The sequence below is a fragment of the Ascaphus truei genome, chromosome 3, assembly GCF_040206685.1.
Source record: "Ascaphus truei isolate aAscTru1 chromosome 3, aAscTru1.hap1, whole genome shotgun sequence".
Taxonomy (NCBI): Eukaryota; Metazoa; Chordata; class Amphibia; order Anura; family Ascaphidae; genus Ascaphus; species Ascaphus truei.
This window is the reverse complement of record NC_134485.1, coordinates 325,576,840-325,648,928: the sequence shown is the minus strand read 5'-3', so window position 1 is coordinate 325,648,928 and position 72,089 is coordinate 325,576,840. Positions and strand designations below refer to the sequence as shown.

The window sequence follows — 72,089 nt, the reverse complement described above, 5'->3', positions numbered from 1 at the left end:
TCTACACCTATCCACTGCACCGACCCGCTAACTTCATGCTGAATTGTCATATGCACAACATATAACCGATCTCTCTCTCTCGCACTGAACATGTAGCATACAATAATGTGGCTTCTCTCTGCCACCCCGTGACCCTCTCTGGGACATACTGTTCCTCTGTCATGCTGATGACTTGGGTCTCCCTCTCTCTCTTTCAGGTTCACATTGATCTTTCCCAGGTGGATCTGTCAGTTGGACTGACTCAGTGGTGAGTTTTGTAGCACCTGTGCTTGTGTCTCTCTGCGCACACGCAGTTACTCACAGTCACATGCCCACATGCACAAGCGGATAGCCATCCACTGGCACAGACACGGTTACCCGGCCATACACGCCGAACACTGCTAAGCACGCACACATTCACACAGCTGCCCCGGCACAGATACGCTCTCACACTGAGAAATAATCAGCCTAGCACATAAACTAAATATTGATGTACCTTCATTTGCAGTCATGATGTTCAGTACTTCCTATTTATCCCCTTAGGTAAAGGGAAAGCATAGATAGATATAGTGTGTTACAGACCCCAGTGGCAATGAAGAGTCTAATGCCAGCTAGGATTGGGGAAAACAAGGTGCTACCTATTTTACAAGAGGGTGACTTCCCCTTCATTGTATCAGTTCAAATATATAATGTACGGTTTGCATTTGAAGCCTCTAATACATCCATGTTTTAGTAGTATGTAGCCAGGGTCCCTCTGGTCCCCCTGTCTGCAGGTTTCTTTCCCCCTTGCGTGTGTGCTGCTGCGAAGGCTTGCGCGTAAGCAGAGCAGTCGCGGCGGCCATGTTGAGGTTGGCGCAGGAGTTCGCGCCTGTGCAGGGCAATGCACAGAGGTTGGCAAGCATAGAGGTGGCCATTACATGTGTGCAAGAGCTCTTGGAAGTTGCGCATGCTCAGTTAAGAGTAGCGGCGGCCATTACAGCTTCAGACATGCGCAGTAAAGATCGCGCACCCGGTCCCCATAGGAAAGAGCTGTACCACGAACTACAATTCCCAGCAGCCTCTGGGGACTGCACTTTCACCCTGGTCACAGGCAGCCAGACAGCCAATAGAGCTGGCAGCTTCTCCTGCAGCAAAGAAGATACAATGTTGTATGCAGACAGGGTTTTGTCAGTTGGATCCAGGAAGAGATTGGGAAAGGTAGTGTACACAGCTGCAGTGCTCTGCTGTACTAGGCCCCAGACACCCCAGGCCAAGGTAGGCCCCACTCCCCACTAGGTTAGTGGGTAAGTTCATAGGGAAGGCCCCTTAGGTAGGGACCCTGCCCTAGTCTGAGTCTTTTCAGTGACACAGCTGCAGTGCTGTGTGCTCTGACAATAAAAGACAGTGTGGCTTGCAGTGCAGCCATAGCAATTAGTTAGCAGTTTCAGGAAAGGCCCCTTTCAGTGCAAGGGGGGGGGTTTGCTTTCTATAGAACCCAGTTCTATGTGATATCAACGGTGCCAGTTGCACTCAGTGATCGAGGCCTGTGTCTGGGCTCAGACAGGCTCTACTACAAGAGACATTCGGTGGGTGCGACGCTCCACGAGGGAGACACCTCACGTGGAGGCGGGTTCCTGTTCCTGCGTCAGACCCTTTTTGAAGAGCTTTACACCCGGGCACGGACGTGTGCCCGGGCAGGTATCTATAAGTGCACCAACTTTACAAACAGTCAGTCACTTGGGGTATTGTGGGACATTTGGGACTATTGATATAACGTGTGGGGTACAAAGCCCTGCGTGGTGACCGGGTAGTTGTGCCTATTAGTGTTATAGAATGACACTGTTAATGTCATATTGTTGAAGTATGTTATGTTGTGTTATTTGCCATATAGTAAACCCTTTTAGCCATAACCTTTGGTGTGGGCTGGTTACTTTATGGATGTTCCTATGTGAGTGCCACTCTACACTCCTAGAATCTCACATAGGTGGAGGCGCTGACCGATGAGAACGTTCCAGAGATTCACCCCAGGCTCTCACTAGCGGAGGCTCAGACCTCCTGTGAGCCTGACAGGTATACTGCACCACACCTGGTAACATTAAGTTCCCCGCACATTCACTCTATCTGCGGTTGGGGGTGGGGAAATACCCGTTACAAGTAGATTGTACATCTCATTTCACAGGCACAATGCGTCCCTCACCTGATGAGCTTACACTCTAATGTTGGTGTTTGGAGCACAATGAGATAAGGACACTTCCCTAGGCTCACAAGTAGCTGACACTGGAATTTGACTGCTGTTCCCGCGTTTTACCTGCGCTACTTCTTCAGCTTGCAATGAACGCCTGGAAAAGCCATGTACCTCTTGTGACCGCGGCGCTTTCTCTCACATTGGTTTTCTGACAGGTACAATCTGAAGGATGAGAAGACCAGCATGTAATGGCCTTTCCCAGGGATGTAACCGTGTGTGGGCGAGCTCTCCCCCTCCCAGCAATGCTACCTGCTGGACCCAGGATCCTAACCAGGGATGGTGTGAAGCAGTCGTCTCTAGCAGAGAAACGGTTAATAAAGAGCCGAGTGGAGACATATCTGGGACCTGCCTGCCTCTGCCGTAACATGTTTTGACCCCTTTGCTGCCAGATTGGTGGCACTCCTGGCAGGAAAGTGGTTAATCTCCCAGAAAGGTTGCTGTGGACGGGGGCAAAATGTCCAGGCAAAGCCACTCAGTGCTGCCCCTAGTACTGATTTCTACACCACACACACATATATACACCTGCGTGTACAGAGGCATATATATGCATATTTATACGTACACGTGTGTGTATAGAACAGTCACCAAGAGGCAGCAGAGCTGGGCAAAGGTTTGAGCTGCTGCCAGTGGTCCCACTGTGGACAAGTACAGCTTGTGATCTTTGGTTTATTTAAATTTGCAGCCGCTTGCATCTCTGGTGCCGTCCACGCAGCTGCAGGGTAGAGCCAGTGTCACGTGACATGATGATGTAATCCTATGTTTCACACCTTAGCGCTTTATCAGTGTGTGATGTTCAGCCACAGCCTCCAGCACTGCTTTATACACACGCACACACACACGCACACGCACACACACGTGTTGACAAGTTCACGTGTACACTTCAACTATTGCAAATAATTTTGCTTAGACATTCAACTACACCAGGTGTAGGCAACTTCAGTCCTCAAGGGCCACCAACAGGTCAGGTTTACAGGATATCCCTGCTTTAGGACAGGTGAAAGACTGCGCCATTGATCGAGCCACCTGTGCTGATGCCAGGATATCCTGAAAACCTGACCTGTTGGTGGCCCTTGAGGACTGGAGTTGCCCACACCTGATCTATACACACTATCAAACATATGCATGTGCGTTCATGTGCACACGCACAAACACTCATATACATACACTGTCGCACCTAAGTATGCATGGGCATTGCTACACATAAATATATACATACACATAAATTTACATATACATTATCAAACACGCATGCAATCATCTATATACACACACTACTACTCGTACATATGCATAGACAATATACACATCAACATACCCACCCTTAAAAACGTCTTTAACATTTTCAATTTTAGCAAGTTTTTTTTTATCTTCCTTTTTTATTTACACGTTCTATGCTTGTTTGTCATTTTATAATTGTGTGAAAATGTGTTCCTTGCTTCTTGCCTTAAGAGAGATGTAAAAAAAAAACATAATCAACAATATCCCATTATTTTCAATGGGGAAATCCCTGCTAAGCAAAGGTGAACAGTTGAATTGTCACAGTATTTTTTAAACGTTTCAGTGTTATGTATAGAGCTTGCACGTTCTTTATCGGTTTGTGTCCCAGCTATTAGCTGGCGATGTCCGGTTGGAGGGAACCTTCCTATCCGGGCTGTAAGGGCGCAGAAATCACGTCGGAAAGATGCAAAGTGTTAAACATTCCTTAACCCCTCCAGTGCTGGGAGGGTCAGCAAGCAAACTGCAAAGCAGAGCGAGGACATTCCTGAGAAGCGCTTGCCTCGGCTAAGCACATTTCACCCCTTTTGCTGGTGTCAGCGACGCGATGGTTGCACTGGAATGGGGCAAGATGTCCAAGCAAAGTATGAGTTCATAGACACCCAGCAGTACCACACATGCATGCCAAGCAATGTGTTGCAGCGTCACGTGGCCCTCGGGGTTAAATATAAGTGTTTTTAGGTCAGAGAGTTGGACTTTCTTTTTTAATTGCTGCAACGTGACCTTCTGACAGAAGCTTATCAGTGATGGGGTCTGGCAGTCCTGGCTTTTACCCTGGGGAAAATGTCAAAGAACGTGAAGTCATCCAACACACACCAAATTGCTAAAAGAAATATGAGTTCGCCATACAGAGACTCTGGGGACTGAAGCACTCATCCGATTCACTAGGCGTCGATGTGGGGTATCCCCCCGATCAGGCGCGACCTGCCCTTGACTTGAGTGGCAGTTAACGTGTTGGGTCGGGGAGCTAAACCCCACTTTGGCGCTTCGTGCATCTCCTGCTATAAAGAATGAGTCTAACATCCAACTGCCTGAAACTCTCACTGGTAACCTGGAGCTGGGCAGTCCCCGGTATCCTCCCTGTCTCTGCAACTCCAATGGGAAATGAAGAGAAGCCAAAAGTGTTTGGTTTTTACATTGTATCCATTTGTGTTTAGATTTTTTTATGCTTTAAGCAGTGAGGTGTCGGGAATCAACCTTAAGTGTCCTGGACCAATATGCCATATTATTCAATAAAGGTGTTTCTCTCTGTCTATCTGGAATTATTTTATGGTATCAGAAAGCAGGGCCGGCTGTAGGGCAGGGCAGTTCCCATGGGCCCGCGCCTTTGTGGGCCGTGCGCTCCTCTCCTTCCTCGGTGCCAGGATCCAAATTCTACCCGGCAGGAGAAGGGAGAGCAGGAGGAGGGAGCAGGGGAGTCCCTGAGCTGCCACAGGACCTCACCGCTGCTCACCCCAAGGTGGGGATTGTGTGTCTGTATCTGGGGGAGGTGTGTGTGTGCATGTGTATATAGCTGGGGGAGGTCTTACCTCATGCGGAGCGGCCTTCGGCACTGTCGTGTTGTCATGGCGTCTCGCCACATTGCCATGACAATACAGCATAATTACACTGTGACATCATGACGCTGCAGAAGATGGGGCCCGCTGACGGCATGCCACCGTGGGCCCCTGCAAAGGTAAGGCCGGCCCTGATATAGTGCCCGTGGAGCACATACACAAAATGTAGCCAGACTAACGTTACTTTGCTTGGCAGTATGCCCAGGCATTCTGCAGCAACATTACTATGGAGACTGAGGCATGCCTGGGTATATGGAGGGTATCGGCCGGGGGAGGAGGAGATGAGTTTGGCTACATCTGTAAAATCAAATAGCAATAAACACATAGTACACACATCTGTATGTATAGTACACGGGGGAAGGACTTTGCTATTAAAGGAGCAATCCAGGTATGTTATTTTTGTAGTGTGTAAATTAATTTTTTTAACATAGGATTAAAGTTGGGGGTTTTGAGTTGGGGGTTTCGAAGTGACTTCGGGCGCACCCCATTAATTTCAGCTCGGGACCCCCTCAGGGACGCCAACAGGGTGGGTCTGCCGGGGTTAGCGTCCCAGGCCCGTCAGAAAATAAAAAAAGTGGCTGCTCCGCCTGCAGTAGGGGCCCGGGTGGCCGGGTCTCTCCCCGAGTCCCCAGCCATGCTCCTCAGCCCCCCACCGTCCCCAGACCCCTCCCATTGTCCAGAGACCCCTAGCTTTCCCCCAGCCAGGCCCTACCACACGGCATCCTTCCCCACCCCTCAGTCCCTACTAGGATCCTTTCCCCTCCTCTCCCCCTCCCCTAACCGGCATCCACCATCCTCTGCGGCCCACCACCTGAGTCCTACCACCGGCTCCAGTTCCAGGCGGGCCCATGTGACCCGGGCCTGCGCTCAGTGCTCTCCCCAGACAGGCGGCTCCTTAGACCCCCAACCAGCCACAGGTCCCGACCATCCCCAAGGTATGTCTACTTTTTTTTACATGTATAGGGAGTGGGGGAGTGCGTGTCTTTTTATATGTATTGGGAGTGGGGGTCTTTTTATATGTATTGGCGGGTCTCTTTATACATACTGCACCGACACACTTTATTCGAGCAAATACCCAGTATGTACCTGGCAGATACCTGGAATGCGCCGCTCCTCACCTCTGACAAGCCCCGTTGCGTTTGCCTTCCCAGCCTGGGTTCATGCCTGGCTGACGGGCGGCTGATCTGTTAAATGATAATGATTAGGATTTAATAGGCTGCAATGCTTCGCGTGTCTACCAGATGGCATAAATTCATGAATTGTAATGCAGTATATATATATATACTGTGCAGTATTGCAGTCAGTGGGAATAAAATGCTTCAATCCCTGCCTGGAAAATAACCCAATGCACTTGGGCAGAAAACAGTCACAAACCTCAATACACCCGGGTATACCCGAATTCGTGGGACTAGCCGAGCTCGAATAAAGTGTGTCGCCAGTGTATTGGGAGGGAGTGGGGGCTTCTTTATATGTCTTGGGGCTTTTTTTATATGCATTAAATAGGTTTTATATGCATTGGGACTTTTTATATATGGATTGTTTTTTTTGTTATATGTATTGGGGAGTTGTTTTTTTTTTTAATGTATTTTGAGAGGTTTGTATATATTTGGGTAGGTGGGGGGAGTTATATATATTTGGGTAGGTGGGGGAGTTGTATATATTTGGGTAGGTGGGGGAGTTGTATATAATTGGGGAGGTGGGGGGGTTGTATATATTTGGGGAGGTGGTGGGGTTGTATATAATTGGGGAGGTGGGGGGGTTGTATATATTTGGGGAGGTGGGGGGGTTGTATATATTTGGGGAGGTGGGTGGGGGTTGTATATATTTGGAGAGGTGAGGGGTTGTATATATTTGGGGAGGTGGGGGGTTGTATATATTTGGGAGGTGGGGGTTGTATGTATTTGGGGGTTGCGGATTCTTCTGTATGTATTTGGGGGTGGGAAGTTTTCTGTATATATTTTGTGGGTTGAATTATGTGAGCGGGGAGGGAATTGAGTGAGTGGTGTAATTGAAGGAAGGGGGAGGGGGAGAGGAAAAGAGGGTGTAGGGGAGAGAAATACATGTTAGGTGGGGGGCAGGGATCTGGGCAGTGTGAGCCCCTAAGGAGGAAAAACGAGAGAGTGGAATAGGAAGGGTACGGTAGCGGCAGATAGAGGAGAGCAGGAGCCCCACGCCTCCACCCCTGCCATCAGGGTGCAGAGTGTGGGAGACGGAAAGGCCACCATAAGAGAGGGCAGCTTCCAGAGCAGAGTCAGACTGAGTGGGCCAGGTCTCAGTTATAGCAAAGAGAAGCAGGGAGTGAGAGAGAAATAAGTCATGTACAGAGAGGAACTTGTTGGAAAGGGAGCATGCATTCCAAAGGGCACAGGAGAAAGGGAGAGGGGAGGGAGGGTGACGGGATGGGTATGAGGTTAGAGGGATTAACATCCGAAGGAGTAGGAGTTGTATGTGGAAGGCGAGGACAGGAGCAGACAGAAATAAGGCAGGGAACAGGATTGGGAGAGATATCCCCAGAAGCGAGGAGAAGCATGGATAGAAAGAGAATGTGTGAGGCTGATTTGTAGGGGTGTGTTTTAGTGCAGGGGATATAGCTGTGTGGGGTTAGAGGGCACAGGTAAGAAAGGAGTTCATGTGAACGGAGAAGTGGCGAAGGAAGGAGAGATGGAGATATATGAATAGAGTTAGAGACATGAGGCTGGTAGAAGGAGGTGCGTATTTTGAAAAGAAGTGAGGTCAAAGCAAATAAAAACAGTAGTGGCGACATGGCAGCAATAGTTTAGTGCCAAGAAATAGAGTCTGGGATAGATAATGTCCTCCTTTCCAGTGCCGTTCAAAATCCAGGAATCAGGGCCAGTAGGTGTTGTCCACTTGTTTCACTCCTGTTGATCTCCCTGTTCAACTCCACACTGTATTCTTCTTAAAACATGCTACTTTACATGAATGCTGCTTGCCCCTGCATTGCTGCTTCCCCAGTATGGATCTAGCTATATAGGTCTTACAAGTCACCTGACTGAATTAAATTCAGCTCAATTAGCACATGTGACGCCCATTTAAACTATTTGTAAATCTTTAAGCAGGGTGTAGTCCTGTCTAAACAAAACAGTGTTCATGGCGTAAAGTGATAAAACAGTTAATATGTGCAAATGAACCCAGTGTTAGCACTGAAAAACACATAATACTGTAACTCCAAGTAGAAGATTCTCCAGATCAGCAGACTCTTTGTAGACCCTCATATGAAGAAACACAAATGCAAGGATATAGTGCATTAACATTTACTTTAAGATGACAAACAACACAGAGGGGATGGTAACACACTCACACTCTGCCCGCTGGTAAGTAAACAAGAAGTGACTTCGGACGCACTTCAACCCTTCTCCTTAGATAACAGCACCCGATGCGACCGTTCCACTTCAGTCAGGAACAGACCGCAATTGCCTCTGCCAACGTCTCTCATCCGCAGTGGGGGCACTCTGCCGCGTCACGGCCGTCGCAGCAGTCTCCTTCCAATCAGGGCTTCTCAGAAGATTGGGTACAGTGGCCTCAAGCATCAAAAAAGGCCCTGTAGTCCTGTCTAGGTGTTACAAGTTGAATGTAGTCAAATGGACACTTAAGGGGTGATGGTAATACTGCGATAACAACGCATCTCCCATATCGGCACACTGTCTGATGTTATCGCGATATTACTATAATACCGGTATATTGCACAACCCTAGTGGAAAGCTAAGGGGGGGAATCACTAAGCTCCCACTCAGGGCATTGCTGCCCGATCAGCATTACATGCCATTCAAGTCCATGACCGACAGTGGAGGTACAATACCCTGCATGGGCTCGTTGTGTAACCTCACCTTAGTGGACAGAAACAAAAGAGGATATTAGACAAGTGGGACAGGAGAACGGGATCCAGAGGCAGAGGAAAGAGAGGAGGATCAGGGGAGAATAAAGATTTTGTAAGAAGGATGGGCAACCAGGAAGAGCAAGGGGTCATAGGACACCAGTGAGTAGTGCACGTAAGAAATAATGTGCAGCTTCTTATTCTATTTCCCATAACCAAAATACTTCAGATAATTTTAAAGTGTTTATTTTATGGAACAGTGTGTTTTAAAACATATGCTTGTGCACAGTACTATGAGCTGCGACTTTGAGACAATTTTATTTATTTATTTATAAAATATTTTACCAGGAAGTAATATATTGAGAGTTACCTCTCGTTTTCAAGTATGTCCTGAGCACAGAGTTAAGACAAATAATACATGTTTACAAATACAATGCCACTGTGTCTACTCATACAGTGGGGATCAAAAGCCATAGAGGAATTCTGAGGTGTCAAAACCATTTGGACAGGAGGGAAGAAGTCAAGTACCCAAGTCCTCAGATGAGTGGACGCCCTTTGCATTTCCATTTGGGCCACCACACTGTCCGGAGCCTGTCTCCGTGGGTGGCATTGAGGGAACGAAGGGCCAGAGATGCCAAATTGCACATGACCCTTTGTTCATTTAGATTTCCAGGTAACCCTGTTGTTTCTACTAGCTTGTCTCGGATTGGATGCGGAGAAATTTCTCTCACTTCTGATAGGGGCAGTATTCTGTGAATGAAAGTCAGAGGTATTATAACCCCTTGCACCCATCAGATAGGAAGTTCTCCAAGGTGTTCTCTAAGGTCTCTCATAGTTTTCCAGTCCTCTAAGATTCTCAGATTCTAAGTGTCCAGATTCAAGTCTCCAGCAAGAAAAGGGCCGCTTCAGCGAAAGCTGCCTGGAATATTTTCTGTCCTGTTTTTGCAACTGTTATCAGGGTGAGGATTTCCTGCAATTAGGAGAGGCTAGGGTGTTACCCCAATTCCCAAGTAAGTGTGTCTTTTTGCTGTAGTTTGTGTAACATGGTGTGTTTGCCTTTTCCTGTGAATAAATGTACAATTTATTTCATTAACTCGTTTTGCTCAATGCATGATCTTGGTAAAAGGTGTAAATTGCCTGGTCTCCCGTGACAAGGATGATGTAGTTTATTTTATATTTGTGATGTCATCGCAGGTCACCACAATATCTCTTTCCCTGAACTGAATTTTTACATGTGGATATAGGGGGCAGAAAGTGATTGTCAGTGTAACATCCAGCACTGTAACATCCAGCACTCGGCAGTGCAGTCCAGCAGTCATACTTGTCAATAGGAATGCACACAGGGTACCAACCCCCCAAAGGAGAAAAGTTCAGACCAATTACTAGCTACAGGAACCTTTCAAAGTCCCATCTCTCAACCCTGCTAATTAGAAGCACCCTGCTAAATCGATTCTCTCTCCGATGGCATTTCTTATCACCGTTGTCACCCTTGTCATCTTATTATTTTTCTTCCTCTTCATTATAATCTACAATGCCTACTACTTATACAACAAGGTGTAGGTGATACTGAGTCTCAACGGCACTTCAGAGATCAGACCAATAGACAAAAGCTTGCTTCTGGTCCGCCTTACACGTAAGATCTTACAATCAAAATAGTGACAGGTAAACCGAGGTGAGTCCCTTCCAGGTTGGCTCCATGTTTATAGTGATAGGTGTTGAATAGTTATACTTAACTCCTTTGTAACCAGAGAAGCCTGCAATGCAAAAGAATGTGAAAGAGTTAATACAGATCCATGCTGCTTTGGTCAATGTGAGTTAGAGAAGAGAAAGTTCTGGCTGCCATATTACCCTCACCCTTGATTCTACACAGATTATGAAGGTCAATAGAGAGATAACTGCAAAGACGCAAGAGGAGCCCTCTGCTGCTATCCTGATCATCTACCTAGACCGGGCACAGGACCTCCCTGTAAGTACATCATAGGTCATTCATATGTGCACAATTTGCACCTGATCAGTGATGGCAAACTGAAAATGGAAGGTTTTTAAGATTTAGGAAGTGGCAGCCAATGCAGATGAGCACTACAGTAGTTGGGTAACCATACATCGAATAGGTCCTTCTATAGAATGGTCACCCAGCTGGTTAATTGTTGCACTAGTCCTGTTGATCGGAAGATCCCTCTGACTAAAAGATGTGTACTGCACAGACATGTTTACGTTGACTGACGTTGAGCTGTCCCTTTACCTGCTTAATATAGATATATAATATTACGTGAACTTTATTTAACTTTTTTAATATCAGAATAGGAAGGAAAGTCATACAGAAGAAAAAAGGGCGAGTCCTATGAGAGCTTCAAGGAGACATTCATTTAAAGATGTAAAGGTTCATTTAAAGGTGCACTTTTTAATTTTTCAGAATATTTCTGCACCATAATATACAGAAGGTGTCTGTTTTGTCCTCTAGTTTTTCATCTGCTCACCAATTTCTAAGCTCAATGTTGTATTTAAAAAAGAAGAAAAACAGTGAGCCCAGGACGGAAGTTGACATGGCTGCTAAACTCCTCCTGTTTTGTGACACCGCTAAACAGCATAAGACTGTTTCTGTGATGAGTTTCTCTGAGGTCTGCATGGATAATAGCTCTGTGATGCCTGCTATGGTTGAGCAAATGAGAATAAACAGCAGAGGTTGCCGTGAGAACACCTTACTGCAGGCATTGCGCCTTTTCATTTAAATCAAATTAAAAAACGCTCGTAAAAATGACGTTGACAATCTGATGTAAAAGGAATCACATTGAGCTCATTTTCAAGATTTTGGTCATATTTTGGGGGAACTTCACAGTTAAAGAAAATATGATCACAAAACAAACTTACACATTGACAGATTTCCAACTCCAAGTATTTCAGTGATATTACTTTACATACAGAGGATATACAAACCCCATAGTCTATTATAACTGAGACTCATACAGTCAGATCGGATCAAGCAGTTTAGAAATGTGGCATGATGTATTGTTTTTGTCCCATCAGTTAAAGAAAGTAATAAAGGAACCAAACCCCATGGTGCAGCTGTCCATACAAGACATCACCCAGGAGAGCAAGGTAAATAACCTGAGAGGGGAAGGCGTGAGACAAGGAGGGGGAGAAGGGCCTCTGGCTGTACAGGGACCATGTGTTCTATCTGCATGAGAAGGAGGAGCACACAACAGCTTGCTGTATTGGGGGCAAAGCAGGTTCAGGGGGGAGGGGGCAGGACATGTAGGTAGGGGACAGGAATGTTGTTCATGGAGAGGAGAGAGACCGTCCGATATTACAGGCCGGCAAAAATGTAAACTTAATAATGCAACTGCTATCCGATTAGCACCCTCTCTATCCACCTTTAAGACCCATCCTACACCTCTTTAACAAATCGTATGGGTAGCAGCATGGCTGAAACTATTTACGCCTCATACATCGACCATGGCCTCTTGCAGACACACTTCCCATAACACACTCCTACTGTCTCTGTACGTTCTTCCTACTTACCACTTAGATTGTAAGCTCTTCGGGACAGGGACTCCTTTTCCGAAATGTCACTTTTATGTCTGAAGTGCTTATTCCCATTATGTGTTATATTATGTCACGTGTAATACTGCTGTGATATATATGTAGCGGTCATGTAAAATGCCTACAGTCATCTCTCCTGCTGGCAGCAAGGCCTGGTAAGTGTGGGCATGCCAGCAGTAATCATGGAGGTTTTCCCTCACACCCTGGTGGGGTGCCCTGTGTATGGATGGGACTGGTCACATGCTCTGACTCCATGGTTAGTGATGTCAGAGGTGTGTCAGCCTCAGAAGTTACATAAGGCACAGCACTGTGTCAAGAGTTAGTTCTGTCAGAGTTCAAGGCGAGTACAGTTGCTGGAAAGTTCTTGCAAGGTTCAGGAAGGAGTTCACGTTCTGCAGAGTGTTAGTTATGTTCTAGTAACTCCATGGGAGACTGTGTCCAGGGACCTGGCACAGGGCAGTGATTCCTGCGGGAATAGTGAATCCCTCATCTAGGTGACATACCTATCAAAGGGGAGCACGGGCGAGATGATCGGCTAAATACACCCATTGTGGAGGGCAGCTATGCCCACCGTGACAATAAAGATGGAGCTGATCAGAGAAACCCCTGTGTGTGAGAGTCCAATGATTGCACAGGAGGTTGCACCACCGAGGAGTTCCTCGTCAGGATCATCCCCATGCGGACGCAGGGGCCCTGGTGAGGTGGAGGCGCTGCACTGGAAATAGGTGAGACTCAGCACACTACCTCAGCTGCCTGTCTGACGGGTCCTCCCCACACACCATCATGCGGGAGACTCAGGAGTCCTGTAGCCAACAGGTGCACCATCAGGCATATCTACACTGTAATGGGGTCCGGTTAGACCACAGGGGCCAATGTGAGATTGGGTGGGTCAGACCGGGTCAGAAATACCGTTACATTTGGAGGCGAGCTGCTGAGATCAGATCTGTCATCAGGACAGGCTCTAGCTAGGCACACTGGGAAACAGGGAGAGAGTCTGCTGCCACTCTGTGCTGCGTAGGGACGGACCTAGGGGTGGTCAGGGGGCTGACGGGATATTGTCAGTTCGCAGGGACAACCTAGGGGCCTGAAAGGAGTGAGGGGTTTGGAGCCGGGCTATAGCTGACCGAGTCACCTTGAGGCAGTGCTAGTTGGTAGGATGCCAGAAGGGATAGCCTGTTAACATGGTCAGGAATCCTGGAGAGGGTCTGCGCTAGGCTGACCAAGACAGGTAGACGCCCCAAGTACTGCATGGCAGAGCCAGAGTACCTAGCCCATTCCAGACACTCACCGTAGGGAGCACAGACTGGGAGGAAGGAGTCACAGCAGACACTGAGAGAGTGAGCCTAGCCTGAGGTAGTGCAACACTGGGTCACACCTAGATAAGGTACACATGTGGTGGTGCATCTGAAGCTAATCTTTATTGTACCGGTGTGGCGGCTGCCCCGCAGAGTGGAGCCCCAGGTACGATAACTGTTACGAGAGAGTGGAGGATCCGCGTGGGGCGGAGAACATGAAATGGCGGACAGAGGCTGATGGGGAGGGCACCCGTGGCGTGCAACCCACTGAAGAGCAGACTGTCGCCGAGTTATCATTGACCAATCTGCTCTGGAGCGGAGCGAAGGCCGTGGCTGCCCCGCTTTTATCCTGTTTGGGACAGCGAGGGGCCACCCTTGAAGAGTGTGAGGAAATTGTAATAATTGGGGGAGAACCCCGCGAGGAGAGCAAACAAATGGACTTTTTGGGCGTAAAAGTCAATCAAAATGGCGGTTCCCGCTTGCTAGGGAAACAGCATGGGCCAGTCTCAGAAAAAATGGCTGATGCAGGACTTGCAAAGAGCTGGCCGGGAATGGCGCGAACAGCAGAGCCCCGCCCTGATGGGGGGCATGGCGCGAAAGCTATGGCTGCGCCGGGATGGACAGTGACTAACTCAGCCCCTGTGCTGAGTCAACCGCTTAGTCTATGGGACCCTCCCCTGATTTCTACCAGGGGGAGTGACTTTCAACTATGGCCTGTGGGGATGCACCCACTGTGTCCAGGGACTGATATCCAGACGGCGCCACTACAAAAAGTAGTTCCGGCCGTGGAAGAGCCGTGCAAAAAGGATGGTTATCTTGCACGGAGGGCGGCTGCCAGGAAAAGGCGGGAACTAGCCGCGGGAAAAGACCCCCACCCTTGTGGGGAAATTGGCGCGAAAACGCTAACCGCGCCCACCAGGACTGAGAGAGGTGCGGCCTTAATTAAGGGGCATGATATTCCCCTGTGGGACCCGCCCATTATTGCAACCCCTGGGGGCGGGTTCCAGCTCTGTCAGAGAAGGGAGGAGCCGAAGCAGGGAGTGGCGGATCCAGCAACTTCCACCAGCCAGTTGCGAGGAACCACTAAGCTGGAAAGACCTTTACAGAGAGTGGCTCCTGTAAAGAGAATGGCCTGCTCCTCCACTGTGGGCACAATGGTCTCTACACAGCCCTACTCAGTGCCCGGCGGGGTGCTAGTAGTGAGGGTGGCCAACACCGAGACGGTGGTCGGGCTCTGCCTACAATGCGGGCTGCCCGGAGGAACGGTCAATACGGCGGCACGTTGCCCTCATTGCGGGACTTTGTACCTGTGGCCTATGCCCACATTTATTCCTATACAGCCTGCTGACCCCCCGGTGGACGTGACAAGGCGCTCCGACGAGTCCCCGGGCGCGCTATGGATCAACCGCGCGAGTCCCGGAGACAAGGGACTGGAGCCGGTCAAGTCGGCTGGGTCAGTAGCGATCGAGGCGGCTGAATCAACCCCCGCGTTCGGGGAAAAGAGACTGTCACCCCGCCCGGAGACCCCTAAGTCAGGAAAAGGGGATTACTCAGACAAGGACCTCCGTGAGCTGGCGGTGGTAAAAGCGGAGTTGAAAAGGCAGACCGGAAGGACGACACCCCGTGGGGTGAGTGGCAGGACGTCCCCCGCAGATCGGCGACCCGACCGACGGAGTCCCGCCATCCCAGGACCTGGCGGAGACGGGAGAGAGACGCCTACACCCCTGCGGACGGGTAAGCCAAGCAGCCCTATTACTTACCTGGTTACAGCGGACGGCGAAGCGCTGGAGGGGCCGCGCCAGGCCCAAAGCGCACGTGGAGGGACGGCATCACTTCCGGCAACGACGGCGGAGCAATCGGATGTCGTCATAGAGGAAGAGATCCTGCATGGGGGTCCCACGCAAGATGGTGACGTTTCCGGTTCCGGGGAGGACGTCACTTCCGGTGGCGACGGCGGAACCCATGAAGAAAAAGCAGCGACGCTTCGGCGATCGGGGGAAGGTCCCCGATCACTTACAAGGCCCAGAAATTGGAGAGACGATCTCAGGACTGAGGAGGGTGAGACATCATCCTTGGACCAGTCTACGGACAGCCAGGAGCGGGTCGTAACCCCGTGGGGTCCCGTTCCGTGCCCCTATGCCCAAACCCCCGCCATAGTTAACACCCCTACCCCCATCCCACGGTCACCGGGTTCACCGTCTAGCCTGGAGTACGTGGACAATTCACAAGGGGGAGAGGGAAGACGGACTGGGGAAAGGCAGCGCAGTGGCGCTACGGAGGGCGATTCAAGGGGAGGGGGAGAATTGAGAGTGGCAACTACAGCTCCCCAACCCGTAGTAAAGGCCTCGGGGTCGTTTAGGTGGTCCGTACCGCGATCTGAGAGGTCATCAGGGGTATTTTCCATGGACGATGATAGGGACTCAGGAGGGTCAAACAGATTCCGGGAGAACCGGTGGTGGGCCCCATTATTTGAAGGGTACTCGGCCTGGATGGACCGCACTCGGTTCCTCATCCGGCGAGAGGATGTAGTGGACTATTGGTGGGCGGTGGGAAAGTTTACCCCAGAACAGAGGGACAGAGAGCTGCAGGAGCGATGGCTGCAGATTGAGAATAGGGAAATAGAGCCTATGGGTCCCAGTATTTTGTCAGACCCCGTGGACCCTGACGAACCCCTATCATGGGTGCTGCCTGGGAGGGGAGGTAAGGCTGACCTGACTAGAATTAGTAGGGCCGAGAGAACCATAATGGCTCGGTATAAATCTTCCCACGGGTTGGAGTACCCGTATGTCCCTGAGCCTCTCATGGATGAGATAGAGGACAACCGGGATAGGTGGCTTAGGGAGGCCATAGAAATGCACCTAGTGGGGAGAGGGAGTTCCGTGATAGGAAAGAAGGCCGAGGAACGGATAGAACATTTAATCCGCATATGGGCCATTGGGAGAAATATCTATAAACACAGAGTAACATATAGACCAGAGAGGGGATTACCCAGGCATTTCTCAGTAACAGTTCTGGATATGGGGGGTAGAGAAGTAAAGAAACCGGACCCCTATCACTATTTTTAGGTGGTACTGTGCATCACGCGGGTCTGTGGCTGCTGGTCGGGGCGGGCTTGGCGGATGACTGTATTCATGTGTACTGCATTATGAGGAAATTTGTGTGATGTTAATTATGTTTTCCGTTACAGTGCTTCCTGGAAAAAGGTATACTAATTTAGGTCCCAGCGAGGACGATGGGATTCATCAGGGGGAGAATATAGCGGTCATGTAAAATGCCTACAGTCATCTCTCCTGCTGGCAGCAAGGCCTGGTAAGTGTGGGCATGCCAGCAGTAATCATGGAGGTTTTCCCTCACACCCTGGTGGGGTGCCCTGTGTATGGATGGGACTGGTCACATGCTCTGACTCCATGGTTAGTGATGTCAGAGGTGTGTCAGCCTCAGAAGTTACATAAGGCACAGCACTGTGTCAAGAGTTAGTTCTGTCAGAGTTCAAGGCGAGTACAGTTGCTGGAAAGTTCTTGCAAGGTTCAGGAAGGAGTTCACGTTCTGCAGAGTGTTAGTTATGTTCTAGTAACTCCATGGGAGACTGTGTCCAGGGACCTGGCACAGGGCAGTGATTCCTGCGGGAATAGTGAATCCCTCATCTAGGTGACATACCTATCAAAGGGGAGCACGGGCGAGATGATCGGCTAAATACACCCATTGTGGAGGGCAGCTATGCCCACCGTGACAATAAAGATGGAGCTGATCAGAGAAACCCCTGTGTGTGAGAGTCCAATGATTGCACAGGAGGTTGCACCACCGAGGAGTTCCTCGTCAGGATCATCCCCATGCGGACGCAGGGGCCCTGGTGAGGTGGAGGCGCTGCACTGGAAATAGGTGAGACTCAGCACACTACCTCAGCTGCCTGTCTGACGGGTCCTCCCCACACACCATCATGCGGGAGACTCAGGAGTCCTGTAGCCAACAGGTGCACCATCAGGCATATCTACACTGTAATGGGGTCCGGTTAGACCACAGGGGCCAATGTGAGATTGGGTGGGTCAGACCGGGTCAGAAATACCGTTACATATACATAGATGGCGCTATATAAATAAATACATCCATCCATATATATAATCCACTTCTTTAGGAAAAAAATCAGTCACCCTTAGAGTGAACGTCCTGTGGAAAATGATTACGTTTTTATGTATTAATTAATAAGACGTAGTCGTGTAAGGCTGAGTCCGAGGTTGCACGTGGGTCGGAACGCCTGGAGGCACGTGCACCAGTAAAAGCCGCGATCTGATGGGACGCGAGGGGGAACGCGGCCATGACCGGGGGGGCAGCAATGATGGGGGGGCGCTACCATTGGTTGCTAATCTAGCTCACATTTTATTCAATATTTAGCACACGGATACTTAATTTGGCGACATTTCCAAATTTGCACACAAACTTTGCATATCGCACCAATTCAGTAACTAAAAAATGGTCTGATCAATATTGTGAAATGTGCCTGTGAAACACTTTGCTGATATTTGCTCGGAAACTGTATTGATGCACTGTAATGAATAAGCCCCACAATGTCACTAGGTTGGTTTGGTCCTGTATGGACTGTTTGTGCAGAACTAAAGGGGAAAGTGGCCTCTAACCCATCCAATCAACTAACAAAGCAATGGTATAGACATGTTAATCCATTAAGGAAATGTTTCCTTTTTTGGCACCCCGAAATGAAGTGTGCCATTTTGGGTATGTTTTTTTTCCTAAAACCAGACGATCATTAGCTGCCTCAAATAGCAATTTTTCTCAAGGTAATACTTTTATGATGTAGTGTCTCAATATAATTCGTCATCGTCCTAGAACCCTTGAATATTCCTACAATAGTTAAGTAATAATCCCTGAAGACCAAGGCATAATAATGCCCTGGCTGGAAGAGTTGAAGGCCTTAGGCGAAGCCGAGGGTCTTTAACCCAGCCAGGGCATTATTGGTCAGTAATGCCCTGTTCTGAGGGGGTTATTACTATTATAGGCTAAATGTAGGCTTATTTTTTTACATTTTTCATAAGAAAGATAGACACTTTTGTAGTCATATTGATTTTTGTTCAGCATGATTGTCTACATACACTTTTGATTTACTGCACGTATTTATTAAAATCTATATACACAAACACACTCTGCAGCCCCCCTCCTCCTCTACACCCACAAAACACACTCTAGAGCCCTCCCCCACCCTCTACACTCACAAAACAGACACAGAAGACACACACACACTTCAGCCCCCCCTCTAAACCCACAAACACCACCTGCTTTTCTCCTCTGGTGCTCACACCCCCTCCTCCCTACTTTGATGCGGCGTCAAATGATGCCGCTGGGTCATGTGACGTCACGTGACCCGCATCGACATTTGACGTGTGTGACGTCACATGACCCTGGGCGTCATTTGCCACCGCGTTGCCATGGACACGAGTCCTGACGCCAGCAGAGTCAAGGTAAGTTTAGAGTCGCAGAGACCTCACGCAATCCCCCGGCATTTAATTTAAATGCCTTGGGGAAGAGTGCGGGCCTCCGCAATGCTGCGCCCCCCCCAGAAAAATATTGCGCCCCCCACTTGGCACACCGCTGCTCTACACCCACTGAAGACACACACTGCAGGCCCCCTCTACAAACTCAAAACACACTGCAGACAGACACACCCATACACCACAACAAAACAGACTGCTGCCCCCTCTACACCCACAAACACACACTAGCAGCCCCCCTCTACACCCACAAACACACTGCAGCCGCCTGTAAACCTACACACTGCAGACACACACCAACAAAACACTCTGCAGCCCTCCCCCATCCACAAAATAACACAGTTCAGACACACACACACAACAACAACAAAGCAGACTCTGCTGCCCCCCTCTACACCCACAAAATACACACCAACAGAACACACACTGCAGACACACACACTAATAAAACACTCTGCTGGCCCCCTTTACACACACACACACACACACACACACACACACACACACACACACACACACACACACACACACACACACACACACACACACACCACACTCACACACACACACACACACACGCACACCTTTCTCCTCACTCCTCTGCGGAACTCTATAGAGGCAGGGTGGGGGAGGAGTCAGTGCCTTGCTGCTGCCTCCTGTCCAATCACCTCTCCTGACTGAGAGCGGCTCCCACTCTGTGGGGATGAGAACTGAAAGCTGATTGGCTGAAAAACGTGTCAGGGTGCGAGCAGGGATTTCAATAATGCCCGGAATTGAACAGCTTTAGCCTATAATTATGCTTCACAATCTGCAGTTGTCTTCATACATTTGTCAGTATTCACTACTCCAATTTACTGCACACATCATACTGACTTTTTTCCTGTGTATTTAAGTAAATTAATAGGTACTAAAAGTACTTCCTTCAGTCAGGACTGGTCCAAGGGTTTTGGCAAATGTACAATGTTTGTGCACGCTGTGTTAGTTATAATTCCTAGTTGGGTCTGACGGACCTTCTAGGGATTAGAAGTACGGTTATTTCCTAGCTACTTGCTGCTGGCAAGGAAAGGTTTGTCAGTGTGTCTGGCACCTTGGATTGTTTGTCGAGCGTGACCATTTGCTACATTGTGAAAATTATTATTATTATAGTTTATTTGTGAAGCACCAACATATTCCGCAGTGCGGCACAATGGGGAACAGAGTGATGTATATTACATAAACAGTTACATACAAGTGAGGACAGATATGCACAAACAGATACAAATAGGTGATGGGGCCCCTGCTCGTGAGAGCTTATAGCAGAGGTGGGCAACCTATTTGTCAATGTAGCCACGGGTGTGGCGAATGAGAAGTGAAATCGCCACACCATGTAAAAATTGAGACATTAGGTCGCTCAATCGAACATTTAAAACCACACGCACTGTTCGTCTGCTTCACTCACCTCAGCACTATCACCTGCTGCCGCTTCACTCACCTCAGCACTATCACCTGCCGCTTCACTCACCTCAGCACTATCACCTGCTGCCGCTTCACTCACCACAGCACTATCACCTTCTGCTGCGTCACTCAAAAGTGTATGTACAGAGCTCCTAGGCATTGTGGTATCAGGTTGTATTCTTCTTTTCATTTGTGTTATTTTGGAGTGAAACTGTGGGGGATTGTGTGTTTTGTAGAGGTTTAAAGGTTGTTTTTGGGGTTTTAAAAAACGTTTTTGGTTTTTCACCCAGGGACTGCAATGGTTTTTCAACCCAGCACAAGCTGCACTTTGGCTGGCTGGAAACTGTAGCTTTCAACCCCTCTCCCCTCCCCAAACACTGGTTGTTTTACTGGTTGTTTTCCTTCTAATTTCATTTTTTTTTTCTTAAGCCTGATTCCTCTTTTCTCACCTGCAATTAAAGGCTCTGTGTCTTTTCTTTAAAGACTTATAAATTGTGTGGCTTATTGCAACAGAGAGAGAGAGTAATAAGGGGAAAAGGAGGAAAACTACAGCAGGTTTTAAAAGCTGTCTTTTTTTCCCCCTCCCTTTGCAGAGAGGTTAATTGGTTCTTAAAAGGACAGTTCCTCTTTGCACCTTTCTCTTTAAACATTACCTCCTCCCCTGACTAAAAGGCTTAATATTATCATGCCTAAAGGCGGTAGGAGTAGTGTAGCAACGGGGACCACACCCGGATACAGGACACCAAAAACTGTGGCCCCTAGGAGCAACACTATTAGTCACAGCCCTAGGCCTGGTCCTTCCAGTGCCCTGGCCACGCCTCCCCCAGTGCCTGTTAGCAGCGTGGCCCCTGCGGCCCCAGTTCAAACATGGGCGCAGATAACAGCTGCAGGCGTCGACCCCAGCAACAACAATGCTGGGGCCACGCCCGGTGTGAGCAGGAAGCTTGGGGTGAGATGCCCAATGTCACCTGGCCTGAACATGGAGATCTATGTAAGGGCTGTGGCAGACGTTGTGGGTCCCTCTGCTGTGGTGGCGGCCAGCAAGATGTATGGGAGGGGCATTTTCTTCCTCCGTACGCTGGCTGCCACCCACACCCTGGTGCAGAAAGGCATCAATGTAGGGTGGATCTACATCCCTATAGAACCCATGGAGGGGTTAGGCACAAAGGTCATCCTTTCAAATGTGCCCCCCTTCATCCCAGACAGCCTCTTGCAGCCGCACCTGCAAACCCTGGGAGACATTAAGTCTCCTATAACCAAATTGCCTATGGGCTGCAGGAATAGGGCGCTGAGGCATGTGCTCTCATTTAGGCGGCAGGTACAACTGGTGCTTCTGGGGAGCACAGAATCTGTGGAGGGTTCCTTTAGGGTGCCCTACGAGGGCATTCAATATACTTTTTTCTATGGCACGGAGGGGATTAGGTGTTATCTGTGCAAGGAGCTGGGGCACACTCGTAGGAGTTGCCCCAAAGGGAACAGGAATCCCACCTCAGCTCCTGCACCCACCCCTCCCTCTGCCAAGACACCCGGTACCGCTGTGCCTACCACAGCGGGGCTCTCGAGAGCCCAGGTCCCCCCTGGGACCGTAGGAGATGTCGCTGCCCCATCTCGGGCGGTGACGTCTGCACCTCTCCCAAAAGAACAGAGGGAGAAGGTAAAGCCCTCGAGGGCCCAGGTCCCCCCTGGGACCGCAGAAGATGTCGCTGCCCCATCTCGGGCGGCGACATCTGCACCTCTACCTAAAGATCAGAGAGAGAATGTAAAAGTCACCCCACAACAGTCATCCTCTGTTGTCGCTGTACCCCCCCAAGAACAGCTTACCCCCATTGTAAGCACCGCACAGGGTGCGGGGGAGCAGGAGGAAGCTCCTGCTGGGGAGGCAGCGGCACCCTCTCCTGGGGAATCAATCCCCAGGAAGAGCAAATTTAAAAATAAAAACAAGAGGGCGTTTGAGGAGGTCGAGAAGGGTGAAACGGATTACGTTCACCCGCAGATGTCTTCAAAAGGGAACGCTACATCGTTTCCGCACAAGGTGGCTCCATCCGGCCCACTGGTTGAGATTAATCAGTGTGAGCCGGATCCCATAAATGAACAGCCCCCCCCCCCTCGAAGATCTGGAGGGAATGCAAGAGGCGGTTCCCGACGTCTCTGGGGTGGAAGGCCAAAGTGCTCAACAGCATGAGGCCTTACCCCTAGAGATAGACGTTGGGGAGCCTCCCAACGCCCCTCTGGGTTGGAGAGCATCCCCCGGAGACTTGTGTTTCGGTGAATTTACCCCACCGGACACAAAAAAGATACCTGTCTTTGGGGACCCGGGGGTCGACCGGGATCCCCTTCTGGTTGTACCACCTTCGGGTGACGCACATAGGAATAAAAGGCCCCGGTTTGCGTCACCAGAGGAAGGAGATGGGTTAGGGCTGACCCCAGTTGGTGGGGGTTTGGAGGGTGTTTTGGTGAGCACTTCCGATTACATCTGGGAGTTGTCTGAACTGAACCCTCTTAGTGCGGAGTTTTGGGCAGGCACTTTATTGGGAGTGAATGCCCTCCCACGGTTGGTAAGTGCCCTCCCGCGGATGGTGAGGGCCCTCCCGCGGTTGGTGAGTGCCCTCCCGCAAGTGATGCGAACACCCATGGCATGCCATTCATCTGTATGGCGCTTGAGGAAAATAGTAGGGCATTGTGTGCTTCTGTGGCCCCCGAGGACTCTCGGGAGACCACTGCCTCTGCCATGTTGCCACCAGCTGCCCCTGAACATCCTGACTCGGGGATGGAGGTGGAGAGCACAGTGGACCCCCTCGCGGAAACACCGAGGAGGGGATCCAATCTAGGACTGAGAGAGGCCCCCGCAGAGAAGGACGGGGTTCTTGAATTCTCCAGCCAAGAGGAGCCTGGGGAGTTGGGGCTCAGAGGGGAGTCCTCTGGCACCATGGAGTCGGTGGACTCCTCGATCCCCGTTATTCCTGCCCGGGAGCTAGATAGCTTCCTGGATGATACCCTCTGTAGACACGGACATACGAAGGTGCAGTTGGCCCTTGAGAGGTGGAAGGATGCTTCGGTCATTCTCCACTCTCTCAGAGTATATATGAAGGCTAACCACAAGGCCAAACTTTCCGGGACTATCGAACATGCTCGGGTCCTAAAGTTTAACAAAGTGTTGCGAGAGCACGTAAAGGCTTCTCGGGGTATAGTACCCTGAGCGCCTATGGGAAGCAAGACTCTTGATTACCAATGGCTTTGAGCTTCGGTACGCTAAACGTAAATGGATGTAAGGACGGGTTTCGCAGGTTCCAGGTACTCTCCTTTTTACAAAAGGGAAAGTATTCTGTGAGTTTCCTGCAGGAAACCCATACCACTCCAGAGGCTGAAGCCAGCTGGCATCTGGAGTGGCGAGGCAAGGTCTTTTTCAGCCACCTCACTTCGACATCTTGTGGGGTGGTGACCCTGTTCTCCGAATCCTTTCAACCTGAGCTGCTGTTTGCCAAAACTGTTGTTCCAGGTCGCCTGTTGCATCTCAGGGTCCGGCACGAGGACTACACGTTTAATTTCTTGAACATGTATGCTCCTGCCACCGGACCCCTGAGAAGGCAGTTCTTCGTCAGATTGTCCGAATACCTAGAGACAGTCGATGCGGACGAACACGTGGTGCTCGGGGGTGATTTTAACTGCACCCTCGAGGCTCTGAGGGACCGGAATGGTTCGGAGCCACACCCGAGTTCTGCGTCGGCCTTGCGGGAGGTCATCACCCGCTACTCCTTGGTAGACGTCTGGCGAGAACAACATCCCGGGGTATCCACTGAGTTCACCTATGTTAGAGTGTTTAGAGGTGGACGGATATCCTGGTCCCGGATCAATAGGCTGTACATATCCAGCCACAGCCTGTCGCGAGCTCAGTCCAGTACCATTAGGCTAGCGCCGTTTTCGGACCACAATTGTGTGTCCGTGACGGTGGCGCTAATACCAGCAGCGCCCTCGGCCGCCTATTGGCATTTCAACAATACGTTGTTGGAGGACAAGGGGTTTGCGACGTCGGTCCGAGACTTTTGGATGGCCTGGAGAGGTTGCAGGTCAGACTTTGCCACGTTAGAGCAGTGGTGGGACGTTGGCAAGGTTCATCTGCGCCTCGTTTGTCAAGAGCACACTAAAGGTGCCAGCAGGCGGCGCGATGCTGAGATCGAGACCCTTAGGGAAGAGGTACTCGATCTCGAGAGGCGGCTGTCTGTGGCAGGAGACCAATTCCTGCAGTGTGCGTACGTGGAGAGGAAGTGCGCTCTCCGGGACTTGGAAGATCGGAGAGCTCGGGGGGCGTATGTGCGATCCCGCATCCACTTCCTTCGGGAAGAGGGTCGCTGGTCGCGCCTCTTCTATGCGCTGGAGAAAAAGAGGGGAAACCGTAAACATATCACCTGCTTGCTAGCAGAGGACGGTACCCCTCTGACTGACCCGGAGAGCATCCGGGACAGAACCCGGAGGTTTTACGTAGATCTTTTCTCTCCGGAGTCCATCCAGCCGGATGCGTGCAGGGTCTTATGGGAGGGGCTTCCCACGGTCGGCGAGGGTGGAAGAGAACGGCTTGAGTTACCTTTGACTTTGGCTGAGCTCTCTGAAGCTCTTAATCTCATGTCCCACGGAAAAGCGCCGGGGCTAGACGGGCTGACTGTGGAGTTCTTCCGGTTTTTTTGGGAGATGCTGGGACCTGATTTCACCGAGGTCCTGGCCGAAGCCCTGGAGACTGGTGAGATGCCCCTTTCATGTCGGCGGGCAATACTGTCTCTGCTGCCGAAGAAGGGGGATCTCCGCCAGATCTCTAACTGGCGACCGGTTTCACTGCTCAGCACGGATTATAAGATCGTAGCCAAAGCGCTCTCGCTGAGGCTCAAGTCCGTGCTGGCAGAGGTGATTCACCCCGACCAGTCCTATACTGTCCCGGGCCGGAGCATTCATGACAACATTTTTCTGGTCCGGGACCTGCTACACCACGTGCAGAGGACTGGTCTGTCACTCGCCCTCCTGTCCCTAGATCAGGAGAAGGCATTTGACAGGGTGGATCACCGTTACCTCATGCAGACCCTGCGGGAGTTTGGCTTTGGCCTACAATTTGTGGTCTTTCTCCAGATGCTGTACGCCTCTGCAGAGTGTCTGGTAAAAATTAATTGGTCCCTGATGGCACCTTTTGTGTTTGGTCGGGGAGTACGTCAGGGGTGTCCCCTGTCTGGGTAACTATACGCGCTGGCCATCGAGCCCTTCCTCTGCCTCCTGAGGAGGAGGCTCACCGGGCTGGTGCTGCGGGAGCCCAGCATGCGGGTAGTCCTGTCGGCTTATGCCGATGACGTGCTCCTCGTGGCCCAGGACCTAGATGATCTGGAGCGGGCACACGCGTGCCAAGAGGTCTACACCGCGGCCTCTTCTGCTCGGATCAACTGGTCCAAGTGCTCCGGCATTTTGGTGGGTCCCTTACAGGTGGACTCTTTGCCCCCCGCGTTTCGTAATATCTCGTGAGGGAGCGATACTCTCAAATATCTGGGAGTCTACCTGTCTGCTGCGGAGGACCCAGCCCCAGAAAACTTCAGTGAACTTGAAGAACGAGTCATTGCTCGTCTGGGGTCATGGGTGTATCTGTCGAGAATGCTTTCACTTAGGGGAAGAACCCTGGTGATCAACCAGCTGGTGGCCAGTCAGCTTTGGCACCGGCTGATAGCCATGGGTCCGCCCCCCGAATTTATCAACAAGATCCAGAGGAGATTGATGGATTTTCTCTGGAAGCATTGGGTCTCTGCGGGGGTTGCGTGCCTTCCTTTGGATGAGGGTTGACAGGGAGTGGTGTGTGTACGCTCCCAGTTACACACTTTCCGCCTCCAATACCTGCAGAGATACCTATTCGCGGATCTGTCTCCGCAGTGGTGCCAGCTGGCGACCAATTTCTTTCACCAGCTGCGCAGTATGAGGTATGACCGGCAACTGTTTATCATCAGGCCCGAGGGTTTAGGAAGAAACGTTAACACAGATACCCAGCAAGCTCAAACTCCCACACCCACCACAAAGTGAATATATATTTATGTCAACCAGAGAGCTACTGAGCGTGGCAATTGTATATAACAAGAGACAGGGGGTGCCCAATGCTGCATCCAATTGACAAAACATATAAAGTAAATACTTCAATAATAATAATTGGTTATTTAGTTAACCCTTTGGCCAAAGGCGTCATAAGCCTGCATACCAACGTCAAGGTATAACCAAAATAATGCAGGTCCTACACTACACTGTGAACACTTCCTTTTACCTCTGTGAGAGGGGAAACCATAATGGGTCTTGTTCCTGCAGCAAGTGAAATGACCTTCCAAGTTAAAAGGGTGAAGAAGGAGGAGTGAGCTCTGGGGGGAGGTGCCACAGCCTCCAAAGAGACATAGGTTAACACAGATACCCAGCAAGCTCAAACTCCCACACCCACCACAAAGTGAATATATATTTATGTCAACCAGAGAGCTACTGAGCGTGGCAATTGTATATAACAAGAGACAGGGGGTGCCCAATGCTGCATCCAATTGACAAAACATATAAAGTAAATACTTCAATAATAATAATTGGTTATTTAGTTAACCCTTTGGCCAAAGGCGTCATAAGCCTGCATACCAACGTCAAGGTATAACCAAAATAATGCAGGTCCTACACTACACTGTGAACACTTCCTTTTACCTCTGTGAGAGGGGAAACCATAATGGGTCTTGTTCCTGCAGCAAGTAAAATGACCTTCCAAGTTAAAAGGGTGAAGGAGGAGGAGTGAGCTCTGGGGGGAGGTGCCACAGCCTCCAAAGAGACATAGGTTAACACAGATACCCAGCAAGCTCAAACTCCCACACCCACCACAAAGTGAATATATATTTATGTCAACCAGAGAGCTACTGAGCGTGGCAATTGTATATAACAAGAGACAGGGGGTGCCCAATGCTGCATCCAATTGACAAAACATATAAAGTAAATACTTCAATAATAATAATTGGTTATTTAGTTAACCCTTTGGCCAAAGGCTTCATAAGCCTGCATACCAACGTCAAGGTATAACCAAAATAATGCAGGTCCTACACTACACTGTGAACACTTCCTTTTACCTCTGTGAGAGGGGAAACCATAATGGGTCTTGTTCCTGCAGCAAGTGAAATGACCTTCCAAGTTAAAATGGTGAAGGAGGAGGAGTGAGCTCTGGGGGGAGGTGCCACAGCCTCCAAAGAGACATAGGTTAACACAGATACCCAGCAAGCTCAAACTCCCACACCCACCACAAAGTGAATATATATTTATGTCAACCAGAGAGCTACTGAGCGTGGCAATTGTATATAACAAGAGACAGGGGGTGCCCAATGCTGCATCCAATTGACAAAACATATAAAGTAAATACTTCAATAATAATAATTGGTTATTTAGTTAACCCTTTGGCCAAAGGCGTCATAAGCCTGCATACCAACGTCAAGGTATAACCAAATAATAATAATATATTTATTTTGGTTATACCTTGACGTTGGTATGCAGGCTTATGGCGCCTTTGGCCAAAGGGTTAACTAAATAACCAATTATTATTATTGAAGTATTTACTTTATATGTTTTGTCAATTGGATGCAGCATTGGGCACCCCCTGTCTCTTGTTATATGACCGGCAACTGTTTATCATCAGGCCCGAGGGTTTAGGTAGAAACCTCTCGGAGCAGCCGGCATACTACCGGGACTTATTAAAGGCCTGGAAACTGGTCTCCACGACCAGGAAGGAACAGGCGGTGGGGGTTGATTTCCTCGCCGAGCCCCTGCTGTATAATCCGGCAGTGGGGGCTCGGATGTTGAATTCACCCTCTATTTGTCGCCGGCTAATCCTGGCACATGTGACCAGAGTCGGGGATCTCCTGGACTATGAGCGGCGGGACTGGGTAAGAGCAGAGGTGCTTGCGCCCCGTATGGGTATGCTTACTGCCCGTGTCCCTCGTCGTTTGATCCGGGAGATTAAAGATGCAATCCACCCCGACTCACGCACCTTCATCGAGGGGGTTTTGCAGACCGGAGAGCCTTGTCAACCTATCAACTTCAGCTCTCCGGATCTTTGCGTGGAACCCAAACCACGGCAACCCCATCGGGCTCCTATCTCCCCCAACCTCAGCAGGTTGGGGGATATGTCCCCGGCATGTTTTCGCGGCATGCCGAGGAAAGTCCTGTATTCTCTGGTGCTCCATATAGTGCACTACCTCGCCCTTGTCACCCGACCAGATACCATCTGGAGGCGGGTATTTCTTGGGAATGAGGGCGAGAGACCCCGGTGGAGAGAGCTCTATTCAGCTTTGGTTCCCCGTCCCGCCGGGGATTTGAGTTGGAGGGTCCTCCATGGTGCACTGAGCACAGGAGAGTACTTGGCACACTTCACGGACTCCCCCGCCGCCTGTCCCTTCTGTGGCGAGCGGGAGTCCGTATTCCACATTTATCTGAGCTGCGCCAGACTGCAGCCCCTCTTATCCACCTTGAGGAGCCTTCTTCTGCAGTTCTGGCTGGGTTTTTCCCCTCATCTTTTTATTTTTGGGTGCCCAGTGTCCCGAGACAATAAGCCTAGGGATCTCCTAGTCAACCTGCTCCTGGCAGTGGCTAAGGTAGCCATTTACAAGACCAGGAAGCAGTGTTTGGAGAGGGGGGTCCCAACGAACATCGTGGCAGTATTCCGGGCGCTGGTGCACTCCCGTATTCGGGCAGAGTTCACGTACGCCGAGTCCGCTGGGACGGTTTCAGAGTTTGCCTCCCAGTGGGCGTTAGGCGGGGTGCTCTGCTCGGTATCCCCCATCATGGGTTCTTTTGAGTTAACCCTTCTTTTTTAATTGCATTTTTTACAGTGCACTTGTTGGTTCCCTTTATATATTTGTTTGACTGGTTTTTCTTTGTTCTACTTGGCAACAAGTAGAATTGCTGTTTAACTGGCCGGCCAATCAGTATTAAACCAGATCAAAATAGGCTGCTTCCCTCAGAAGTGTATGTACAGAGCTCCTAGGGATTGTGGAATCAGGTTGTATTCTTCTTTTCATTTGTGTTATTTTGGAGTGAAACTGTGGGGGATTGTGTGTTTTGTAGAGGTTTAAAGGTTGTTTTGGGGGTTTAAAAACCGTTTTTGGTTTTTCACCCAGGGACTGCAGTGGTTTTTCAACCCAGCAAAAGCTGCATTTTGGCTGGCTGCTACTGTAGCTTTCAACCCCTCTCCCCTCCCACACCCCTGGTTGTTTTACTTCTATTTTCACTTTTTCTTAAGCCTGATTCCTCTTTTCTCATCTGCAATTAAGAGCTCTGTGTCTTTTCTTTAAAGACTTATAAATTGTGTGGCTTATTGCAACAGAGAGAGAGTAATAAGGGGAAAAAATAGGAAAACTACAGCAGGTTTTAAAAGCTGTCTTTTTTCCCCCTCCCTTTGCAGAGAGGTTAATTGGTTCTTAAAAGGACAGTTCCTCTTTGCACCTTTCTCTCTAAACATTACCTCCTCCCCTGACTAAAAGGCTTAATATTATCATGCCTAAAGGAGGTAGGAGTGGTGTGGCAACGGGGACCACACCCGGATACAGGACACCAAAAACTGTGGCCCCTAGGAGCAACACTCTTAGTCACAGCCCTCGGCCTGGTCCTTCCAGTGCCCTGGCCACACCTCCCCCAGCGCCTGTTAGCAGCGTGGCCCCTGCGGCCCCAGTTCAAACATGGGCGCAGATAACAGCTGCAGGCGTCGACCCCAGCAACAACAATGCTGGGGCCACGCCCGGTGTGAGCAGGAAGCTTTGGGTGAGATGCCCAATGTCACCTGCCCTGAACATGGAGATATATGTGAGGGCTGTGGCAGACGTTGTGGGTCCCTCTGCTGTGGTGGCGGCCAGCAAGATGTATGGGAGGGGCATTTTCTTCCTCCGTACGCTGGCTGCCACCCACACCCTGGTGCAGAAAGGCATCAATGTAGGGGGGATCTACATCCCTGTGAACCCATGGAGGGGTTAGGCACAAAGGTCATTCTTTCAAATGTGCCCCCCTTCATCCCAGATAGCCTCATGAGGCCACACCTGCAAACACTGGGAGACATTAAGTCTCCTATAACCAAATTGCCTATGGGCTGCAGGAATAGGGCGCTGAGGCATGTGCTCTCATTTAGGCGGCAGGTACAACTGCTGCTGCTGGGGAGCACAGAGTCTGTGGAGGGTTCCTTTAGGGTGCCTTACGAGGGCATTCAATATACTTTTTTCTATGGCACGGAGGGGATTAGGTGTTATCTGTGCAAGGAGCTGGGGCACACTCGTAGGAGTTGCCCCAAAGGGAACAGGAATCCCACCTCAGCTCCCGCACCCGCCCCTCCCTCTGCCAAGACACCCGGTACCGCTGTGCCTACCACAGCGGGGCCCTCGAGAGCCCAGGTCCCCCCTGGGACCGTGGGAGATGTCGCTGCCCCATCTCGGGCGGTGACATCTACACCTCTCCCAAAAGAACAGAGGGAGAATGTAAAAGCCACCCCACAACAGTCACCCTCTGTTGTCGCTGTCCCCCCCCAAGAACAGCTTACCCCCATTGTAAGCACCGTATAGGGTGCGGGGGAGCAGGAGGAAGCTCCTGCTGGGGAGGCAGCGGCACCCTCTCCTGGGGAATCAATCCCCAGGAAGAGCAAATTTAAAAATAAAAACAAGAGGGCATTTGAGGAGGTCGAGAAGGGTGAAACGGATTACGTTCACCCGCGGATGTCTCCAAAAGGGAATGCAACATCGTTTCCGCATGAGGTGGCTACATCCGGCCTACTGGTTGAGATTAATCAGTGTGAGCCGGATCCCATAAATGAACAGCCCCCCCCCCCTCGAAGATCTGGAGGGAATGCAAGAGGAGGTACCAGACATCTCTGGGGTGGAAGGCCAAAGTGCTCAACAGCATGAGGCCTTACCCCTAGGAATAGACGTTGGGGAGCCTCCCAACGCCCCTCTGGGTTGGAGAGCATCCCCCGGAGACTTGTGTTTCGGTGAATTTACCCCACCGGACACAAAAAAGATACCTGTCTTCGGGGACCCAGGGGTCGACCGGGATCCCCTTCTAGTTGTACCACCTTCGGGTGACGCACATAGGGATAAAAGGCCCCGGTTTGCGTCACCAGAGGAAGGAGATGGGTTAGGGCTGACCCCCGTGGGTGGGGGTTTGGAGGGTGTTTTGGTGAGCACTTCCGATTACATCTGGGAGTTGTCTGACCTGAACCCTCTTAGTGCGGAGTTTTGGGCGGGCACTTTATTGGGAGTGAATGCTGGGATAGACCCTTCCTTTGAGGTCCTTGCTAGTGAGTGCCCTCCCACGGTTGGTGAGTGCCCTCCTGCGGATTGTGAGGACCCTCCCGCGGATGGTGAGGGCCCTCCCGCGGATGGTGAGGGCCCTCCCGCGGGTGGTGAGCCCTCCCGCGGATGGTGAGGGCCCTCCCGCGGTTGGTGAGTGCCCTCCCGCAGGTGATGCGAACACCCGTGGCATGCCATTCATCTGTATGGCGCTTGAGGAAACTAGTAGGGCATTGTGTGCTCTTGGCCCCTGAGGACTCTCGGGAGACCACTGCCTCTGCTATGTCGCCACCAGCTGCCCCTGAACATCCCGACTCGGGGATGGAGGTGGAGAGCACAGTGGACCCCCTCATGGAAACACAGAGGAGGGGATCCAATCTACGGCTGAGAGAGGCCCCCGCAGAGAAGGACAGGGGTCTTGAATTCTCCAGAAGAGAGGAGCCTGGGGAGTTGGGGCTCAGTGGGGATTCCTCTGGCACCATGGAGTCGGTGGACTCCTCGATCCCCGTTATCCCTGCCTGGGAGCTACATAGTTTCCTGGATGCTACCCTCTGCAGACACGGACATACGAAGGTGCAGTTGGCCCTTGAGAGGTGGAAGGATGCTTCGGTCATTCTCCACTCTCTCTGAGTATATATCAAGGCTAACCACAAGGCCAAACTTTCTGGGACTATTGAACATGTTCGGGTCCTAAAGTTTAACAAAGTGTTGCGAGAGCACGTAAGGGCTTCTCGGGGTATAGTACCCTGAGCGCCTATGGGAAGCAAGACTCTTGATTACCAATGGCTTTGAGCATCGGTACGCTAAACGTAAATGGATGTAAGGACGGGTTTCGCAGGTTCCAGGTACTCTCCTTTTTACAAAAGGGAAAGTATTCTGTGAGTTTCCTGCAGGAAACCCATACCACTCCAGAGGCTGAAGCCAGCTGGCATCTGGAGTGGCGAGGCAAGGTCTTTTTCAGCCACCTCACTTCGACATCTTGTGGGGTGGTGATCCTGTTCTCTGAATCCTTTCAACCTGAGCTGCTGTTTGCCAAAACTGTTGTTCCAGGTCGCCTGTTGCATCTCAGGGTCCGGCACGAGGACTACACGTTTAATTTCTTGAACGTGTATGCTCCTGCCACCGGACCCCTGAGAAGGCAGTTCTTCGTCAGATTCTCCGAATACCTGGAGACAGTCGACGCGGACGAACACGTGGTGCTCGGGGGTGATTTTAACTGCACCCTCGAGGCTCTGAGGGACCGGAATGGTCCGGAGCCACACCCAGGTTCTGCATCGGCCTTGTGGGAGGTCATCACCCGCTACTCCTTGGTAGACGTTTGGCGAGAACAACATCCCGGGGTATCCACTGAGTTCACCTATGTTAGAGTGTTTAGAGGTGGACGGATATCCTGGTCCCGGATCAAAAGGCTGTACATATCCAGCCACAGCCTGTCGCGAGCTCAGTCCAGTACCATTAGGCTAGCGCCGTTTTCGGACCACAATTGTGTGTCCGTGACGGTGGCGCTAATACCAGCAGTGCCCTCGGCCGCCTATTGGCATTTCAACAATACGTTGTTGGAGGACAAGGGGTTTGCGACGTCGGTCCGAGACTTTTGGATGGCCTGGAGAGGTTGCAGGTCAGACTTTGCCACGTTAGAGCAGTGGTGGGACGTGGGCAAGGTTAATCTGCGCCTCGTTTGTCAAGAGCACACCAAAGGTGCCAGCAGGCGGCGCGATGCTGAGATCGAGACCCTTAGGGAAGAGGTGCTCGATCTCGAGAGGCGGCTGTCTGTGGCATGAGACCAATTCCTGCTGTGTGCGTACGTGGAGAGGAAGTGCGCTCTCTGGGGCTTGGAAGATCGGAGAGCTCGGGGGGCGTATGTGCGATCCCGCATCCACTTCCTTCGGGAGGAGGGTCGTGGGTCGTGCCTCTTCTACGCGCTGGAGAAAAAGAGGGGAAACCGTAAACATATCACCTGCTTGCTAGCAGAGGACGGTACCCCTCTGACTGACCCGGAGAGCATCCGGGACAGAACCCGGAGGTTTTACGTAGATCTTTTCTCTCCGGAGTCCATCCAGCCGGATGTGTGCAGGGTCTTATGGGAGGGGCTTCCCACGGTTAGCGAGGGTGGAAGAGAGTGGCTTGAGTTACCTTTGACTCTGGCCGAGCTCTCTGAAGCTCTTAATCTCATGTCCCACGGAAAGCGCCGGGGCTAGACGGGCTGACTGTGGAGTTCTAGTGGAGTCCCCTGTCTAGGCAATTATACGCGCTGGCCATCGAGCCCTTCCTCTGCCTACTGAGGAGGAGGCTCACCGGGCTGGTGCTGCAGGAGCCCAGCATGCGGGTAGTCCTGTCGGCTTATGCCGATGACGTGCTCCTCGTAGCCCAGGACGTAGATGATCTGAAGCGGACACAAGTGTGCCAAGAGGTCTACACCTCGGCCTCTTCTGCTCGGATCAACTGGTCCAAGTGCTCCGGCATTTTGGTGGGTCCCTTACAGGTGGACTCTTTGCCCCCCGCGTTTCGTAATATCTCGTGGGGGAGCGATACTCTCAAATATCTGGGAGTCTACCTGTCTGCTGCGGAGGACCCAGCCCCAGGAAACTTCAGTGAACTTGAAGAACGAGTCATTGCTCGTCTGGGGTCATGGGTGTATCTGTCGAGAATGCTTTCCCTTAGGGGAAGAACCCTGGTGATCAACCAGCTGGTGGCCAGTCGGCTTTGGCACCGGCTGATGGCCATGGGTCCGCCCCCCGAATTTATCAACAAGATCCAGAGGAGATTGATGGATTTTCTCTGGATGGGGAAGCATTGGGTCTCTGTGGGGGTTGCGTGCCTTCCTTTGGAAGAGTGTGGACAGGGAGTGGTGTGTGTCCGCTCCCAGTTACACACTTTCCGCCTCCAATACCTGCAGAGATACCTATTCGCGGATCCGTCTCCACAGTGGTGCCAGCTGGCGACCAGTTTCTTTTGCCAGCTGCGCAGTATGAGGTATGACCGGCAACTGTTTATCATCAGGCCCGAGGGTTTAGGAAGAAACGTCTCGGAGCTGCCGGCATACTACCGGGACTTATTAAAGGCCTGGAAATTGGTCTCCGCGACCAGGAAGGAACAGGCGGTGGGGGTTGATTTCCTCGCCGAGCCCCTGCTGTATAATCCGGCAGTGGGGGCTCGGATGTTGGATTCACCCTCTATTTGCCGCCAGCTAATCCTGGCGCAAGTGACCAGAGTCGGGGATCTCCTGGATTATGAGTGGCGAGACTGGGTAAGCGCAGAGGTGCTTGCGCCCCGTATGTGTATGCTTACTGCCCGTGTCCCTCGTCGTTTGATCCGGGAGATTAAAGATGTAATCCACCCCGACTCACGCACCTTCATCGAGGGGGTTTTGCAGACCAGAGAGCATTGTCAACCTATCAACTTCAACTCTCCGGATCTTTGCGTGGAACCCAAACCACGGCAACCCCCTCGGGCTCCTATCTCCCCCAACCTCAGCAGGTTGGGGGATATGTCCCCGGCATGTTTTCGCGGCATGCCGAGGAAAGTCCTGTATTCTCTGGTGCTTCATATAGTGCACTACCTCGCCCTTGTCACCCGACCAGATACCATCTGGAGGCGGGTATTTCTTGGGAACGAGGGCGAGAGACCCCAGTGGAGAGAGCTCTATTCAGCTTTGGTTCCCCGTCCCGCCGGGGATTTGAGTTGGAGGGTCCTCCATGGTGCACTGAGCACAGGAGAGTACTTGGCACACTTCACGGACTCCCCCGCCGCCTGTCCCTTCTGTGGCGAGCGGGAGTTCGTATTCCACATTTATCTGAGCTGCGCCAGACTGCAGCCCCTCTTATCCACCTTGAGGAGCCTTCTTCTGCAGTTCTGGCTGGGTTTTTCCCCTCATCTTTTTATTTTTGGGTGCCCAGTGTCCCGAGACAATAAGCCTAGGGATCTCCTAGTCAACCTGCTCCTGGCAGTGGCTAAAGTAGCCATTTACAAGACCAGGAAGCAGTGTTTGGAGAGGGGGGTACCAACGAACATCATGGCAGTGTTCCGGGCACTGGTGTACTCCCGTATTCGGGCAGAGTTCACGTACGCCGAGTCCGCTGGGACGGTTTCGGAGTTTGCCTCCCAGTGGGCGTTAGGCGGGGTGCTCTGCTCGGTATCCCCCAACATGGGTTCTTTTGAGTTAACCCTTCTTTTTTAAGTGCACTTTTTACAGTGCACTTGCTGGTTCCCTATATATATTTGTTTGACTGGTCTTTCTTTGTTCTACTTGGCAACAAGTAGAATTGCTGTTTAACTGAATTGGCCGGCTTTGCCGGCCAATCGGTATTAAACCAGATCAAAATAGGCTGCTTCACACTCACCTCAGCACTATCACCTGGAGTTGGATGTTAGAGGTATGGCGAGTAGGGTTCCTTGAAAAGGTGAGTTGTCAGTGAGTTTTTAAATGTCTGAAAGCTGGGTGAGAGTCTGATGGTGCATGGTAGGGAATTCCAGGGAAAATACTAATGCAGTCTGTTTACAAAACAAGGAGAGGGAACTCGTGTGTTTAGGTGGCACTGTTCTGTCTGATCATTGTTGGGCCCAATTGCCCAGTTAGATGTAATACTAGTTTTCTTGGGTTTAGTGGAAGTTTACATTGCTTATTGCAGTGCCAAAGGGCTTTGCCAAATGTGTTTAAATAGGGGAATTAGAGTAGTCCCAAGTATGTTCTCTGAATATCAATTCAATTTCTTTCGTTCTCTTTGGGGGGGACGGGCGGGGATAAACTCCTATTGAAGACACTGGGAGTTTCTGTGCAAAAGATTGACCCATATTCTGAGGCCAGAGTCATGTGTGGTATGAATAGCCCAGATAAGTTCAACTCGTTCCTTTTACAAGCACAACAAGTTCTTTGTCTTTCTTCACTTTATTGAGAAAAGCATGGATTTACAAAGGCACTTGTGGATGATGGTGTTGTGGGAGAATGTCTCTATGGTGAGTGCGCTTGATAGTGGGGAAAGGTGAAAAGGATGAGGCCTTGCCAGTAGAGAGTAAACAGAAAACATACTCACTCAGCCAGTGTTAAATGTAAAAGGAAGCAGTGAGGGAATTCTGGGTAACAGGATAGCCTGGGGACAGACCATCTGTGAACAAGGCAGAGGGGGAGAGAGCAGACTAGCCCATTCTGAGAGAAAGGCTGAGGTTGCAATAGCAACTCACTGGCCATGTCTGAGTAAACAACATGTGTATCAAAAATGTTGCCTTTTCACATGCAGCAAGCTGCTGAGACAGGGGAAATAACAGGCAGCTTAAACTAGGGAGATATGAATCCCATAACCTGCAAAAGGAGACAGAGAAATATGGAATCCTGTTCCATGACAATCCCCGTCTGGTATCTGGAGATACCACTATAATAAAGTATGTGGAACATATGTGCAGTGCAAACATAATATAACAATGCAAAAGTCCATGTCCACATAGCAATGTGATACCGGCTGGCATCACTGGCTTCAAAGTCCCTTGGCCAAGGTTCTTGGGCAAAGGATGCAAAGTGGATGCACCGCTCCAGGTTAGCTGGGTGCACCACAGTGTCTCTCTTGGTGAAAGTCTCTGGCACTGTTTCTTTTTGAACTTATGGAAGAACAGTCCTTTTGTCTCTGTAGTTTTAACTACAGAGTGCATCCCCTTGTAGGTATGCCAGTTGTGGCAGCCTGTCACTATAACACCTGGCGTTTGGCAGAAGGAGATGGCTTTTGGCTCCTTGCGGAAGCGGATCGACACTCCTGGAAGACTGGTTGTCGAATCTAGTCCAGTCAAGAGGGCGTCGTTCAGGGAGACTCCCTGGAGCGGAGCGCTGGGGCTGAACACTACCCGGATTTGATCGGGTTCCTGAGGGTGGCAGACCCCAGATGATTGGAGGTACCAGCATTCTTCACCTTTCTTTAGTAGAGGTGCTGGCTTTGCGTGGGCGGTAAGAAATATCTTCTGGATGAAGGCCATAAAGTTGTTTTTGGTCTCCGGTTCCCTTTGTAGGTCGCAGAGGTGCAAAGTGAACCTAGAGATGGCATGTTCTCCATTGTTTGGGAGGCGCCTTCTTGGTGAACGGAATGGTAGCGGGTTCACCCAACTGCCCGGTCCGTCTTTGACGAGCTCCTTGACCGTTAACATCAGGAATCCTCTATCGCCCATCGATGGTGTTTGCTTGTCGTCGTCCCTTGTGGTCTGGAACGCCGTGCACCCTAAATCATTGGTGCATTCCTCTTGCACGAGAACGTCTCCACGTATCTTGGTGATACGCCTTTGTGTCTCTTTGTTGACTGCCGTCAGGAGGTTGTTTCCTCCTTGGACAGGAGGAAGAACAGTCTCTTTTGTTCTTGTAAATCCCTTTGTGAAAAGTCTCTGCGACTGTCTCTTTTTTAACATGCGAGAGGACAGTCTTTTTGCCACTGTGGCTTCACCTGCAGGGCGCAATCTTTTGTGGCTATGCCAGCTGTGACAGCTGGCTGCCTTGTCGCTTGATACTCTGTGGAGAGGAATGGCTATATGTCTCAGCTGTGTCATTGCTCTCAAGGGTACTGTCTGATTGTTTCTTTTCTTTTGGGAGATCCTTTTGTCGGTCACCTTCGGGAGGTTACTTTCTTCCTTCGGTGGAGTCGACTCGTTATCCTTGGTTGTCTTAACCACTAAGCATCCTAGGCCATTGTCACATCCCCCTGATGTGAGGATGTTCTTGTCGATCTCAGGGGTATGACCTTGTCTCTTCTCTTCACTTGGCCCTCCAGTCACTAGGAGATGGCCAAAACATGGTTCAGAGAGGGATGTGTGTCCACATTCTGTTATCACCGTTCTGCGGGCGTCAACATAGTCTTGTCCGTGCCCTTTGTCAGTGCACGCGTTGCCCACTATCACCCATCCTAGGTCAAGTCTTTGGGCGTATGGTGCGTTGTGGGGTCCTGTAACAGAGGACTTATCCCTGTTAAGTAATGTGCCTTTAATCTAGCAGTATGGTAGTTAATTACTAAACACCACCTGCCTGATTAGATTGCTTACAAAAGCCTGCCTTTGAGACAGGAAGTGACTCCTTAGCTCTGACTGAGAGCTGACCTTTGGAGCTGACCGGTCTTGAGCTCTGCACAGCAGAGCTGATTTCAAGACACAGGGAAAACTACTACACCTGAAGCTGAACCAGGAAGTGAGAAGATTTTCCCTCCAAGAAACAGATAAGACTTTTATTCTTAAGAGATTGCTTATATCTGCTTATTTTCATGCTATATGTTTTTGGGCTGCGAGACATGCTTAACTAATGGAGATGTGAACTAATTGCATAGGATTTCACTAGAAATACTCCCAAGTGAATAGAAGCTTTGTTACCCCCCCCCCTGTGTTTGGATAATTTCCTGATGAAAAGGAACAGGCACAATAAAGCCTATTATAATTTCACATTATAAAGCCTCCTAATTGTGTACCTCTGTGAACGTCCGTCTACAGGTCCGTTACGCTGTTTACGGACTTTATGTACCCTCAAGATGTCACTACCGAGCAGCAGCAAGATCTTGGCACCTTGTTCTACCGGCGGGATGTAGTTGGCTATTCCTCTGAGGTGCGGGTGATGGCGTGCCATGTCTGGTGTGGGAATCTCGTCCCTTTTTGTGGCCATGTGGTTGCACTCGATGAGTGTTTGGAGAGCTATCTTCACTCTGTTATCCACTGAACGTATGACATAACCGATTGCTCTTCTCCCTGTTGTCTCAGTTGACCCTGCACAGGTTCTGAGGGTGTAGGGTGAGGCATTGTCCTGTGAGTTGAATAAGTTAACTCCGTCTTCGCCAATGATCTGTTGCTTTGATCGTCGAGGATTGCATACATCCGAATAGCCTTCTCAGGTTGTCCCTGGGAGTGCACTGCGACAAGGCATATTTTGGAGCAGGACATTTTGTCACTTCCTTTTCCGCAAACCTTGGTGCGCTGAGACGTGACACATGTTGGCTGTCCTTCTCCTTCCTCCCCGCCATGCTCCGCTACGGAGGATGGGTTGTTGAGTTGGAGGGGTGTCAGCGCCTCTGGATGTAAAGATGTTACGTGTTTGTCACTTTTGCACACTGCACATTTGATTTCTTCTTTACAGTCTCTGGCTAGGTGAGTCGTGGAACCGCAGCACCTGAAGCAAACTCTGAATTTTCCGAGTAACCTCTTGCGTTCCTCTAGGGACTTCATCCTGAATCCAAAGCACCTGTTAAGTGGGTGTGGCTTCTTGTGTATGGGACATTCCCTGTTTGGGTCCTTTGGTTCCTCGTCTCCGGCGACCAACTGATCGGGAGTAGTTTGGATCGTGGGCCGAGATGGGTGTTTGAGTGTTACCGTATCTCGCCACTGGTCTCTCATTCCTCAGGCTGCTTGCACTGTGTGTGGTTCGCGCACCCAAGATGAAACTGGGATCATTCCTTGTCTTTGCCGCTTCACGGATGAAGCTCAAGAAGAATGAGAATGGGGGGAAGGCGACTTGCTTCTCCCTTTTGTATTTGGAGCCTTGTGAAATCCATCTTTCTTGGAGGTTATAGGGTAGCTTTTCCAAGATAGGTCTCACTCCGCGAGCTGAGTCTAGGACGTTGAGATCTGTTAAGGAATGGTCTTTTCTTGCAAACTCCAGCTCTTGCAGCAGGTCCCCGAGCTCTCGTAACTTCGAGTAGTCTTTAGTTGTGATCCTGGGAAAGCTGTCGACTCTTTTGAAGAGCGAATCTTCGACTGCTTCGGGGCTGCCGTAGCACTCTTCTAGCCTTTCCCATACTAGGTCAAGACCTACTTGGGGGTGGTTCACATTTGCTGCCCCGAGTCTCCTTGCGTGTTCCATGGATTCTTTTCCCAGCCATTTGGCTAACAGCCTGAGTTCTTCCCTAGCTCAGTAACTCTCTGATTCCTCAGTGTCTCTAATTCCTCAGCGTCTCTCTCTAATTCCTCAGTGTCTCTAATTCCTCAGTGTCTCTCTCTAATTCCTCAGTGTCTCTAATTCCTCAGTGTCTCTCTCTAATTCCTCAGTGTCTCTAATTCCTCAGCGTCTCTCTCTAATTCCTCAGCGTCTCTCTCTAATTCCTCAGTGTCTCTCTCTAATTCCTCAGTGTCTCTCTCTAATTCCTCAGTGTCTTTTTAACATTTTTTTAATGTCCCCCCAAAATACAGAAGCGGAAAGGAAACAAACATCCAATAGCAAACGCAGAGATAACCGGGAGGAAAGTCACTTACAAGACCAAGGTAGGTACCTGGCAATAGGTCTGCTGCCTGACATGTCCCTGACCGCTGTAAGAGCCTGAAGTGGAGAGCTCTGCTCTCCTGTATGGAGACATAGCGGTGTTCTGCTGATGTATCCCCTGCCGTATCTATGGCTATTGGAAACATAGTGGTTCCATTGTATAGAGAGTTAGCTGTGCTACTGCTGCGGCCAAGTTTATTCGAGCATTTGCCCGTTCTTGGCCGCAGCAGTAGCCTGGCGCGCGCCCGAGAGTGACGGGCGCGCGCCAAAGCAGCGGAAGAGCGCCCTCCGATCGGGGCGCTCTCCCTACCGCTGCCGGGTCCGCCGGGTCCCCCGGAACCCCCTGCCGCTGTCCCGCGATCGCGGGACACCAGGGCTCCCTCGGGGAGCCCCTGGACGCGCGTACAGGGGGCGCACGCTCCCGAAGACGCGTGACCGTGCGTCTATGACGCGCGGCACGCCGAGGGGCGGCCACTAGCAAGCCGGGAAATCTCCCGGCTTGCGGATCTGGCCGCAGTGTGATTAAGTGTGTCGGTAGTGTACCTATTCTGTCCTCTGACATTGCTCAGTGACCTTTTGCAGATTGAGGTGTTGCTCTCGATCGTGGAGTTATAGCTGTGCTGTTATGTGTCTCACCTCCACGCATCAAGAGGATGTGGCTAAAGTATCTCATTATGGATCACTGTAACAATACTACAATACTACTAAAGTATCTCATTATGGATCACTGTAACAATACTACAATACTACTAAAGTATCTCATTATGGATCACTGTAACAATACTACGTCTTTATTTACCAGGCAGAAGCACCACTACTTTTTTTTATTCCCTAGTCACCATTTCACATGCGTTATAAAGAAAGAAGGTATTTCTTTTTAAACATTTCTCCCTCCTTTAGTGCATAAACCCCTTTCCTAAATGATGCCAAAAGAGTTTAGTCTGAATGTTAAACAGGTTTCTCTGCGTTTTGTTCACAGATCACTACAAAGAGCAACTCTCCTGAGTGGGATGAAAGCTTTTCATTCTTCATCAAGAACCCCAACAGCGAGACACTGCAGCTCCAGGTAAGTGTGGGAGCTGAAACAGTCCTCTTGTCTCTTTAGTCCTCATGTGCACCCCTAGATCTGGGGTCTGTCATCTTTCCATCTCTTCTCTTGCTACCGCTCTCTACCTGTTTGTTTCTGCATCTCTCTTCATTTTTAGCTTCGAGATGAGAGTCAGAACCCTCTGGGGTCTCTTACGATCCCCCTCTGGGACCTCCTGACCGCGGAATCACTGACCCTCGATGGCTGGTTCCCTCTGAGTTCGTCTGGACCCCAAAGCCAGGTTATGCTAAGAGCCCAGATGAGGGTGAGTGACTCACAACCACCATTTAATTATTTACTTAGATATCCTCATGCTCCATTGCCCCTTCTCTCATATAAACCCCATGCCTCTCTGCCCCTTATCTCATATTATCCCCATGCCTCTCTGCCCCGTCTCTCATATAAACCCCATGCCTCTCTGCCCCTTCTCTCATATAAACCCCATTCATCTCTGCCCCTTATCTCATATAAACCCCATGTCTCTCTGCTCCTTCTCTCATATAAACACCATGCCTCTCTGTCCCTTCTCTCATATACACTAAACGCCATGCCTCTCAGCCCCTGCCCCTTCTCTCATATAAACCCCATGCCTCTCTGCCCCTTATCTCATATTATCCCCATGCCTCTCTGCCCCGTCTCTCATATAAACCCCATGCCTCTCTGCCCCTTCTCTCATATAAACCCCATTCATCTCTGCCCCTTATCTCATATAAACCCCATGTCTCTCTGCTCCTTCTCTCATATAAACACCATGCCTCTCTGTCCCTTCTCTCATATACACTAAACGCCATGCCTCTCAGCCCCTGCCCCATCTCTCATATAAACCCCACGCCTCTCTGCCCCTTCTCTTATATAAACCCCATGCCTCTCTGCCCCTTCTCTCATATAAACCCCATGCCTCTCTGCCCCTTCTCTCATATAAACTCCATGCCTCTCTGCCTCTTCTCTCATATAAACTCCATGCCTCTCTGCCCCTTCTCTCATATAAACCCCATGCCTCTCTGCCCCTTCTCTCATATAAACCCCATGCCTCTCTGCCCCTTCTCTCATATAAACCTCATTCATCTCTGCCCCTTATCTCATATAAACCCCATGCCTCCCTGCCCCTTCTCTCATATAAACCCCATGCCTCTCTGCCCCTTATCTCATATAAACCTCATTCATCTCTGCCACTTCTCTCATATAAACCCCATGCCTCTCTGCCCCTTCTCTCATATAAACGCCATACCTCTCTGCCCCTTCTCACATATAAACCCCATGCCTCTCTGCCCCTTCTCTCATATAAACCTCATTCATCTCTGCCACTTCTCTCATATAAACCCCATGCCTCTCTGCCCCTTCTCTCATATAAACGCCATACCTCTCTGCCCCTTCTCACATATAAACCCCATGCCTCTCTGCCCCTTCTCTCATATAAACCCTGTGCCTCTCTGCCCCTTATCTCATATAAACCCCATGCCCCTCTGCCCCTTCTCTCATATAAACCCCATGCCTCTCTGCCCCTTCTCTCATATAAACCCCATGCCTCTCTGCCCCTTCTCATATAAACCCCATGCCTCTCTGCCCCTTATCTCATATAAACCCCATGCCTCTCTGCCCCTTCTCTCATATAAACCCCATGCCTCTCTGCCCCTTCTCTCATATAAACCCCATGCCTCTCTGCCCCTTCTCTCATATAAACCCCATGCCTCTCTGCCCCTTCTCTCATATAAACCCCATGCCTCTCTGCCCCTTCTCTCATATAAACCCCATGCCTCTCTGCCCCTTCTCTCATATAAACCCCATGCCTCTCTGCCCCTTCTCTCATATAAACCCCATGCCTCTCTGCCCCTTCTCTCATATAAACCCCATGCCTCTCTGCCCCTTCTCTCATATAAACCCCATGCCTCTCTGCCCCATCTCTCATATAAACCCCATGCCTCTCTGCCCCTTCTCTCATATAAACCCCATGCCTCTCTGCCCCATCTCTCATATAAACCCCATGCCTCCCTGCCCCTTCTCTCATATAAACCCCATGCCTCTCTGCCCCATCTCTCATATAAACCCCATGCCTCTCTGTTGTTCCTCTATTTTCAGTATATAAACACACATACATCACTGCCCTTCTTAAGAGACGAGCGGTAATGCTTACACACCCTGAGCTAGGGTTTCCCAAGAGTAGTGTGGCCTCCATTCGTCCCTTGTTCCTTCTTGGGGCTCCTTACTGCCCTTCCTCAATCATGCCTCCAAATCCTCCCTGCCCTCTTCCTTTAACATTAAACCCTACAATGCTAGTGGGGTAAGAGGCATATTGACGCTTTCTGCTACTTAAGTAGTTTCATCCCCCATCTCCTTGCCTGATCCCGTTCCTCTGTCCCTCAGATCTTGGCCTCTCCGAATGTCAGCCCTGAGCTCCACACTCTTGGCCTCGTCTCTGTATCTTCTTCCCTCCAACCGAGACCCCCCAGCCCTCTGAAAAATTCGGGCTCAGACCCCTTCCTGCCTGCGTTGGGGGACCTTTTCCCTGTCAACCCATCCACATATGACCTTCGCAACCGGCTGCCCAACTCAGACAGGTGAGAGCCATATGGGACATAGGGAGACTGGAAGGTGGGTGATATGAGAGGACAGGAGACTGGATAAGAGAGACCGTGATGAGTAGATGGGGAATGAGAGGACATGTGATAAGCAGATGGGGGGATAAGAGAGGACGTGATGACAATTTGGGGGACAAGAGAGGACATGATGAGCAGATAGGGGGATAAGAGAGGACGTGAGGAGCAGATGGCGGATAAGAGAGGACGTGATAAGCAGATAGGGGGATAAGAGAGGGCATGTGATGAGCAGATAGGTGGATAATAGAGGACACGTGATGAGCAGATAGGGGGATAAGAGAGGGCACGTGGTGAGCAGGTAGGGGGATAAGAGAGGGCACGTGATGAGCAGATAGGGGATAAGAGGGCACATGATGACCATATGGGGGATAAGAGAGGGCACGTGATGAGCAGATGGGGGATAAGAGAGGACGTTATGAACAGATAGGGGGATAAGAGAGGGCACGTGGTGACCATATGGGGGATAAGAGAGGGCACGTGATGAGCAGATGGGGGATAAGAGAGGACGTGATGAGCAGATAGGGGTGTTACCAGATGTTTTATTGCTTGTGCGATATCTCAATTCTCTTGATTTATATATAAATACTAGCTGATATACCCGGCATTACCCGAAGGCAGGGAGGGGGGCGTGAAAGGCAGGGGAGGGTGGCATGAAATGCAAAGTGTCCCAGAATTGCTTCATGGTATGACTGATGCTGCTAGAATTGTGCACAAATAATCACTACACAGACTCCAGACGAAATCCACTGGATAATCAATACAATAAACAGTTCCCCTTCAGAGTCCAACCATATAGAGTAGTAAGCAAAAATAAGTGTTATGTGTGCTCTGTGTGATAACAGATCTTCCTGCTGGAAGGGGTGTTTGAGTGGTAAGGGGGATAGATATAAACGGCGGTGCCGTGTCTCCAGCCAGGAGACTATGACCGGCAACACACACCGCAATCCCCTGCCACTGCCCTCACTGTCCCAAAATCACACATACAGAGCAGTCCCACTGCGGGGAGAGAACGAAGGGTAGGTACTCACAATCTTGACACGTCGCCTTCCGATCACTGGATAAATTGAAGGTACTCTGAACCGGGTATGCTGATGCGTGCTCCAGCCCACATAGGTATAACAGTAGAAAGCGGGTAATCAGGCGGTGCACAGCTGCCGTCAGGATATGAAACAGGGAGTCCACACGCTGTTAATCTAAAAGTCCATGTTTAATGAGTGCATGACAGCACAGGACTAAAACGGCTACAAGGTACTTCTTGACGCGTTTCGTCTCGTTTAGAGACTTTGTCAAAAGAGGGTGGCATGAAAGGCAGGGGAGGGGGGGCGTGAAAGGCAGGGGGGGGCGTGAAAGGCAGGGGGGGCGTGAAAGGCAGGGGGGGGCGTGAAAGGCAGGGGGGGGGGGCGTGAAAGGCACGGGGGGCGTGAAAGGCAGGGGGAGCGTGAAAGGCAGGGGGGGCGTGAAAGGCAGGGGAGGGGGCGTGAAAGGCAGGGGGGTGTGAAAGGCAGGGGGGGCGTGAAAGGCAGGGGGGGCGTGAAAGGCAGGGGGGGACGTGAAAGGCAGGGGGGGCGTGAAAGGCAGGGGGGGCGTGAAAGGCAGGGGGGGGCGTGAAAGGCAGGGGGGGGTGTGAAAGGCAGGGGGAGGGCGTGAAAGGCAGGGGGAGGGCGTGAAAGGCAGGGGGGGCGTGAAAGGCAGGGGGGGGCGTGAAAGGCAGGGGGGGACGTGAAAGGCAGGGGGGGGCGTCAAAGGCATGGATTCCTCCCCCTGCATTTCCTCACCTGCCAATGGTTGTCTCCCCCCTCGTGGCCTCCGCCGACTCCCGGTGGCACAAAGGAGGTATTAACTCCCTTTCGCCCTCCTCCTGCTCCTCGGGGATGTTGAGCCGTAGAGAGCGTGCTCTGGGAGGTGGGGGGAAGTGGGAGAGTGGGAGAGCGACACACACGCGACACCTACCTCTACTTCCGGGCGCTGCCATCTTCTCACTCGGCGCCGCGAGGGAGGAAGGGGGTCCCTTCGGGCACCGCCATCTTAGGTGCCGCGAGGCAGCTGCATCCTGCCTGGCCAATGCCTGTTCCCCCGCCCGGGAGGGAGATGAACGGAGCGCCGGGAGGGAGAGGTGAGCGGAGCGCCGGGAGGGAGAGGTGAGCGGGGCACCGGCAGGGAGGGAGAGGTGAGTGGGGCGCAGGGAGGGAGAGAGGGAGAGATGAGCGGAGCGCCGGGAGGGAGAGATGAGCGGAGAGCTGGGAGGGAGAGATAAGCGGAGCGCCGGGAGGGAGAGATGAGCGGAGTGCCGGGAGGGAGAGATGAGCGGAGCGCCGGGAGGGAGAGATGAGCGCCGGGAGGGAGAGATGAGCGCCGGGAGGGAGAGATGAGCGCCGGGAGGGAGAGATGAGCGGAGCGCCGGGAGGGAGAGATGAGCGGAGCGCCGGGAGGGAGAGATGAGCGGAGCAACGGGAGGGAGAGATGAGCGGAGCGCCGGGAGGGAGGGAGAGATGAGCGGAGCGCCGGGAGGGAGGGAGAGATGAGCGGAGCACCGGGACGGAGGGAGAGATGAGCGGAGCACCGGGACGGAGGGAGAGATGAGCGGAGCACCGGGAGGGAGAGGGAGATGAGCGCCGGGAGGGGGAGAGAGGTGTGTGTGTGTGTGTGTGGCCGAGGGGGAAGAGAGTGGCAGTTGGGTGACGTCAGACCCACCAATCTGATTGGCCAGAGGCTGAGGACCAATCAGATTCACCGCAGATAGCACTAACCTTTCGATTTTATATATTAAGATGTGTAGATTTTTATATGTTGAGATTGGAGCATTTCTGAACTCCTGATTTCAAAACCGTGTTTCCAGTTGTAACCTGTATAAAAGGTTAAAAAGGTTAAAATTCTGGGCTTTAATTGCCCAGTAATGCTTAGAAATGTTGGCACCTCACCAAATGTCAAATTCTAGTCACACTCACCAGCGACTCGCAGGTCTCTCGCATACCGTCCCCTCCTATCCTCTGGCTCCTTATCCAAGGGGGTGAGGGGGAGATACCGGACAGGTCGGTGTTCTTATTGAAAAATACACAAGAAAAATATGTATTTAGCCTATCATAATAATAACTGTTCTTTGGAGATGATTACTTATAGAAGATCAGACTTCCATCTCACCCAGTTCTGAGCCATAACACAAAGACCAACCAAGGGTATAAAACAATAAGGTCATTCATTCCAGACATAGGTGGGCTGACATAGCTATTTAATGGAACTGTACACACACAATATGTAATTTAAAATATCATAAATCTAATCTCATACTGTTTTGGGTAGGAGCCTCTCAGACTCTGCCAGTCAGTAAATTATATGTCCCCAAAGCCTAGAAGTCAGTTGGTGGCAGAAACATGAAGGAAAGAACAATACACTGCAATAGAAATAGGGAGGAGGTAGAGGAAAGGGGGGAGGATATAGAAGAAATGAGGAAAGGGAGCCCCAGGCGTCTCCCAATTCAGAATATTCTGAGGCCAGAGTCATGTTGGTATAAATAGCCCAGATAGGTTCAACTCAGCCCTCTTTTCAACGCACACCAAGCCCTGTTATATTTTCTTCACTTTATTAGAAAAGCAGCAGTAAATACAGGCACTTGTGGGTGTAATGTTGTGTTGGGAGAGTGCTTCTTTATGGATGCTTTGTAGTTAAGAGCAGGTGAAAAGGATGAGGCCTTGCCAGTAGAGAGCAAACAGAAACGTACTCACTCAGCCAGTGTTGAATGTGAAAAGGAATTGCCAGTGTATTCTGGGTAACAGACCATCTGTCAGCAAGGCAGAGGGGGAGAAAGCAGACTAGCCCATTCTGATAGAAAGGCTGAGGATGCTGTAGCAATTCACTGGCATAATGCAGAGACAGGGATCGCAACACTGTGTCTAACACACAGGCACTGTGTGTGTACAGAGCAAAATACATGCAGCTGGAATGAGAACCTGACAAGCAGAAGCTGCAAAGGAAAGGGGGGGGGGGGTGAAACAGAGATGTGATTCTTGTTCCATGACACAGAAGATAAAATCATAACTGAATGTTTCTATACTGTATCTGTTTGTGTTAATGTCTAGGTAGTAAGGTTCATCATTGTATGTTAATGCAATTCATTGTCTGTCTTATTATGTTTTATTAAGTAATAATCCCCTCAGAACAGGGCATTACTGGCCAATAATGCCCTGGCTGGAAGAGTTGAAGGCCTGAAGTGAAGCCGAGGGACTTTAACCCAGCCAGGGCATTATTGGCCACTAATGCCCTGTTCTGAGGGGATTATTACTATTATAGGCTGAATGTAGGCTTTTTTCTTTAATAATAATAATAGCATGTTCTTGTATAACGCTGCTAGTTTTACGCAGCGCTTTACAGAGACATTTTGCAGGCACAGGTCCCTGCCCCGTGGAGCTTACAATCTATTTTTTGGTGCCTGAGGCACAGGGAGATAAAGTGACTTGCCCAAGGTCACAAGGAGCCGACACCGGGAATTGAACCAGGCTCCCCTGCTTCAAACTCTCAGTGCCAGTCAGTGTCTTTACTCACTGAGCCACTCTTTCTCCATTGACACTTTTGTATAGTTATATAGATTTTTTTATTAAAATAAAATGGTAAATACATTAAAGAACCTCTATATACTCTTACACTGCAGCTATCTATATCCGCACACACAGACACACACACCAGCTCTACACACACCAGCTACACACACACACACACAACACACTGCAGCTCTACACACAAACAGCTGCACACACACAGCACACTGCAGCTCCACACAAACACACCAGCTCCAAACACACAAACTGCTGCTACACAAAATCTGTAGCTACATCCAAACTCTGCTGCTACACACACATTACAACACAGCAGCACCACACACTTTTTCGCTCTACACACACACACAAACTCTGCAGCTACACGCATGCACGCACACAAACAAACTCTTCAGCTACACACACAGGCACACAAACAAACTGCAGCTACACACACAAACTCTGCAGCTACACACACACACACATAAATTGCAGCTACACACACACACAAACTCTGCAGCTACACACACAAACTCTGCAGCTACACACAAACTCTGCAGCTACACACACAAACTCTGCAGCTACACACACACACACAAATTCTGCAGCTACACACACACACACACACACAAATTCTGCAGCAAATTCTGCAGCTACACACACACAAACTCTGCAGCAGACACACACACACAAACTCTGCAGCAGACACACACACATACACAAACTCTGCAGCAGACACACACACGATAGACAGAAAATGCAGCTACAAACAAACTCTGTAGCTACACATACGCACAGGAACTCTGCAGCTACAGACACTCTGCAGCTACACATACACACACACACGCCGCGCTTATAGTGCCGCTGACTCGACATTGCGGCAAAACAAATGTATTGCTGCCGTCACATGCGCTTATAGTAGAAGCATCACGACGGCTTGGTCGCGATCACTGGAAGTCAAGTCAATTGGATTTTTCCAGCGACCGCAGCGTGACGTCACCGTATCCGTCGTGTCGTGGCGACAGCACTATAAGCGCAGCCACACACACAAACTCTGCAGCTACACACACACACACACACAAATTCTGCAGCTATACACACAAACTCTGCAGCAGACACACACAAACTGCAGCAAACACACATACACACAAACTTTGCAGACAGACACACACACAAACTCTGCAGCAGCCACATACACACACAAACTCTGCAGCAGACACACACGATAGGCAGAAAATGCAGCTACAAACAAACTCTGCAGACAGACGCTTACTCTGCAGCTACAAATATTCTCTCCCTCCTCCTAATGAGGAGATGTGGGATAACAGGGACCATTTGATGAGGAGATGTGGGATAACAGGGACCATGTGATGAGATGTGGGATAACAGGGAACATGTGATGAGGAGATATGGGATAACAGGGGCCATGTGATGAAGAGATGTGGGATAACAGGGGCCATGTGATGAGATGTGGGATAACAGGGACCATGTGATGAGGAGATGTGGGATAACAGGGGCCATGTGATGAAGAGATGTGGGATAACAGGGGCCATGTGATGAGATGTGGGATAACAGGGACCATGTGAAGAGGAGATGTGGGATAACAGGGGCCATGTGATGAGGAGATGTGGGATAACAGGGGCCATGTGATGAGATGTGGGATAACAGGGACCATGTGATGAGGAGATGTGGGATAACAGGGTCCATGTGATGAGATGTGGGATAACAGGGACCATGTGATGAGGAGATGTGGGATAACAGCGACTATGTGATGAGGAGATGTGGGATAACAGGGGCCATGTGATGAGGAGATGTGGGATAACAGGGACCATGTGATGAGATGTGGGATAACAGGGACCATGTGATGAGGAGATGTGGGATCACAGGGACCATGTGATGAGGGTATGTGGGATCACAGGGACCATGTGATGAGGAGATGTGGGATAACAGGGTCCATGTGATGAGATGTGGGATAACAGGGACCATGTGATGAGGGTATGTGGGATCACAGGGACCATGTGATGAGGAGATGTGGGATAACAGGGACCATGTGATGAGATGTGGGATAACAGGGACCATGTGATGAGGAGATGTGGGATCACAGGGACCATGTGATGAGGGTATGTGGGATCACAGGGACCATGTGATGAGGAGATGTGGGATAACAGCGACCATGTGATGAGGAGATGTGGGATAACAGGGGCCATGTGATGAGGAGATGTGGGATAACAGCGACTATGTGATGAGGAGATGTGGGATAACAGGGGCCATGTGATGAAGAGATGTGGGATAACAGGGACCATGTGATGAGATGTGGGATAACAGGGACCATGTGATGAGATGTGGGATAACAGGGACCATGTGATGAGGAGATGTGGGATCACAGGGACCATGTGATGAGGGTATGTGGGATCACAGGGACCATGTGATGAGGAGATGTGGGATAACAGCGACCATGTGATGAGGAGATGTGGGATAACAGGGGCCATGTGATGAGGAGATGTGGGATCAGAGGGACCATGTGATGAGGAGATGTGGGATAACAGGGACCATGTGACGAGGAGATGTGGGATATCAGGGACCATGTGATGAGATGTGGGATAACAGGGGCCATGTGATGAGATGTGGGATAACAGGGACCATGTGATGAGATGTGGGATAACAGGGACCATGTGACGAGGAGATGTGGGATAACAGGGGCCATGTGATGAGATGTGGGATAACAGGGACCATGTGATGAGATGTGGGATAACAGGGGCCATGTGACGAGGAGATGTGGGATAACAGGGGCCATGTGATGAGGAGATGTGGGATCACAGGGACCATGTGATGAGGAGATGTGGGATCACAGGGACCATGTGATGTGGAGATGTGGGATAACAGGGACCATGTGATGAGGAGATGTGGGATCACAGGGACCATGTGATGAGGAGATGTGGGATAACAGGGACCATGTGACGAGGAGATGTGGGATTACAGGGACCATGTGATGAGGAGATGTGGGATCACAGGGACCATGTGATGAGGAGATGTGGGATAACAGGAACCATGTGATGAGATGTGGGATAACAGGGACCATGTGATGAGGAGATGTGGGATAACAGGGACAATGTGATGAGGAGATGTGGGATAACAGGGACCATGTGATGAGGAGATGTGGGATAACAGGGACCATGTGATGAGGAGATGTGGGATAACAGGGACCTTCTTTATGGAAGTGCTGCCTGTTTTTTTCAAAGTTTCTTTGGGTGTACAGATGTTTGCCCTCTCCTCCCGCAGTGATTTGCAGATGACTGACTCACCGCTTGGACAGTTGCGTCTGACCCTGTATTACCCTGCAAAGGAGGGCAAGCTTGTGGCCGTGATACACAGCTGCAGGTAACTTACATACAGATGTGTACATACAGCACATTGCACTCACAACATACTGAAGCCTTTGATATCAGTCTCCTATGGTAAAGTAAAACGTGGGTTATTCAGTTAGAGGGCTACATATTTGTTGTATATTTGGCAAATAAAATGTAAGTTGTTTAGTTTAATATACATATATACGTGTGGGTGTGTTCAGCCTGCGCGGGAGAAAAATGGATATAAATACCAAATGTTTTTGCCTTTTCTGTTTTATTACACCACCATCACACTGGTTTGCACTTAGAATTTGAAGTATAGAAAATGTCCAATTACAGTATTAGCTCATGTGAAAGAAGAGCTATTTATACTGTATAGCAAGCGATATATAAACAGTCTTGGGTAAATAAATCCGTTTTTCCTTAAAGATAAAGTCAAACTATCCCTACAGTGAGCAGTAAATATTTAATGGGTGAAACATTAATGGGTTAAATATGTAAGATTTGATGCTTGTTTTTCCTTGATTTAATGTATTTATTATAAAAGACATCTCTCCTCCAGACCCATTGAATGTATCAGTGCCATTATTATATTGCGGTGCTATTTGGTCTGTTGGATCGCACCTTAAAAATGGGCTGTCGACGGCATTTGGAGTTGACTATTTTGCAATAGTGCCACTTTGTAAGCCGGTTTCCCGGGAAATTAGATTTCATTTTCTCATGTGCAAAAACATACAGTATAAACGCTGGCATTGCTGGGTCACTGTCACTGTACTAACTTAATACACAGAAATCCACAATTTACACAGTGTGAAGTGCCAGTCTGCATGCGTGAAATGTTTGTATTAGCCCATTAAAAGGTGCCTCTACGACCAAATGACACGTAGACACAGGCGTTCACACAAACATACATGCATGCTAACACACATGTACATATTGTAAACACAGGCACACACATGTCGACGAGGTTTAAAAAACGTCAGATATATTCATTAAAACGCCCTATGTTTTCTGCATAACTAGCTTTTCCTTTGCTTTCTCTCCTGTCAGTAAACTGTGCCTCTCCTCCGGGGAGCCTCCTGACCCCTACGTGTCTCTGATTTTACTGCCGGACAAAAACCGGTGGACCAAAAGGAAAACCGCTGTGAAGAAGCGGACCAGCAACCCGGAGTTCAATGAGAAGTGAGTCCCACACTGCTCCTAACACGCATCGAATGAAATGTCCAACCTTACCCACATCACTCTGTGCCATACTGAGGGGGCTCTGTCCTGCCTGTCAGTCTGATACAACACTATAGAATAACGAACCTGTACTATTACTCAAGGTATGGTACTGCACACCAAAAAACATTATCAATGCCAAAAGTCATAGGAAAAGGTTACAGGTGCTCCGCAGAAGACAAGAGCGCTACCTGTAGACAAATGTGGGTGAATCTCCAGGCACCCAACGTGGAGAGCCTTGAGATTCATCAACTTTTAATCAAGGCCCCATACAAAGCGGACACTTCTAGATCATAGAGATAATACAGTGAGTCCTCGCTTATCGGACACAATGCGTCCCGAAAAATCCCTGTCGGATAACGGATTGTAGGGAAGCGGAACCAATTGTAACCGTTGGCGATTTCCATCGGATCCGTGACATTTGCGGCGAATAATGCAGTTTTTGATTGCATTAGCAACCGTCGGAAAACGTAACGTAGTAAAGCGAGGACTACCTGTAATGATAATAACTTGATGTCATATAGCGCTTTTCTTCCAATGGGACTCAAAGCGCGTCACAATTTCTCACTGAACCACTCCTTCAGTGATCTGGCCAAGGCAATAAGGCACCTAAGCTAGAATTCACTAAGCCGCAATGCGGGACCTCGCTCCCAATCTGTCATTAACTGCCATTGACTTGAGTGGAAGTTAATGCCAGATCGGGGTGTGGTACGCTGCATCACGGCTTAGCTCATCTCGGTGTTGGGCCCATATTTACGAAAGCGATTCCATAGGACACCGCCCAGCACCGGAAGACGGCTGCCAACCCGTTGGTAAATATGGGCCGCAGTGTTTTAGTCACAGGTTGGTGCACATGACTTGGCAATGATCCCAAAGCTGCGGTACATCCCATGGATGACGGGGAATGTGTACAATATACAGTACACCGGGTTATTGTCCCTGCAGATTTGAGTGGGATCTGCCATTGGAGGAAGCAGCAAAAAGGAAGATGGATATCTCAGTGAAAAACAGTGTGTCCTTTATATCAAGGGAACGGGAGCTGCTTGGAAAGGTGTGGCGCAGCCCCTTCTCAATTTCTACACCTATCCACTGCACGGACCCGCTAACTTCATGCTGAATTGTCATATGCACAACATATAACCGATCTCTCTCTCTCGCACTGAACATGTAACATACAATAATGTGGCTTCTCTCTGCCACCCCGTTACCCTCCCTGGGACATACTGTTCCTCTGTCATGCTGATGACTTGGGTCTCCCTCTCTCTTTCAGGTTCACATTGATCTTTCCCAGGTGGATCTGTCAGTTGGACTGACTCAGTGGTGAGTTTTGTAGCACCTGTGCTTGTGTCTCTCTGCGCACACGCAGTTACTCACAGTCACGTGCCCACATGCACAAGCGGATAGCCATCCACTGGCACAGACACGGTTACCCGGCCATAAACGTGAACACTGCTAAGCACGCACACATTCACACAGCTGCCCCGGCACAGATACGCTCTCACACTGAGAAATAATCAGCCTAGCACATAAACTAAATATTGATGTACCTTCATCTGCAGTCATGATGTTCAGTACTTCCTATTTATCCCCTTAGGTAAAGGGAAAGCAGAGATAGACATAGTGTGTTACAGACCCCAGTGGCAATGAAGAGTCTAATGCCAGCTAGGATTGGGGAAAACAAGGTGTTGCCTATTTTACAAGAGGGTGACATCCCCGTCATTGTATCAGTTCAAATATATAATGTAAGGTTTGCATTTGAAGCCTCTAACACGTCCATGTTTTAGTAGTAGATAGCTTTGCTTTTGATGGCATAATACTTTTCTTATTCTGTGCTGACAATGCACACAGCGTGTACATCTCATTTCACAGGCACAATGCGTACCTCACCTGATGAGCTTACACTCTAATGTTGGTGTTTGGAGCACAATGAGATAAGGACACTTCCCTAGGCTCACAAGTAGCTGACACTGGAATTTGACTGCTGTTCCCGCGTTTTACCTGCGCTACTTCTTCAGCTTGCAATGAATGCCTGGAAAAGCCATGTACCTCTTGTGACCGCGCCGCTTTCTCTCACATTGGTTTTCTGACAGGTACAATCTGAAGGATGAGAAGACCAGCATGTAATGGCCTTTCCCAGGGATGTAACCGTGTGTGGGCGAGCTCTCCGCCTCCCAGCAATGCTACCTGCTGGACCCAGGATCCTAACCAGGGATGGTGTGAAGCAGTCGTCTCTAGCAGAGAAACGGTTAATAAAGAGCCGAGTGGAGACATATCTGGGACCTGCTTGCCTCTGCTGTAACATGTTTTGACCCCTTTGCTGCCAGATTGGTGGCACTCCTGGCAGCAAAGTGGTTAATCTCCCAGAAAGGTTGCAGTGGACGGGGGCAAAATGTCCAGGCAAAGCCACTCAGTGCTGCCCCTAGTACTGATTTCTACACCACACACACATATATATACACCTGCATGTACAGAGGCATATATATGCATATTTATACGTACACGTGTGTGTATAGAACAGTCACCAAGAGGCAGCAGAGCTGGGCAAAGGTTTGAGCTGCTGCCAGTGGTCCCACTGTGGACAAGTACAGCTTGTGATCTTTGGTTTATTTAAATTTGCAGCCGCTTGCATGTCTAGTGCCGTCCACGCAGCTGCAGGGTAGAGCCAGTGTCACGTGACATGATGATGTAATCCTATGTTTCACACCGTAGCGCTTTATCAGTGTGTGATGTTCAGCCACAGCCTCCAGCACTGCTTTATACACACGCACACGCACACGCACACACACGCACACACACGCACACACACGTGTTGACAAGTTCACGTGTATACTTCAACTATTGCAAATAATTTTGCTTAGACATTCAACTACACCAGGTGTGAGCAACTTCAGTCCTCAAGGGCCACCAACAGGTCAGGTTTACAGGATATCCCTGCTTCAGCACAGGTGAAAGACTGCGCCATTGATCGAGCCAACTATGCTGAAGCCGGGATATCCTGAAAACCTGACCTGTTGGTGGCCCTTGAGGACTGGAGTTGCCCACACCTGATCTATACACACTATCAAACATATGCATGTACGTTCATGTGCATACGCACAAACACTCATATACATACACTGTCGCACCTAAGTATGCATGGGCATTGCTACACATAAATATATACTGTGGCAGGATGGCCTCGCGGCGGGGTCAGTAAGACGCTTGACACGATGGGAAACTTTAAACACTAGTGGTTTATTAGCCACAACCAAAATAAGTACGGGTGAACTGTCCCTTTAAGAAACTACTTTCTTGCAAATTAAAGCCTAGTCCCGTTATGGACACTAACTCACTTCTTGAGCCCTTACTAACAGGACAGCCAGCTAATCTGGTCATGCCCAAAACATGCTACACAAACGATAACCAATAAGCATAATAAGAATAAAGTCTTATCTGTTTCAGCTCCAAACAGCAAACAGGAACACGGTTCCAGGGAGCAGGCTGTGTCCAGCCTCGCAGCAATGTTTATCTTTATCCTGGGTTGGGGTCCCAGCTGGTCCCAGCAGCAAAGCTCCTCGCAGGACTGGGGACCAGAGCTAGGGTGACCAGATTTTGAAAATGAAAAACCGGGACACATTTTTTTTTTTTACATAACAGTTTATTTATTGTAGTACACTTATACTTTACTACCATTAGTCCTTGTTACGTGCGTGTGTGCGCGTGCGTCGGATGACCTCACTAATCGAAAAAAAATAAAATTAAAACCGATGTGAATGATTCGGAACCCATTAACCAGTGTCAGGATGCCCCCTCTTCACAATTTCTAAAGCAGCAATCCCGTCTGGGATCTTACCTGATCCGCAGTTCCTCAAGGTATTATACTGGAGGGGAGGTGTTCCCTACCTGTCTTCCGATGTCTCCAGCGTGAAACTTGAGTCAGATCTGGAAGAAAGAAAGGTAGGTTACTTCAATGTAGGTATACGGCAGTTAAGATAAGACATAGAGGGTGAGGGAGACAGGGAGGGAGACGGAGAGAGAGAGAGACAGGGAGGGAGACGGAGAGAGGGAGACAGAGGTAGAGAGAGAGAGGGAGACAGGGGGAGAGAGAGAGAGGGGGAGAGAGAGAGGGAGACAGGGAGAGAGAGAGAGACGGGGAGAGAGAGAGAGACGGGGAGAGAGAGAGAGAGAGAGAGACAGGGAGGGAGAGAGAGAGAGAGACAGGGAGGGAGAGAGAGAGAGAGAGACAGGGAGGGAGAGAGAGACAGGGAGGGAGAGAGAGACAGAGAGGGAGAGAGAGAGAGAGACAGGGAGGGAGAGAGAGACAGGGAGGGAGAGAGAGAGAGAGAGACAGGGAGGGAGGGAGAGAGACAGGGAGGGAGAGAGAGAGAGAGAGACAGGGAGAGAGAGAGAGAGACAGGGAGGGAGAGAGAGAGACAGGGAGGGAGAGAGAGAGAGACAGGGAGGGAGAGAGAGAGAGAGAGAGAGGGAGGGAGAGACAGGGAGGGGGAGAGAGAGAGAGAGAGAGACAGGGAGGGAGAGAGAGAGAGACAGGGAGGGAGAGAGAGAGACAGGGAGGGAGAGAGAGAGAGACGGAGGGGGAGAGAGAGAGACAGGGAGGGGGAGAGAGAGAGACAGGGAGGGGGAGAGAGAGAGACAGGGAGGGGGAGAGAGAGGGAGGGGGAGAGAGAGACAGGGAGGGGGAGAGAGAGACAGGGAGAGGGAGACAGGGAGAGGTAGACAGGGAGGGGGAGAGGGAGACAGAGAGGGGTGAGGGAGGGGGAGAGGGAGACAGGGGGAGACAGAGGGAGAGAGGGGGAGAGAGAGAGAGACAGGGGGAGACAAGGGGAGAGAGACAGAGGGAGAGAGACAGAGGGAGAGAGAGAGAGAGAGAGACAGGGGGAGAGAGAGAGAGAGACAGGGGGAGAGAGAGAGACAGGGGGAGACGGGGGGAGAGACAGGGAGGGAGAGGGAGGGAGAGGGAGGGAGGGAGAGGGAGGGAGGGAGAGGGAGAGACAGGGAGGGAGGGAGAGACAGGGAGGGAGGGAGAGACAGGGAGGGAGGGAGAGACGGAGGGAGGGACAGGGAGGGAGGGAGGGAGAGGGAGAGACAGGGAGGGAGAGGGACAGACGGAGGGAGGGAGAGGGAGAGACATGGAGGGAGGGAGAGGGAGGGAGGGAGAGGGAGGGAGAGACAGGGAGGGAGAGACAGGGAGGGAGGGAGGAAGAGACAGGGAGGGAGGGAGAGACAGGGAGGGAGGGAGAGGGAGAGACAGGGAGGGAGGGAGAGACAGGGAGGGAGGGAGAGACGGAGGGAGGGACAGGGAGGGAGGGAGGGAGAGGGAGAGACAGGGAGGGAGGGAGGGAGAGGGAGGGAGGGAGAGACAGGGAGGGAGGGAGGGAGAGGGACAGACAGGGAGGGAGGGAGAGACAGGGAGGGAGGGAGAGACAGGGAGGGAGAGGGAGGGAGGGAGGGAGAGACAGGGAGGGAGGGAGAGAGAGACAGGGAGGGAGGGAGAGACAGGGAGGGAGGGAGAGACAGGGAGGGAGGGAGGGAGAGACAGGGAGGGAGGGAGAGACAGGGAGGGAGGAAGAGACAGGGAGGGAGGGACAGGGAGGGAGGGAGAGACGGAGTGACAGGGAGGGAGAGACAGGGAGGGAGAGACAGCGAGGGAGAGACAGGGAGGGAGAGACAGGGAGGGTGAGGGAGACACACACCCACTGATACACACACACACACACTGACACACACACCCAACCCACTGATACACACACACCCCCACCCACTGATACACACCCACCCACTCATACTCACACCCACCCACTGATACACACCCACCCACTGATACACACCCACCCACTCATACTCACACCCACCCACTGACACCCACTGATACACACCCACCCACTGATACACACCCACCCAACCCACTGATACACACACACCCCCACCCACTGATACCCACTGATACCCACACCCACCAATACACACCCACACACCCACTGATACACACACACACACACACGCACTGATACACACACACACACACACACTGATACACACACACACACCCACTGACACCCACACACCCACCCACTGATACACCCACACCCACCCACTGATACACACACACACACCCACCCACTGATACACACACACACACTGATACACACACACACACACACACTGATACACACACACACCCACTGATACACACACACCCACTGAAACACACCCACCCACTGAAACACACACCCACTGATACACACACACACACCCACTGATACACACACACACCCACCCACTGATATACACACACACACACACTGATACACACAAACACACCCACTGATACACACACACACCCACCCACTGATACACACACACACACACACCCACTGAAACACACACACCCACTGAAACACACACACCCACTGAAACACCCACACCCACTGATACACACACACTGATACACACACACACCCACACACCCACACCCACTGATACACACACACCCACTGATACACACACACACACACACACACACACACCCCGCCAGCCCCTGCACCGCCCGCACAACGCGCAGCCACCACTGCCCGCCCCCGAGCCTATCTCCCACACCAAGTGGACGGGGGGGAAGTGAGCGCCGGGGGGCAAAGGCAGGCGCGCTCCAGGGGTTATATATACAGATAATATTAAAATAGCGTTACCACCTCCTATTGCGCACCCCCCCCCCCCCATCCTTGGCTGGGACCCGGGACAGAAGGGGGACACTCACCGCACACAGGGAAGCTGGGAGCGGGAAGGCAGTCAGTCATGTGTGCGCTTCACAAAGCGGAAGCCCCGCCCCCGGCTTCCACTGACATGCCTGCGACCAATCCCCTGCGGGCCGGCCGGCATTCTAAGTCCCGCCCCCGGCATTCTCCATCATTCAGTCCCCCCGGCAGCATTCACACACACATACAAAATACTTACCGGCCGCCGCATTCTCCTCACCGCCGCTGCCCCGCAATACCGGGACCAGGGACAGAAACCGGGACAGACTTAAACCGGGACAGGCCACAAAAAACCGGGACTGTACCGGTAAAACCGGTACGAATGGTCACCCTAACCAGAGCAGCAGCAGCTGCTACGGCTTCCAAGCCGGGAGAGTTCTCTCCACCTTCCTGTGGAAAAACAAGCTCCCTGTGTTTGTGTCACTTCCTGCTTTTAAACCTGCAGTCTCTCAGGCCTCCTGCTTAATTAGGCTGCAGGTGTGCTTCCTTCTGTCTGAGGAGATTAACACTCTGTGAACTGGCTGCAGCGTCTCTCCATTCACTATTCCAGCCTACTGAGTCAGTGACTCTGTCACATATCCCTCTCCCCAGCGAAACATTGTCCTGTGGAGCGGCCCGTGCACCATTCCCGTGCACCAGCATTTTTGGCGAAAATGTCTGACGTCGGGCCTTCCCTCCCCCTTTTTTTTTCTTGCCTTCCAATTTAGGCATTTTCTTTTTTGGGTAATTACCAGGCCATCTGGGCCTGAACACTCATCCTTCTCTACCTCTTTCTCTTGTGCCGTCCTGAGTCTAGGGTTGAAGCTCCGCCTTTGTTGTGTCCCCTTTTGCAAATGTCCCCAATCTCCTGCTGTCTATCAGCTATCTCTGCCTTCTTCCTCTTGGGCTCAGAGTCTCCCTTACCCTGTAGAAGAGCCAAGACCTCAGTTAGCTCATAGTATTCACTCACCAGTGCTTGTCCTGCTTCTCCCTCTGTTTTTTGACCTTCCTCAAAGGTTTTTTGTACTTCTTCGTCCGAATCAGAAGTCTTCCTGGCCCTTTTCTTAGAAGAACCCACACAGATTACATGGCGTGTGTGCGGCAGAGCAAGCGGCAGAAGGAACTTTTGCAAGCATGCTGTGGAGTGGCGCTAAAGCTATAGCTGCGCCGTTTTTGTCCTATCTAGGGGCACAATCCCCGAGGACATAGAAGAGGATATTGTGATTGTGTGCGATGGAAATGGTGAAAAAGAAGTATTTGCTTGCCAGCCGGTGAGCACTGTACAAAGAGCTACATCGGTAGCTGAAGTAATTGGACATGCAAACCAAGATGGCGGTTCCCGCTTCCCTGGGAGACCGCGTGGGCTTGCTGCAGAAACTTCTGCAGTTGCAAAAGTTGCAGACAGTTGGCCGGGATTGGCGCCAAAGAAAGAACCCCACCCTGTTGGGGGTAATGGCGCGAAAGCTGTGGCTGCGCCCTCCAAGCCTGTGAAAGGCGCGGCCTCAATTAAAGGACATCCTATCGAGCTGTGGGACCCGCCCATAATTGCTACTAGTGGGGGTGGTTCCCAGCTGTGTCAGAGGAAGGTGGAGCTGATCAAGGGAGTGGCCGGCAACTCAACCCCTGATGGTCAGTTGCTGCAGATCGTTGCTGCAAGTGACTCCTACAAAGACAATGGCCTGTCCACAAGAAGTGACTGCCATGGTATCCACTGAGCCATACTCAATACCAGGAGGCATACTGCTGATTCGGGTGGCGGGCACAGAGACTGTAGTGGGCCTATGCCTACAATGCAGGCTACCCGGTGGTACCGTGAGCACGGCGGCGGGCTGTCCGCAATGTGGCACCCAGTACCTGTGGCCGATGCCCACGTTTGTGCCTATTCCGAATATTGAACCCGCGGGAGATACGGCTAGGCTGTCCGCCGGGTCCCCCGGTGCACTGTGGAAAGAAGGTGCAGATCCCGGAGAGTGGAGATCGGGGCCGGTTGTGAAAGCCGAGCCCGAGGAGAAAGGAGCGGTCGATCAGCGTACCGATCGAGAGACAAAAAGGCGGTCGCCACGAACGGTGACCCCGAGCAGAATGGAGGCGGATTCCTCCGATGAGGAACCCAGAGTACTGTCCGGTGCGGTGATCCGGCCTGTGGCAGTATCCTGTGGAGAAAACGGGAGGAGAGTGCCACTCACCGGGAGCATCGGTGAGAGGAGTCGGGTGTCGCCAGTGGAGCGGAAGGCAGAGAGACGGAGCCCTTCCATTCCTGGGAACGGCGGGTCCAGCGGTGACGGGCAATCCACGCCCACCCTGCAGAGCGGTAAGAGCAGCCCTTGTACTTACCAGGCTCTGGTGACGGCATCCATGGAGGAGAGGCGGTGTCAGGCCCAGGCGGTGCACGAGAAGGCGACGGAGCTTCCGGACGTTATCGTGGAGGAAGAGATCCCACATGGGGATCCATCGCAAGATGGTGGCGTATCCGGTTCCGGTGATGACGTCACTTCCGGCGGAGGTAGCGGAACGACCGGAGAGAGAACCACAACGCCTCGGCGATCGGGCAGCGCTTCCCGATCACCTGTGACCACCAAGAGCTGGCAGGCTGCGAGAAGAGCCGAGATGGGTAAGGCTCAGCCAGCGGAGAGTCCTCGCAGTGATAATGGACAATCCCAAGGTAGAGAGCGGGTCGGAACCCCGCGGATACCATATGCCCGTCCTTACGCCCAAGCCCATGCCATAGTTAAAACCCCTGCCCCTGTCACTTTTTCCTGTGGGTCCACGTCCAGTTTGGGGATGTCGGGAGGGTCCCAGGGAACCGGTGAAGAACGGACTGGGGAGAGACTGGCAAATTACACATCCGACGATGGGTCGATGGGTGGAGGATATTCGGGGGAGACCTTTGAGTCCAGCTGGAGACCTAAAGTGGCCATAGTTAAGTTGGAAGTAAGGCCAAAGCATGAGAGGTGGTCTAACCCCCGATCTACAGAGACATCGGGAGTGTCTAGCTGGGGGGACACAGAGGAGGGAGATTCCTTAGAGTCAGAGCCTGAGAAGGTTAGAGAGACTCGGTGGTGGGCCCCATTATTTGAGGGCTATGTGGGGTGGATGGACCGCACTCGGTTCCTACTACAAAGTGAGGATGTAGTGGACTACTGGTGGGCTAGAGGGGAATTTACACCTGAGAGACACCAAAAAGAGATGCAGGAGCGGTGGTTCCAAATTTGCCACGGCAGTATCAAGCCCAGGGGTCCTAGTATACTGAAAGACCCCGTAGACCCAGATGAGCCCCTGTCTTGGGTATTACCAGGGAGAGCAGGAAACGCTACCTTGACAAGGTGTAGCCGGGCTGAAAGGGCCATTACTGCCAAATACAAATATTCTCATGGCTTGGAATATCCCTACGTCCCAGAACCCCTCATGCAGGAGATTGAGGAGAATAGGGACAGATGGTTGCGAGAGACCATACAGGAATATATGGTCAATAAAGGGGGTGCCATTAAGGGCAGTAGAGCTGAAGAGAGGATAGAGCACCTTATGCGGGTGTGGAGCATAGGCAGGAGTGTCTATAAACATAAGGTAGTGTACCGGCCTGAGAGGGGGTCGTCGCGCGACTATAGCGTGACCGTCCTGGACATGGGGGGTCGGGAAGTCAAGAAACCTGATCCTCGCCACTATTATTAGGGGGGAACAGGATGACTGTTGCGTAAGCTAGTGGCTACTGGTCAGGGCTCGCTTGGCGCAATATGTTGTGAATCTGTAATGTTATACTAATTATGTGTGTCATCCATTTTACAGTGCTTCCTGAAGAAAGGTACTTCAAATTTAGGTCCCAGCCGGGGACGGTGGGATTCACCAGGGGGAGAATGTAACCATGCTGTAAAATGGCTGCAGTCATCTCTCCTGCTGACAGTAAGGCCTGGTAAGGTATGGGCATGCCAGCAGTAATTATGGAGGTTTGCCCTCACACCCTGGTGAGGTGCCCTATGTATGGATGGGAGTGGTCACGTGCTCTGAATCCATGATTAGTGATGTCAGAGTTGTGCCAGCCCCCAGAGGATACATAAGGCACAGCACTGTTCAAAAGTTAGGAGTTGCTGAGTTGTTGTTAAGCTGTTATGAGACAAGGAGCAAGTCTGAGTGCAGGCTTGGGAGGAGACAGCTTATAAGACTGTGACCAGGGACCTGGCACAGGGACTATCTCCCTAAGGGGAGATAGTGAATCCACCAATTAGGGAAAGGACACCTTTCAAAGGGAAGTGCGGTGAACATGAGAGGCTAAGTACACCCACTGTGAGGGGCAGTGGCCCGCCGCAAGTCAATAAAGATGATCCTGTTAAACTATTCCCTCGTGTGTAAGTGTGGAGTGATTACACAGAGGAGTGCACCACAGAGGAGTTCCTCACCAGGACCATCCACAAGCGGACGCTGGGATCCTGATGAGGTGGAGGCGCTGCACTGGATATAGGTAGGACTCAAGCACACTACCTTAGCTGCCTGTCTGGGATGGCAATCCCCACACACCATCATGCGGGAGACTCAGGAGTCCTGTTGCCAACAGGTGCACCACCAGACACTACACTGTAATGGGGACTGGTTAGACCACAGGGGCCAATGTGAGATTGGGTGGGTCAGGCTAGGCCAGAAAATCCGTTACATATGTATAAGGCAATGTAAGGTAATGTGCTAAGGTAATGAAGTGGGCTGTAAATGTATTTTCCCTGCATCGGATGCATGCTGGGGAGCTCCGGTGCTGGAATTAATGGATATCAGCTCCGGGACCACCCCGGCATCAATCACATGCAGGAAAAAGGCCTGATTTTTTCTAAGTGCCGTCTCACCGGCCTTGCCGATACTTCTCCCCACCAACTTGCCAACTTTAGTTGGCGGGACGGATTTGTGGGAAAATCTCAATTCTAGAGCGGCGAGTAGCGGCGAAAATTTGCTCGGGGCTTCTAGAATTGAGCGTGTTTGAAAACCTGGCGAGAAGCGGCAAAACCTCCTCCATCTTCTCCCACACGTAGATCACAGTGAAGCGCTGTGCACGCGACGCCCCCCCCCCCCCCCTGCCGAGCGCGCGTGCTACAGTGTACACTGGAACTTCGGCCTAAGAGGGTTAAGAGTCCCAGAGAGGAAGGGGAGCTGGGGGGGCTTAAGAGTCTCAGGGAGGGGAGCTTAAAAGTCTCAGGGCGGGGGGTTAGGAGCTAGTGAGGAGAGGTTGTGACCTTTCATGCTGCAGGCGCTGACTTCTCTCACTCTGTCTCACCCGGAGCTGCCAGGCGCTTCCCCCCCATCCCTCCCTGCAGTGGGAAGCAGGGCCAAAAGGGAGGAGGGAGTGAGAACAGCATGTCAGTCTGCAGCTCCGTGAGAGACGCCACAGCGCAGCAAGTTCAAAAGTGCTCCTCTCACCCCCATACCATGGTAACACTGCGATAACAACGCAGCTCCCATATCGGCACACTGTCTGATGTTATCGCGATATTACTATAATACCGGTATATTGCACAACCCTAGTGGAAAGCTAAGGGCGGGAATCACTAAGCTCCCACTCAGGGCATTGCTGCCCGATCAGCATTACATGCCATTCAAGTCCATGACCGACAGTGGAGGTACAATACCCTGCATGGGCTCTTTGTGTAACCTCGCCTTAGTGGACAGAAACAAAAGAGGATATTAGACAAGTGGGACAGGAGAACGGGATCCAGAGGCAGAGGAAAGAGAGGAGGATCAGGGGAGAATAAAGATTTTGTAAGAAGGATGGGCAACCAGGAGGAGGAAGGGGTCATAGGACACCAGTGAGAAGTGCAAGTTGAGAACCTGTAAGCAGAGACCTGGCACATGAAATCCTCTTTATTTGCATAGAACACGTGCACTAGTGGCGTCACCTTTTTTTTAAGCATGTCTGAGACCCAGTGGCAGATCCTGGCAAATCACTGTTTCCTTGTGCCACCACTAGCAAATAATGATCACATTTCACGTTACGTCACAAACAACATCACTTATATTCTTCTATCATCCAGCATTACATGATTGTGACTGTGATGGGGTAACCAGGCCATCAATAAAGGTATTATGTCCGGCTGGTTACCTCTGAGCCATATTTGTGGGTTTAGAGTGTCAGCTCTTGGACCCATTGGTTGTACATGAAATGTATGTGATTGTGCAACCATAAAGAATTTATGTGTGTTTTACCTTTCCAGGAGTGCTAACCAGTGGCGATTCTCAGGCTATGAGTTTCAAGGGGGGTTTTGCGGTAAAAGTGTTGTCGGATTGTGTCTAGGTAGACGGGGCACAGAGTTGCTGGCCACCCCAAAAATGTATCCGGGAATCATGTCAGATTCCTGGGGACATATAGGCACAGACCTCCGGTCAAAATCCTCCCTGAAAACAGTTACGCGACTCACCGCCAGGTTCCCTGCTTCAGCACAGACTAGAAAGGTAAAGGGGGCATATTGATATGAGGTGTCCCTGACATAGTCTAGAGGTCCCTAGGTCAATGGGGATACTCATTTAATGCCCAGGTCACCCCGAAGCTGTATAGGCCATGAGTCACCACTATGTTCCCTGCTTCAGCACAACCCAGAAAGGTTTATGATGCAAAGGGATGTAAAGTATCCCTGTAACTATAAGGGGTCCCTAGGTTAATGGGGATACTCAGTAAATGCTCAGGTCCCCCAGAACCGGTATAGGGGTTCTGGGGGCTACTCCAATCAGCTACAAGACTGTGAGGGGACTTTTAAAAGTCCAGACCAAAGTTTATTGTATAGAGTGTGGGGGATATGGCTAGTAAGAAATAATGTGCAGCTTCTTATTCTATTTCCCATAACCAAAAGACTTAGGATATTTTTAAAGTGTATATTTTATGGAACAGTGTGTTTTTAAAACATATGCTTGTGCACAGTACTATGAGCTGGGACTTTCAGACAGTGCCACTGTGTCTACTCATACAGTGGGGATCAAAAGCCATAGAGGAATTCTGAGGTGTCAAAACCATTTGGACAGGAGGGAAGAAGTCATGTACCCAAGTCCTCAGATCAGTGGACGCTCTTTGCACTTCCATTTGGGCCACCAGACTGTCCGGAGCCTGTCTCCGTGGGTGGCATTGAGGGAGCCAAGGGCCAGAGATGCCAAATTGCACATTCCCCTTTGTTCATTTAGATTTCCAGGTAACCCTGTTGTTTTTACCAGCTTGTCTCGGATTGGCTGCGGAGAAATTTCTCACTGTAACGCCTGTATGCCCGCAGACCTGGCCAGTCCCCAGTACTGAGGTGGGGAAAGTTATAACATGCACCCACAGCAGTGAGAGCGTGCTCGGAGTGTGGAAGTGCGTTGCCGGGCCTGTTGAGATAGGGTTAACATATACTTGCAACGTCCAGGATATCAGAGTTTGGATAATAATGTCGTGTGCCAGAGTTCAGGAGTAATAGAGAGCAGCGTGGTGATGTCCGTAAGCCAGTGTTCAGGGATAGGAGAAGGCAGCGAAGTCGTATCCGAATGCAGGGTTCATGGGCAGGAGAAAGCAGGGTAATCCAATTCAAAGCAGAGTTCAAGCCAGGGAGATCCAAAGGTAAGCAGGGACAGGAACCAGCGCTGAAAGAGACAGGAGAGCCAAGCATAGAGACTGCACATACAGGGGTCACAAGAAGCTATGCAGAGCAATGAGCTAGAGAACAGGCAGGGATTATAAAGGAGGGAGCACAGGGTTGAGTGAGAGGTTGCAGGGATAGGTCAGAAGGAGTGAGGGAGGAGACAGGTGAATCAGACAGGGATAGGGCTTGTACACTATGGGGGACGGAGCCAGGGCTCTGGGAAGGCCTATATCTGGAGCGTGTGCGCACGCTCTCTGAAAGGGTTGGATGCGCACGCACAGTGTGTGCCGAGGAGCGTCACGCCGCGGGGGCGCTCGCCAAGGAAGGCGAGGGGGCAGGAGGAGCGGCTGAAGGAGGTAATGTGACAGGAGAGGGAATAGAGCGACGCCGCGAGGAGTGAGTGCCATGGAGGGGATCGGGTGTTTGGGGATATGCGCGCACCTTGCGGGGAAGCGCGTGACAGCTGGGCGCGCGTCCGGACATGCCGCAGAGGAACAGGTGCGGGAGGAGGAAGGGAGAGATGAACGAGGAGGTGGAGGAGGAAGGTAAGTGGCAGGGAGAACAGGGGTGACGGGGACACATTGGGAAGCAGGAATCCCCTGAACCGTCACAGTATCCCCCCCTTGAGGATCGATCTCCGGGTGATCCTACCATGGCTTCTGGGGGAATTTCCGATGAAATTGCTCTGGACCATACCCCTTCCAATGAACGAGGAACTGTAAGTTGTTTCTGGACCAACAGGAGTCGATTATGGAGTTAACCTCATATTCCTGCTGTCCGTGAATGGTCACAGGGTTGGGTTTTCGGGAACGGTCCGGGAAGTGAGAGCTTTGGATAAATGGTTTGAGTAAAGACACATGGAACACAGAAGGAATCCTCATGGTTGGAGGAAGTGCCAAACGGTATGCGACCGGAATAATTCTCTCCAGTATCTTGAAGGGACCCAAGAATCTCTAGGACAATTTCAGAGACAGGATCTTGAGCCTTATATTTTTTGAGGACAACCACACTCTGTCTCCGCGTTTAAACGAAGGGCACGGTTGGCGATGTCGATCTGCCTTTGTTTTTTGTCGTGAGACGGCAGTTTGTAAAGTCTTAAGAATCTTCCTCCATGAGTTTTGAAGAGTAGAGACATGAGAATCTGCTGCGGGAACACCAGAAGGGAGGGAGGAGAGGGGAAGACTGCTAGGGTGGAATCCAAAATTAATGAAGAAAGGGGACTCTTGCGTAGATTCATTTTTAAGAGAGTTAATTGCAAACTCGGCCCACCTTAATAGATCCACCCAGTTATCTTGAGATTCGGAGATGAAACATCTGAGATACTGCTCTAAGGTCTGATTCATTCTTTCCGTTTGACCCTTGGTCTGAGGGTGATATCCAGAAGAAAATAGAAGGGAAATCCCAAGTCTCTGGGAAAACGCACGCCAAAATTTAGAGATGAATTGAGAGCCTCTGTCAGAAACAATTGAAATAGGAACACCGTGTAATCTGAAAATTTCCTTAAAAAAAATATCGGCCAAAGTAGCAGAATTAGGGAGGCCCTTGAGGGGAATAAAGTGTGAATGCTTGGAAAATCTATCTACAACAACAAGAATGGTATTCATTCCTTTAGAATTGGGAAACTCGACAATGAAGTCCATAGAGATGTGTTTCCAAGGTTGCTCCGGAATGGCCTCTGGCACCCTGAATCTCCTGGGAATGTGAACCTGGGCTTTGTTGATTTCATCGACAATATCAAAATTATTGGCAGAAATTATGCACTTGGCGGGGAGAATAGATTCAGTAGACTCATTGGAGTCGTTCTCCGTGGCGAACTGGCGAGAGAGAGCATCTGCTTTGGTATTTTTGGTACCGGGAATATAAGAGAGACCAACGAGCCTGACGAGATCCTAATCGTCGAGCCCCCTCGATATACAGCAAATTTTTGTGGTCGGTGAGGATGGCAATAGGCTCCTTGGTGCCTTTTAAAAGACGCCTTCACTCCTGAAGAGCCAATTTAATGGCCAATAGCTCACGATTCCCAACATCATAATTTCTCTCGGCAGACGAGAATTTCTGAGAAAAAAACCCACAGGGATGGAGCTTCTCTTTGTCACGCCTGTATGCCCGCAGACCTGGCAGGACCCCAGTACTGAGGTTGGAACGGTATGACACCACACACCCACAGCAGTGGGAGCAAGCCCGGAGTGTGGTATAGCGTTGCTGGGCCTGTTGGAAGAGAGTTAGTATGATACTTGCAACGCTTGGGGGTGTCCGTAAGAATAGTCATGTCCGTGTGCCAATGTCCAGGAGTCCAGAGGGTAGATTCGTCAGAGTACACGCCAGGTCCTAGGAAGCCAGAGGTAAGAGAAGTAGTGTACGTAGCAAGGTTCAAAGGGGTACCAGAGAGCAGAGTAGTCCAGAACAAGCAGGGGTCAAAAGCCAGGGAAATCCAAGATAACACAGGAGCAGGAAACAGCAGGGACACAGAGGGAGCACAGCATAGGTCAGGTACACACAGGGAAACAGGAACTATGCAGAGCGAGGAAGAAGTGGACAGAAAGGGGTTATAAAGGAGGGCATACCAATAGAAAAGAGGGGAGGAGTAGAGAGAGAAATGGGAGACGATAGGGATAGGTCAGGGAGAGAAGAGGAGGAGACAGAAGGGGCAGTCAGGGGAATGGCCTGCAGGGTTTGGGAGGTGAAGACATGAGGGACAGGATAAGAGAAGCATGTGCGCGTGCCCTCTGTAAGCTGGGGATGCGCGCGCACAGGCTGTACCACAGAGACGGCCCGCAAGGACTGAGGGGAGGACGCAGAAGGGGCACAGAGCCCAGAGGAGGGGTGTGCGCACGCGCCCTCCATGGGTTGAGGAGACGCACGTATGGGCTGCAACTCCGAGATGGCTCACAGGGACCTAGAGGAGGGATCAGACGGGTCAGGGAGCCCAGAGGAAGAGTGTGTTCATGCGCCCTCCGTGGGTTGAGGGAGCGCACGCACAGGCTGCATCACCAGGCGCGCGGAGCGCCGCGCTGCGGGCACCACGCCGGGAGAAGGCAACGGAGCGGACCTCACAGCTGGGGAAGGTAATGCGGGCACTGCGGGAGAGAGGGAGTGGGGAGCATCATAGCAGGGGCTCAGGGACCACGTGGGTATGCGAGACCTGCAGGGTACACGCTGTGGCAAAGGGAGAGAGGTAGAAGGCAAGGGAGAGGACTGGGAAGAAGCAGAGGGAGTAACAGGAGATGGGAGAGAGGGACAAGGAGGGGAAGGAATCCCCTGAGTCGTCACACTCTTGGGGAGAGGATCTCTGAGAGAGTACTGCACCGGCTCCCACATCAGAGGCGTCAACTTCTAACATGAAGGGAAGCAAAGTATCAGGATGTCGTAGAATGGGTGCAAAGACGAAGGCCTTTTTGAGAAACTCGAAGGCGTCAATGGCTTCGGGAGACCAAGTCGTAGGGTCAGCCCCCTTTTTAGTCAAGGCGGTGATGGATAGAGCAATGGTAGAAAAATTACGGATGAACTTCCGGTAATAATTGGCAAAGCCAAGAAAACGCTGCACGGCCTTGAGAGAATTCGGCAGCGGCCAGTCGAGGACAGACTTCAATTTCTCTGGGTCCATAGAAAAACCTTGGTTAGAGATAATATAGCCTTGGAAGGCTGTGGACGTCTGGTGGAACAAACATTTCTCCATTTTGGCGTAAAGGCGATTAGCATGAAGCCTAGAGAGTACCAATTTGGTATGGCGAATGTGCTCCTCTAAATCCTTAGAGAAAATGAGAATATCATCCAAATATACGATAACAAATGTTCCCACCACGTTCCGGAAGATATTGTTCATGAACTCTTGGAAAATGGCAGGAGCATTGCATAGCCCGAAGATCGCGTATTAAACGCG

At 50.9% G+C, this 72,089-nt stretch overlaps 1 protein-coding gene and 1 long non-coding RNA gene across 2 annotated transcripts in view; both read left to right on the top strand.

The window, feature by feature from the left end:
• The window catches only part of LOC142489847 (uncharacterized), a 3,748-nt gene extending 1,210 nt beyond the window's left edge, over window positions 1-2,538 (top strand). The window contains exons 3-4 of the long non-coding RNA XR_012799951.1: window positions 198-247; window positions 2,359-2,538. This is a non-coding gene — a long non-coding RNA (uncharacterized LOC142489847). The remainder of the gene's footprint in view (window positions 1-197; window positions 248-2,358) is intronic.
• A 30,634-nt stretch (window positions 2,539-33,172) lies between these two features.
• On the top strand, window positions 33,173-56,813 carry LOC142490743 (extended synaptotagmin-1-like). Its single transcript, XM_075593160.1, has 10 exons — window positions 33,173-33,193; window positions 41,060-41,131; window positions 42,109-42,195; window positions 42,335-42,481; window positions 44,578-44,771; window positions 52,616-52,714; window positions 53,734-53,865; window positions 54,850-54,955; window positions 55,175-55,224; window positions 55,995-56,813. The coding sequence occupies exons 1-10, from the start codon at window positions 33,173-33,175 to the stop codon at window positions 56,026-56,028; spliced, it is 942 nt and encodes a 313-aa protein (XP_075449275.1). The 3' UTR covers window positions 56,029-56,813.
• The last annotated feature ends 15,276 nt before the right edge of the window (window positions 56,814-72,089 follow it).

Bases quoted from the DNA above. Each gene is read 5' to 3' on its own strand.
- LOC142490743 (XM_075593160.1), top strand. From the start codon at position 33,173: ATGGTCCGGAGCCACACCCAG. The intron at 33,194-41,059 runs GTTCTGCATCGG...CCCAAAATACAG, and splicing joins TGGTCCGGAGCCACACCCAG to AAGCGGAAAGGAAACAAACA. The intron at 42,482-44,577 runs GTGAGTGACTCA...TCTGTCCCTCAG, and splicing joins TGCTAAGAGCCCAGATGAGG to ATCTTGGCCTCTCCGAATGT.